Source organism: Erithacus rubecula, assembly GCF_903797595.1.
Source record: "Erithacus rubecula genome assembly, chromosome: 1".
NCBI classification, from domain to species: domain Eukaryota; kingdom Metazoa; phylum Chordata; class Aves; order Passeriformes; family Muscicapidae; genus Erithacus; species Erithacus rubecula.
The window spans coordinates 28,190,261-28,261,754 of NC_136658.1; the positions used below are offsets into that span (position 1 = coordinate 28,190,261).

Genomic DNA, 71,494 nt, shown 5'->3' on the forward strand with positions numbered 1-71,494 from the left:
ATGACCAGTGGCAGTATCCCATATTTGCAAAGCTGGGAGTGCAACACAGGTTATTGAGGAACACAAGTGTTGTTCCCCTGGTGTGCAGTGTGTGTGTTTTGTGTCTAGAGGTTCTGAAAGTCAGGTGAAGGAGAGATTCACAGGAAAATGTGAAATATACAGCTGATACAACATTGTGAATGAAAAGGGTGTGGCACTGAGGAAACTGAGTAGGTGTGCCACAGAAACTGATCAACAAGGTGTGTCAGTTGCTAAATTCGGTATTTGTTTGCTGCCAGCAGTTACTGTTTTAGAGAAGTGACAGCAGGGAGGGATGGTGCAGCCCTGGCTGCATGCTGGGTATGTCAGGCACACGATGGTGTATGATGTGTGGCATGTGGGACATGTCACAGTGTCTTGGTTTGAAAGACAGGCACCTACTAAGGAAGTCAGGAGTCCTTTTTGAAATGGAAAATGCCAGCCCCCTCCCTCTAAATTATTATAGTTTTGAAATTAAGGAGCTCTCAGGCAAAGATATGGGATAACAGTTCTTTTGCTAGGAAAATGAAAATGAAGATACAGTAAAACAAAAAACCAAAAACGCTGACAGAGTCAGAATACAGCCTCGTCACTGACTGACACCTCGTCAGTCAGGGTGTTGGTAGCAGTCTGATTAAATGGTGGCTGCAGTCCTCCTGGAGTGACAGGTGTGGCTCTGTTGAAGCAACAATCCTGGAGAAGGTGCAGTTTACTCTGAAGGTCTAGTGGTGATGAAGATGGGCCTGGTCGTCTTCTGGGAATCTAGTGGGAAAAGGGCTGTTTGTGGTGCTCCAAATTGAGATTATATCCAGGCAAAAATGTTTGGCTCCTCCCCCTGGGTGGGGCATCTCACAACGGAATGATGTAATTTTATCAGTCGTGATATCAGTGGGACTCAATGGGCCATCAACAGAAGATACCTCCCTGGAGGAAGAATTGGTGTGGAAAAGATAAAGAACACTGCCCCACCTAGTTTCAACAGATGGTGATAGATAAGTACTTTTAGTTACATCCCTCATTGCAACCCAAGACACACAGGACTTAGAGTGAGAGGACATAGGCTTAAGCTGTGCCAGGGGAGGTTTAGGCTGGACATTAGAAAGAATTTCTTCACTGAAAGCATGATTAAATATTGGAAAGAGCTGCCCAGACAGGTGGTGGAGTCACTGTTCCTGGAGGTGTTTAAGGAAAGAATGGACGTGGCACTGAGTGCCATGATCTATTGCCATGGTGGTGTTTGGTCACAGGTTGGATTCAGTGATCTCAGACGTCTTTTCCAAATGAATTCGTTATGTGGGTCTGCCACCTTTACCTACCACATGAAGTAAAAGGATTCTGGCTTTGCACACATGCCAGCAGCAGCAGCACTGACAAGCACAACAGGTGGTGGATGTTTTGCTGCACTGCCAGATGGAGCAGGTGCCTGGGCTGTGCTGGGGCCGGTCACTTGTGGCAGTGGCCTGGTGTCTGCATCCTGGAGTGGGCAGCCAGGGCTGGAAGGTGGGGCTGCAGGAGAAGCCATTTGGGCACGGCAGGACCTGGGCTGTGCCATGGCAGTAGGGGCTGGACCAAAGCCTGGTCTGGGGCAGGAGGAGAAGGGCAGGAGTGGGTGTGAGGAAGAGCTTTATCAGCGGGTCATGGGATGCGATCCTGCCCCTCTACTTGGCCTTAGTGAGGCTGCATTTGGAGCACAGCGTCCAGTCTGGGTTCCTCAGTAAGGAGAGACATGAAGCTCCTGGAGCGGGTCCGGGAGGCGAACGAGGATGACTGAGGGAGCAGCTCTCTTGTGAGGAAAGGCTGAGAGAGTGGGGCTGCTCAGCCTCGACAAGGGGGGAGACCTTAGCAATGTCTATAAGCAGTTAAAGGGGGTGCCAAGAGGATGGAGCCAGGCTCTTCTTGATGGTGCCAAACATAAGGACGCGAGGCAATGCGCAGAAATTGATGTTCTGAAAGTTCCACCTGAATATTAGCAGGAACTTTTTTTTGCTAGCAGGTGACCCAGCACTGGAACAGATTGCTCAGCAAAGTTGTGGAGTCCCCCTCACTGGAGATATTTGAGAACTGACTGGATGCAATCCTGTGCCATGCGCTCGGGGATGGCCGGCCGGAGCTGGCAGGTTGGCCCCGATGGCCACTGCGGTCCCGTCCAACCTGACCCGTCCCGTGGGAGGCCTCAGCCGTTACACCGGAGCGGCCTCAGCCCCGCGGGTGGTGCCGCCCCTCACGAGCAGCAGGTCGGTCCGGCCCGGCCCGGTCCGGTCCGATTCGGTCCGGTCCGGTTCGTCTCGGTCCGGCCCGAGGCACCCCGGCGCCGCCGCCCTCGCGCTGCCCCGCGCGTGCCGAGCGCGGCCCGGCCGTTACGGCACCGCCGCCGCTGCGCTGTGAGGCGGCGGGAGCGAGCGCGGGAGGCGGCGGCGGGCGGGGGGCTCGGTGCAGGGAACAGCCGCGGCCTCCTCGCCTCAGCCGCGGGGAGGAGGGACACCGAGGAGGGGGGAAGGCGGGGTGGCGGTGGGGGGGACGAGCTGAGCGTCGCGTCGCGTCGCTCGCTTCCCTCTAGGACCGCGCCGCCGGCGGGGAGGAAGGGGCGCGTCTCCCCGGAGCCTTCGTCGCCCCGCGCCCTCTCTTGCCAGGCCCGGTGCCGGAGGGGGTGGGGGTGGGCGCCCCGCGGGTCCCCTCAGGCTCGGCGGTGCCCGGGGCGGGTGAGATGTCGGGCTGAGCGGGCGCGAGCCCGCGGGGGTGGGGTCCGCCGTGCCCGGGAGGGGGCGGGCGGGGGGGTGGTCGGGACCGTCCCCTCACAGCCGTCCCGCCCCGCCGCGCTGCGCCCATGGTGATTGTGCTGCATCCCCCGCGCGCGGAGCGGGGCGAGCTGCCCGCGCCTCCCCGCCGCGCCCGCCGGGGCGCCCAGGTGGGTGGCGGAGGGGGAGCGGCGGCGGCGGCGGCCGCTCGGTGTGCCAGGGGAGAGGGGCGGGAGGGGCGGGGGGCCGCGCCCCCGGCCGGGACCCGCGCTCCGCGGGCGGGTCGGTGCGCTGCGAGCGCGGCGCGGGAGCCGCCGCCCCGCGGGCTCGCTCGGCGGCCGCGTCCCCGCGCGGGGCCGTGAGGGTCGGCGGTGGCCGTGGGGGCTGATCTTCATGTCATGGAGCCGGGGGGCTGTGCGGCTGGCCTTGGGTCTGGCAGCAAGATCTTCCCAACTGGGTTTCCTCTCCCCTTTTGTTTTCCGGTGTTTAGAAAAGAGCTGGTGGCACATCGGTGACTTTACTGCCTGGGATCTTACCAGGGGCTCCGTTTTCCAAGCGTGCCACTGTTAATATTGGATTGATTCCATCATTTGAGCAAGCATTCTCTAGACATGTTATTTTGGTTTGGGGTTATTTTTTCTTTTTTTTTTTCTTTTTTTTTTTTGTCACCATTTATAAACCGCTGTTTATTTTCTGTGGCAGAGTGGGTTCTAATGCATGGGAATACATGCTCCTAATGCATAGGAATACACGCTTCTGAACTGAAGCGTACTTTTCTCCAGTCTCATCTGAACCCCAAAGGTTATTCTGGGGTAGAGGTTTAAAGGTTTAAAGGCTCACAAATAAATAGGAACAGTTTTTGTAGGTTTACAAACTTAATTTCCTCATATGTTCCCATGTGGGTACGGATTTATCTATCCATTGAACGCACGTTCTTAAGTAAAAGAACAAGCTGCTTAGCCTTGTGGTGTTTTCCCCCTTAAAATTGGTTTCTGTGAGAGTATATTCGTGTAAAATACTTAAAAGTTGCACATTTACCCTAATTATGATCACATCATCATTTTCTTTTGACTTTGCTTGCTGTTTTGAATAGCACCTTGTTCTTCCTATGGGATTTAGTTTATTTGATATCTTTGTATGTTTATGTCTAATAGGGATGTTTCTTTTTTCTTTTTCCTTCCTAGGTGTTGGTGACTTCAGTCATTTAGGGGTTTCGTTCAGAGGGAGCAGAGACACAAGGATTGAGTTTCATTTACATAGAAAGCTACAGCTCTTCACCAGTACTCTTTTTACTCCTTCCCATCCTTCCCTGCTCCGTAGGGGAGAACGATTTGGGAATTATTTTAAACATTCATTTACTCCCCCTTCCCTCCCTCAGAAATCTACCCTGGTCCCAGAGGCATCCGCTAGACAGTGCCTGACAGGACCAGGAGAGCATTATCCTTGCTTGCTTGCTTTGGGAGCTTCAGTAGTACCCTTCCCTCCTTTGGGGTGTAGTGCAGGGAGGCATCCAGAAGACTTCCGTGCCACCCTTTTTGGTTAGTAGAGGATCCAGGAATAGGGGTACCTAGCAAGACACGTGACCTCCTTAAGGGAGCCAGAACTGAAGCAGCACTTGGCACGCTGAAGGAAACACCCATCTCTAGTGTCTTTTTCGTCGTCCACTCCTTCCTCACCAAATTTCTGGTAAGTCTCTTCAGCCCATTCATTCACGCAGTGCATGTTTCCCTTCCCCCACTCCAGGCGCTGGGAGAGGCATGCACAGAGACTGTGGGGTGGGGGAAGGGAGGAGGGAAAACTGGCTGTGTACACAGGGATCGGGGAGGAGAGGGGGGTATTGTACCACACTGCGGGGGAACCTGGCACAGGTGGAAAAGCAGCTGATGTGGGAGGAAATGGTGTGTTTTATTTGCACACGGGCGTGCGTGCGCACACAGGGACAGTGGAGGGGCGTGAAAAAGCTGAGAGCCTGTTGTTGGAAAAAATACCAAGACCGAAGTAGAAGGGTGGCTGGTGCTGACCAGTGTTGGGCTCGTGTTGCAGGGAGGAAAGAATGGATTATTCGGTGGTGATCGGGAAGTGGGGTGTGTGAATGAGGAATCTTGCCTTCTACTTGCAAGCATGAGCACAGAGGAGGAAAGATGGGGGGTGTGGATGTCCGCCTTCCACAGGCAGCGGTGCCTGGGAGGATTGCTACTAGCGTCTTGAACATCACTCAGTGCAAAGGTGGAGACAAGGAGATGAAAGCCATCATGGGGAGTGCAGTTGCCCGTCTGCAGGGGTGGGAATGAATGGGAACAATTAATATATTCCCATATCCTTTGGTTGTTGCAGTCTACAAATCTCAAAGGGAAAAGGAGGTGAATACTGTGATGTGCTTTCAAAGAGGTGTGCTTGGGGTTCACCTGCCTGCAGAGACTTTCAATTCTGTGATGCATGTGTAGAGGGTGGATGATAATGCAGCAGCAGTGGACAGATTGTGCTGCAGCTTTTCAATATATTATATAAAATGCATTTAAATAAATATTTTAATTTTTCAGATTCTTCAGCTTTTAAAAATGTGTTCTTTCCAAAGACTCTCAAACAATTATGTGACAGTCTTAGGAAAACTAGTTTCTGGTACGTAAAAGAGGAATTTTTCTTGATGTTGGCCTTAAGCATCACCATGAAGCAGCATTGTCAGGAACGAGTTGACTTATCCTGGATTTATTTTTCTAAAGATGTCAGTTCTTTTCTCTATCACCATGTGATATATTCATCGTCCATACATATTTTGTAACATTTGCTTTAGATAATCATCATTCTGGTATCTTTGTGTGGAAAAAAAATCACTCGTGCTTTATGCTCAAAACAGCTGTGAACTGTTTGCAGACCTGCTCTCCCTATGACATAGAAAGTCCTATTTCTGGGATGTTTCAAATGCTGCTCTCTTCTCATTAAGATGAGACAGAGACTTCCATGACAGTGTATGATGGATTACATGCTGGGTCATGTGCTGGACAGCTGTTCATTAGCTGTTTAACTGGTCTGCTGTCTGAGATTGTCTTTATAATTCCGATCTGCCTTGAGGTGTCTCCTGAAGGAGATAACTTGCAAGCATCTGCCAACCATTCTTAGGTCTTCACTGTCTTGAAATGCATCCTTCCAGCCATTCTAGAAACTGCTGTAATGGTAGAGATGATTGGTTTATTGGAAACGCGTGCACAGTTTCAAGTCTTAGCTAATTTATGATGAAAAGGAAGTCAAAATACCTTTACCAGCTTGAATAGAGCTGTTCTGAAAATGGGTATTAAGGGATAAGCATTAATGGTGTTGTTAATGTTACTTGTAGTGAGTGCTTGGAGCAATGTTTTTCCTAGTTGTCCATTTCCATGGCAGTTGTGACTATCCGTCTCTTGCTCATTCCTTCTCACTTCCCTGAGATTTTATTGTCAGTATCTCAGCTGTAGGGATTAAACATGCCTAGAGGTGTGCTAAAACTAAGGTTAGGTTTTACCTCTCTGTTAACCACTGCAATCTCTGAGTTTGTGTCATCTGCACAGTGTTCAAACTGAGAGTCTGAGCCAAACCCTGAAAAAGGGGCAATTCTGGGAGGGGCTGCTGGTAATAACTGTTTCACTAACTTGTTTCCCAGATCCCACTGCAGGCACTGGGAGTGTGCTGCAACATCAGATCACAGGTCGAGCAGGTGATGTAGCTAGATCACGTTGATCCTTGATGCTATAAACATCTGGGATTCCGTTCATCATTCCCATAGGGAAGATACAACCTAGACTTTTTAATATACAAAAGCATTGAGTACTTGCATCCTGAACAAAAGGAATACTGAACATTTTTTTTTACATACTAGATACCTTTTGTCTTACACATTTATCAATAATACATAAATTAATTAGTATTTCCTAAAAATGGGTTGCTTGTTTCATCTTAAGGCAAATACATCATGGTGAAAAAGATATAGAAACTAAGTATATTTTTCTCCTACTTCTGGGTGTTGAAGACTGGAGAATGAGTAAATGAGCCCTGGAAACCAATCTGCCATTCCTGGAGGGAGAGGGAGGTCTCTAATCTTCTCTGTGAAGAGAACACCCCCTTCAATGCAAAAAGAGTAGTCTTCAGAGAAGATTTCCAGATCTCTCTAGACAGCTGATCTGATTGGCTGAATTCCCTGTTATTCCAATAAAACATATTCATATATGATGAAAAGTCAAAAAGGAGCACAGTGAGTGCTTTTGTTAAAACATCTGCTAGAGGTGTACTGCAGATTGAAGGAATGTGGGAGGAAACAGGTTTGCATGTTCTGGGGAGGGAAGGGAAGCTGCTGTGTGATTGCTGGAGTAAGGCTTGGCTTAAGCAGTTTAAGGGTGCCATAGCTGAAAGTTGAGGTGAACGTTCATTCCCTCCATAATTGCAAGGAATCTGTTCCACACAGTGTATTCCTGAAGCAGCTGAGGCAGTGTCTGCTTGGCTTGTGTGACACAGTTTGATTTTTATCACAGACCTTTCACTTTGGTACCACTCATTTCCCTCTCCCAGTCTGTTACATGCAGTTAAGTTTATGGTTATGTTTTGTCTTCTAATTTCATAAGCCTCTGAAGTAGTTACTGAAAGATTGTACTTACTTTGACTGTAGTAGCTTTGAGTGAAAAGTGCACTTGAAGTGGCCATCTTGAAGTTATTTAAACATCTGCTCTTCCCCTTATATATACCATAGTCACTTTGCAATAGATGCTCTCATGGATTAGGAAGTATTCTCTGCACACCCAGCATTGTCTGAGGTTGTGTCTTTTAGATTGAAATGGGTGGAGTTGGTTTTCAGGGAAGCATTCTGGCAATAATATCCAACTTCAGAGCTTAATGCTTTTGTGCATTTGACTGCAAGGCCAGCTTTCTTCCTACAAAGCATTTTCTTGAGAATGTGGGAGGGATTTTTAAAATACTTGGGTTAATAGGGTAAATTGCAAGTTTTGTTACGTGAGATTTCTTACTCAATCAAAATAGATTAGAAGGTGAGGCTGAAACTGATGAATATATTCTGTGCAGAATGTTAGTGTAAAAAAGAAATTCTTTTAAGTAGGAAAAAATATAGTATTGGGTTGGAGGAGAAGGATCCAAGGGTTAGGATTGCTAGTTTCTGTCTCTGCTTGTGGCTTGTAGGTTTTTCTAAAGTGAGCTTCTCAGTCTTTACTTGCAGACTTGAGATTGTTATCCGCCTTTCTTACAGTAAAACTGGAGCTTTTGTATATATATATGTATAAATCCATTAAGATTTTGAGCAAATGAGATGTAGTGTTAGGAGAGAGATGAACAGCCATACCCAAGGCATTTTCATACACCTGCTGGTTTAACATCATCATTGATGTATATGGATGGCCCTTCTTGACAATGTTGTAACTTCTTTCAAAAGTAGAAGATGGAGGAAAGAGAAGGATATACATTTTTTTCTTTCTTCTTTAACCACATGCTGATTTTTAAGAAATTAAATGCTGAAATGACAGTCAGGGAGAGGTGATGGTGTATGTAAGGGGGTGGAGGTGGGGCCACGTAGAGAAGAGGTTTGAGAAAAATGGAAGCAGATTGGCAAAGCAAAAATGGGAAGAAAATACTTGGTTTTTGTATCAGCGTTACAACAAGTTCTGAGGGGGGAAAAAGCCTCAAGCCACAAAACCTCAAACTAAAACCCCAAGCGGGCATGAAATCCGTGCTGGTGTGTGATTTATGTGATGTTTGTACGCCCAGGGGGCCCGTGTGCTGCTCTGTCCCGGCCCCCGGCGTTGTCCCGCCGCGCGTGGGTCGCGGCCGGGCGGGCCGGGCTCAGCGGCGCTGCCCGGCTGGGCCGGCAGGTGGCGCTGCTCGCCTGGCCGGCCCCGCCGCGGCGGCAGCGCCCCGGGCCGGCGGCAGCGGGGCATTCCCGAGAAACGCTGCCCGTGACCGGGATGCTGCTCCAGGAAGTGCCGTGTAAACCACCGCCTCCAGACACCCATTGTTGAGGGAGACACAAGCGGGGCCGCATCTGATAGATGTCTGCCATTGCCAGCCCAAACCTCATCTTGCCCTTTTCACTTCCAGCTGCTTTGAAGAACAAAGAGGTTTTTTTGAGAGATCAAAAGATATACCTTATAACCTCCCACACCCATTTTTCTGCAGGGAGCAAACACTCTTTTCCCTGTTTTACCTTGAACATCTTGACTGGATTCAAGGACTGCTCTAGATCTGTGATGGTCTTTCCATAGCTTCTGCCTTTTTCTGGTCTGTTAGTATGAAGAACTGTAGTCCTTGGCTTTATTGTTGCACCTCATTTACCAAATAAATGGAAAAAAGGTCATAGTCTTTGCATGTTGCTGCCGTGGTTCTCAGTACCAGAAATAAAAATCTCCACTTAAATTTTTGTTTTCTTATTAAGAAAAAGCTGTTCTAGTAGAAAAAATAATAGTTTTTTAGTGCTAGAAAAACCTAGCTGCTGCTTATGGTTGTAACTAAACAATCCTTTTGTCCCAAGACCCACTGCAGAAACTAAAACTCTTTGTAAAATCAAGTGTTAGTGATTATATACTAAGGTATTTTTGTATTTACATTGTCTGCTGGCAGCAGTCATTAGGACTATCACACAAAATCCTGTTTTGGTCTCAGAGTTCAGTTCTGCTAGGAACTCATGTCAGTTATATGGGCGAAAGTGACAATTTTTGCATCTTTATTTTAATAGGGAAGTTTAAAGGTGACACAGAAAACCATTCTAGTTTACTCCAAAATTCCTAATCCCTATGTCATGCTTGTCTTTCTTGAACATGAAGTAGTCCATTAATGTACCTGTTACTGGTTTACAGCTTTTAAAATATTTCAATAAAAATATATTCTGTCAAAAGTAGCCAGCACCTCTGTATTCAAAACAAAAGGAGCAGTACCTTGCTGTTAGTTCTAACCCTATTGAAATTCTTCAATTTGAACTGTGTTTTCTTTTCTTGGCCCTGAATTCATTAGTGATGTTTTTGTATAAAGGTGATTTAAAAATTTTTATTTGACACAAGAAGGGGCTACCACTGAAATTCTGGCTTTGAATTTGCTTTATTTTATGTGTGTTAATGTTTTGTATTCCTGACATTTTGTTGGTGCTCCTTGTTCCATTGGTTTTTCCATTATCATGGGTTCTGGGTACTAGTCCGTATATTTCTAAGTATACCTCACAGCAGGTGTGAAATATTTGTGAGAGCAAAACAGTCCTAAATAGTTACCTGGAGGATTCTGTGGTGATGCATTTCTGTTCTTCTGGTCTGCCTTTGTAACATAAAGAGTTTGTTACACTCTACTCTTCCATATGTGGTGGAAAGAGACAAATCAAGTCTGTCACAGAGTGCTTTACCAGTACCTAGGAGAAGGGTGGAGTTATTTCAGTTGAGGAATTATCCCAGCCGTGAAGTTGAAATTCTTGCCTTCAGACATGGCCCATTCAAATTGTTTTCAGTTCTTTGCATGCTTTTTAATACTGTCATGGAAGGAATGCTACTGCCAGTATCAGTAGTTACATCTTTGTGTACTTTCTGAGGAGAAAGCTGGGATGAAGACCAAGACCCAATTTCTAGCATTTAACATTCCACGGAATGTGAATGTTTTTTTTTTTTTTGTTGTTGTTGATACTTTTGGTTGCAGAGTAGGTGTAGAATTATTTTGCTTCTTGGAGGTTGGAAGTTGCAGTCTGTTGAAATGGATTGTTTTGTGCAGAGGAAGTGGGACTTAGTATCGCAGGGATCATGAAGATAAGAGACTGTGCACTCTAACAGAGTCTCATTTTCTCCATTGTCTAGCAGTTCCATTGGAGGGAGGCCTTGAAGGTTGCCAGACAAGTCCAAGATGTGCAGTTCAGTTGCTCCCAGACTGTGGTTCTTGACAGACCGTCGCATCAGAGAAGATTACCCTCAGCAGGAGATCCTGAGAGCCCTGAAGGCCAAGTGCTGTGAAGAGGAGCTGGATTTCCGGGCCTTGGTGATGGATGAAGTGGTGCTGACCATTGAGGATGGAAATCTTGGTGAGAATGAGCTAAAACTGGGAGTATGCTGAAGGCGTAGTTGGAAAAGGGTTGTCAGATGGAGCATCTGTACTGTTTAATAATGAATTCCATGTGTACCAGACTACCCACCATTCATCATCTAAATCATGTAGATGTACATCATACCATTCTTTTAGAATTTATTAGGTTAATCAAATGTAATTGTTCAGTTTGCTAATTTGTGTTAGAGCCACTTTTGCCTTCCCTCTGCAGAAAAAAGAGGAGGGTTGTTTCATTTTGGTGAGTCCAAAATGGATAAGGATTAGGACTTAAAAAATAAGGATAAGGACTACAGGACCCCTAAATTAATAAGGAATCATGGAGCATGATTTTTCCTTCAGTACTTGAACTTTGTGCGTACATTAAAGAGTTTCAGAGGGACTTTTTCTTCTGTTTGGGTTCTGGCTCCAAAATAGAAAACACTGGAAATAATCTAAAAGGAATTTTCAATGAACAGTACAAAGTGTCATGGAACTAGAGGTTATAATGTGAGATAACTAAAGCACACTGCCCTACGGATGTGGAGTTAAGTGAATTCCAAGAAAGAACAGTGATGATAAAATATGTACATCAAATAATTTGAGCTATTACTACAATTTACAGTGTTTAAATGGCAAGATTTCTGTTCTATTTTCCTACTAGCTTTTTTTTTTCTCCTGTGGTGTTTAAAAAGCAAAAGTAAAATGTTAAGTTGCATTAGAAATGTTAAGTAGAAGGATTCTGTAGATAGTAAGCTTATGTGATAGGAAGATACTAATACCAACAGTGTCAAGCCGTGTAGCACTTAGAATTTATTTTTGTTTCAATATTTTTAATTTGGATTTCCTAAAGCAAGGAGGCTGCAGTAGTTTTTTTTTACCTTTAACTCTTTCATTCCTCTTCCCCATTTATCAGTCAAAAAAATGTATTCCTGGTGACCCAGGGTAGAATTGCATTTCTGAAAGTTGTGTTAGAGTAATTTTGTGCAGGAAGAAAATATGAAAGTACCTTCAATCATGAAGAAGAGGCTGCCACGTATACCTTGCTCCTCTTTGGGAAATCATATGTAGGAAGGGAATCATAAAACTGACTCTGGGGAATAACTCTGGTCAGAATTTATACCCTATTTTGGCATTAATCAGTCAATGATAAAACACATGTATGGTAAAACCAGTATTTTTTATTGTGGTATTTCTAAACTTCTGTTTGCCTATTTTGTCTTTTAATCTGAGGAGTCTTAAGATTTCTATCACAGATTGAAATGTTTTCAAATCTAGGATGTTTTCAGATCTAGGATGTTTTCAAATCTAGTAACTTCTTGTCAGAAAGTCAGAGTTCTGAGTGTGCTTTCCTTTGGACAGTATGTAATGGGAATGCAGCCATCCTGTACTGTAGCTGCAGTCTCTGAGATGCATAATTAGTCCTTCAGCATTTCAGTACTGTTTTTGAGTTCTTGGTAATTTCTTATTTTCTGTCTTCTGTCTATTTTTGAGGAATTAAATAGGGCAAGTATAAATTGTGGACCTTTCTGCTCTCTTCTCTCTAATGTCTCCTAGCACTGGGTCTATTGCAAGGAAAAAGATAAAAGTAATGCAAGTTGGAAAACTAATATTGGAAAATGTGAAATACAAGAACAAGAAAAATTAGGAAAATTGCTAGAAAAAACGCAAGAAAAGGGAAATTATTCTCATACCAAGTGTTCATTTAATCTGATGTAAATAACTGACCATTTGAAAAGGAGTGAGAAAAAAATGCTGTAAGATTGTAGATAGAAATTTTGTTACAAGTCGTCTGGTCAGTCTAATTGTATATATTTTTTCTGGGGGGTGGGAATTGTCTTGTATCAAACAATTCTTTCTCTTGGAGAGCAATGAAAAATCTTTTCTCTTAATTTTCCAGTTGTGTTTTTTCTAGAGCTTTTGCACCTGCTTTGATAAATATTTCTGCTGGAGGACACAAGCAAAATCTTTGTGTTTCATTTTCCTTTTTAAAAACCTCAGTTGGCCTAAGAAAAGGTGTCTTGGAACAAAATCCAGGAGGTAGTGCATTCTGTACCCTTTTTTTTAGTCTATTGGTGTGTGAAGGTTCCAGATTGAGTAAAATTCTCTATGACATGGACAAGTTGATGAAGAGATGTGTCTTCAGTGGATAATAATGTGCTTTTGCTTCCTTTTCTATCATTACTTGTCTTGAAAGCTTGGCAATTCAAGGCTCAAACTCTGAAGGTAATACATGATATTGGAGGAAGTAATAGTTGGTTTTTTTCCACATATTCACACTTTGATTAGAGCTTTTTTTGTCCTTTAAAACCAAGGCAATTTCTTAAGTAAATTGTTAGAAGAATGTTAAATTTACACAGTCAAGTTGGATATTACAGGGTGCTATTTAAAACCTCAAAAATGTGGTATTTCTGTAGATGATAGAGTCAGTAATCTTTCTTGTGGACTTGCTGACTGTCAGGGACATGGCTGGAGACTTCAGAGACCAAAAATTGAGCATAAGATATTAAAAAGCTTTAAATTATTTACTTCACAGGGGTAGAGTGGAAAATTTAAATTTAGGAAATTTGAGCAGAACTGTAGGATACGTACATGTGAAAGTTGTCCCTTCCACAAACCACATGGCTTATACCTTGACAGTAGAGCACACTGATGCAGGTATCACTGATGCCCAGCCCAAAGACAGATGTGTAAAGCTTTTGTGATGCTGAGATTTACACCATTTGTGTCTGTCAGAAATGATGAAATTTGCCACGGCCAAAGGGAAAAGGGGAGCAGGTGTGGTTGTTTAACTCAGTGGACTCAGCAGTAGCCACTCTTTGGGGCAGGTCCTGCTGTACTGCAGGGCTGGATGGGAGGTGTGGCTGGATTCCCACAGCAAACCAATAGTGTAGGCCCAGCAATCCCTGCTGGTTGCTTTTCTTTCACAGCTGAAACTCAGGATGACCCAAAATCCCAAGCATGTCACACAGCCCGGTACCACCGGCCACACGATGAACCTGCATGCAGCTCAAGATCCACATTAGATACCTCAACAGAGAAGTGATTATAAATGCAAGTTTAAAGGTGTAGAATTAAAGTTTTTTTCTTCGTAGTCTAAAAGGAAATTCTTAAACTGATTTATGCTTGAACGGTTTTGGAAATAAAATGCAACAGGTATTTTTTGAAATTAAGTTTGGTTTATGCCTTACTTGGATAGATAGATAGATATCTGCTTACTCAAGCCATGCACTCCTTTTTTCTTTTCCACAGTGGCAGTAGTACTGTGTAGATTTCCAAGGCAAAAAGTTGAGAAAAAATTAGTGATAAAGCAGAGTTGTAAAAGTTAATTTCTTCTGCTTCTATGGTGGGCTGAACCTGCTGGGATGGTTGTTGAATCAGACATGCACAACATTGTTGCACAGGAATGGACAGGAATTCATTTGTGGAAAAAAGTAGAAGGTGGTACTGGTGTGTTTTGATTTGAGCTTGCACCCTGTAGCTGTAGCCTAAGTTTCTTAAGAGATAAATTCTAGAAACTAAACCAGTCTAGGACAATCTACTGCTGGATGGAGCAGCCATGTTTCTTTTGTCCCTTTCCAGCACTGCTGTTGCTGCTTACCTTGTAAAGGACTTCATGTCTCTCTTGGTTTACTTTCACGTTGTACCTCAGCTAATTCAAAGTAAATGGTTTACCAAATTGTCTGCAACTTTGCAGGATCTGGCATTTGTGTGAGTTGAGTTGACCAACCCAATGGAAGACTAACTCCACCAGATGCTTAACAGCTTTCTGTTGGAATAGATTGCTGCACCAGCCCTTTTTGTGGTCACACAATTCCTAACTGTGGTACACAGGCAAGGAAGAATGGGGTTATTGTTTCAAGGGATGGTTTGCATTTATAGTGATTTAGTTACAGCTCCAGAAACACTTTGAAACATGAATTTTCTTGTGGTTGGGGTGTCCGATAGTGTCAGCTTTAGGATTATTTTGTTTGTGCATAGCATCTGGTATTTACTGCTGTAAGGATTACAAACTGAAATGTCCAGCTTTCTCATCTAGTGTGGCAATTCCTATATTCGCTTTAAATACATAGCAAGTAATGTAACAAAACTCTGCAGGACATTTTTTGGACATTTATCTGAAGTTTTAGCAGTGAGTCCTGTCAAAATACGTACTTTTAAGCTGTATGTCTAAGTTTGCTAGTGCAGTGATGTAACAGGCTTGAGGAATTTGCAGTTAAACAAATTAAAGCTTGTGAGCAGGAGTGTGTGATGTGGGATGAGGTGGAGGTGGAGGAAACCAGTAGGAAAATCCCCCCTATAGGGGAGACTTTGTGGACAAGTGACAAAACATACCCATGGGTTGTCTCCTAATTCTGAACATTCTGTTTTCTTCCCTGTGTTGTGGATTGAATGGTACCCTTTCCCAGAGACTCCACACCTTGCCTTTAGGGCAGCACAGTTGAAGAACTATTGTTTGGTGAAGAAAATGTTAGGGAAATTTGGCTCCTTCCCTCATTAAAATAATATTTTCATTAAAATTTTTTGCTACCAGAACAGCAGAAATTGGAATTCACTGAGTCAACAAATTACCAATACCTTTATTGTAGATTTTTGGAATCTCCTTATTTTCTGATACTGTCCTGTGAAGGAAAATAATTTTAAGGAAAGTTGCTTTCATGAACTTTGAACTGTCGAAGATGCTAGAGTGACTAAAGTATAAAACAAAGTTTTAACTTTTCCTAATACTTTTTTGGCTTTTCCTTTGGGAATATGAAATCAAATGGTCAGCTTAGGTGAGGAATAAAAAGGGCATAATAGTAATACATTCTGAAACAGTAATACATTGTGCACAGTCAGCTGGCTTTTCTTAAGTCAGATGTGTAACATCTGGAAACAGATGTCTTACCTTTTTTTTTTTTTTTTTTTTTTTTTTTTCCAGAGGAAGTACTTGGAAAATAGATTATTTTAATTTGGTAAAGAGTGATGTGCTGATTTAGGTATCTGAGTTTCCAGTGTGGGCCTGAATTTTGCAACAGAAGGCAGTGTATTGTTGAAGTCTTTCATCTTGCAAGATGTGATTTTGTTTTGTATGATCTGTCCTTCATTTCTTAGTTAGTTTGAACTCGTAATGAGTGCTCGTAGCCTTCAAGTTTTTTTTTTTTCTCACACTGGATTATATACAATTTGAAATAAACATGGAGGAATTGGCATAGTTGAAAGATTTATGTAAAATACAGAAAGCTGGGGGAAAAAAGGTAAGGGTGGATAAGAAATTCCTATGTTTTCATGGTAAGAATGAATGATAATGGTAAGAAAAACACTTTGAATCATCTAGATCCAAGGTAAGAGAGGGCTTTTACATGTATATGACATGGTTTCCATATCAAAATATCAAAACTCTTAATATTTTCATAAGTCACCTAAAGACTGTCTTCTATCACACAACAGGGAACATAGTCATCTCCTCTTCCTCCTGGCTGTTTCAGTAGTCCCCTGGCACTTGTTAGTCCAGCAGTGCACCTTAATGTAAGAGCTTTTCCTGCAGCATGCAGCAGTGGCTTTGAGAGTGATGGAGCAGAGGCAAGCAGCCTTGGCAAGGTGCCTTTGTGAGCACTGCAGAGTTGGCCTGTTTCCTGCTATTAACTACAGCCAGAGCAGCCATTACTTCCTCTGCAGAGTTGGGAAATTGGTTTGTGGCTCAAGTGTGAGAGCAAGAGAAGGAGCTACATTGTGTGCAAAGGACTAGAAGGTGGTTAGATGTGAAGTGGATTTTGTGCTGTGGGAAGTGCTGGGCTCAGAATCACTTGAAACTGTTTCTGATGTTCTTTCACCGTGGAAATTGATCACTTCCAGTCTGATTGATGTTAAAGCCATAAGCATTACTATTAGGAAGCTATGGACTATATAGAGGAGATTTTGGAATGGTAGCTGTGTTTAGAGGTGGGTATAATCTAGTATGTGACACCCCAATATTAGATACCCAAGACAAGCATATCTCTAATAGAAAAAAATTAACATTTGCTTTATTATTGTTTTTTCATAATAGTGTGTTTCAACAGCTGCCTCATATGTTAAGAAGAATTAGTTTGGTTTTTTTCAGAACTATAACACCAAAGACAACTTTCTTATAATTCATATAGAATGAAAGGATTTATACTCTGTAACCATCCTGGGTGTTCTTGCAGTTTTCTTCCTTCCTGTCAGGGATTTCTATTCTTATGTGAATGATTGTCATCTTAAACTGATGCTAAAATAACAAAGGCTAACAGTGAATTTGATCTTCTCAAAATTGTTCTATTTCTCAGTATGTCAGCAGTTGTAGATATGGGCTCGTTCAAAGCCACCTTGGCAAGGTGGAGGGGTAGGGATGTTTCTGCATGGAAATACTTTCTTATGTTAATTTCAGAGGGCTGTGCTAAGGTCTGAAGTTTTTCATTTGCATGTGTTCTAGAACAGCCAGCCAGGAAAATCAGACTTGTAGGGCACATCATCTTGAACATACGTGCATGTCATCATATCTGAAAATGCCAGAAAGCATTGCCAGATTTTTAATGGTTGTAAGAATTCTCAGGAGTGGCCATCTGGATGATAAACAATGTAAAAAGGGACAAAAGCAAGATGAAAGAAGTGTTTCCATACATCCTAGTCCAGAAATGAAAATCAGCCTAACATTTCACAAGATAGTCTTTAACTGGCTGGGGGTTTCTGTGTCACTCTTTCAACAAGCCCTGTTCCAGTGCTGTGTCACCTAAGGAAGTTTTGCTGGCACATTTGTCTGAGCAGTTGTATTGTGAACTGGGTCTGCATACTGATGTAGTTTTAAACCAGTCTGTTCTTAGTGGCAGGTGTTTTTTTTAGACTTCATCAGTCCTCCGAGTCAGGGAACAGCGTGACTGCACAAACAGTTCTTCAGCACTTAAATCAGAAGGTCAAACTCAAATTGTGTATTGGGGTGGGACACATTAGAAGATAGCACAAGTATTGATGTGAAAAACTTGATCTTATGGAACTGATGGCTATGCTTGCTTTTCCAGGCTTGTGATCAGAGAAGTACTCTGTCACCTGTTCTTTAAGCAATGACAATAGCTTTGGCTTTGTCCACCATTTCTCAAATCTGCTGGTTGTGACTGTGAATAGGGGAGAGATTGGTACTGCTGAACTTTGATCAGTATTGAGATGGTCTTCCAGCATGTTTTGATTGATATGGACTTCTAGAAGTACCAGTGTCTATGGGCAAGTCACTTTATTTTCTTATTTTTATAAACTCTTACGTGTAAATTGTGGTGAAATACCAGTTTTAAGAATTACAGTTTCCTTTGATATCTGCCCTTTACTGTATGGAAAAAGTGGAATGAAGAGCAGAACAACATCAAGAATGTCACTACTGAAACAATCAATTATATTTTATTTCCTTATATTGTAAATAATTAAGATTTACAATGTCACAAAAACCTGTAATGGTGTCCTTATAATGATTGTTCTTTGAATGGTAAAGCTTACATGATTTCCATCTCTCTACAGGTCTAGTGCATTTTAGGATTAAAAGTGTGTTAAAATGCTTTTTTATTTGTCAAAAGTTAAGCAAGTTGAAGCAGAATGTGTTATATGTGATCTGGCAACTTGAGCAGAATACCTCTTGACAGAGAAATGCTGCTCTAATTTCACTAATTAATTGTGTTAACTTGTAGGAAACCTTTCATATTATACAGAAAGGTTTTCTTGCAATGTGCTTTAGTATAGTGCAGGTATTCAGCTGGGGTCTGTCTTGCTCTGTTTATTGCTCATCTTGACACATCTGTGGGTAAAGCATAGAAGAATAGATATTGGAAGAGACATATTAGTGATTTGATCCATTTTGTCAAGGTGAAGTAAAAAGACTAGGTATGCCAGTGCTCTTGATTTTTTTAGCTGAGAAGGAGGTTGGACTGCATGGACACAGGTATTAGGGTATAAGATTTTGTTCACCACAGTAGTTGTAATGTAACACCCATGAAGTAATATACTATCAAATCCTGTTTCTTGGCAGTTTCTGTCTAAAGAATAATTAGATCAGGTAGGAAAACACCGCAGTCAGAAGATCAATAAATATTTCCCTTGAGTTCTAAGAACTTGATTTGAAAGTATCCTCTAGGTGTCACGTCAGTTGTCTTGTGTTGGTACAATGCTGGGGAACTTTGAGGGGCATGATTTCTTTTTAATTTAAGTTTTTTCAAGGACAGAAGAAGAAGTAGTCTTTTGTAAAAAGCTCTGTAAGTGTTCTCTTTAGCTGCTCAAAACATACAGCTATGAATTGTTTGACAAGCAATTTAGAAATAGAGCATAGACAGCTGTTGGAGCACAATGCAAAGGTGATTCTCATTACAAGTCACTTTGATGTGCTCACCATCACAACACTGGGCATTCCCAGTCCCTTCGAAAACATAAAGGGGTTTCAGTCAACTCCATCCCACTGCTCTCTTCAAAACTCTTTTGGCTGATCATTCTGTTTTTATCCTCTAGGTTGGGCTGAGCCCTGGATACACTCTCCCAGGCTGGTCTAGTTATCTTGAGAAGACATTAAGGCTCCTGCTGCTCTCTTGGACAAACTGAGCTGAGAGTCAAACAATCTCCTAACTGTTACAAACCTTTATCTTAAAAGCTACCTTTCAGCCTCTTTTGTCATAGAATAGTTTGAGTTGGAAGGGGCCTTAAAGATCATATCGTTTCACCCTCCCTGCTGTGGGCAGGGACACCTTCTGCTAGACCAGGCTGCTCAAAGCCCTGTCCAACCTGGCCTTAAACACTTCCAGGGATGGGACAGCCACAAATTCTCTGGGCAGCCTGTGTCAGTGCTTCAGCACCTCATAATCAGGAATTTCCTCCTAATATCTAAAGTAAACCTACCCTCTTTCAGTTTAAAGCCATTCCTCCTTGTCCTGTTTACATGCCCTATAGTATTTACATGCCCTTGTAAATACTCACCATCTTTCTTGTAGTCTCAGGTACTAAAAGGCTGCGATTAGATCACCCAGAAGTGTTCTCTGGGCTGAACATTCCCAATTCTCTCAGTCTTTCCTTATGGAAGGGATGCTCCATCCCTCTAGTCATCATATTGATAAGGTCAACTTTCTTAGCCACAGCTGTGGTCAATCACTCCCCATATTTTCCCAGATCTTCACAGGCACATCACGTTTGCTCATATCTGCTGAGTCTTTCCCCTATTGATCCATCACATGGAGAAAAGATCTGAGTACATAAAATCTGGAGTTTGGGGCATTTGCATCAATGTTAGACTTGTTTTGCTTGAAGTAGTAAGTACAAGTGTAATTCTTCCCAGGTTCTTGCCCTGACCTTAGAGATGGAATATTTAATCTTCGACGTGCTGAACGTATGCTTTATGTAACACAGATATGATACAGAGAGAAACAAGCTTAGGAAGACTCTGTGGTCTGATGACTGTGTCAGTATTTGAGTTCCATATCCAAGTAACTGTCCTTGAATGATGAGGTAAAAGGGTATCTTCAACACCAATTTGGCTAAAAAGTGAAAAGTGCCTGAATCTCTTTGTGAACTTAGTGTGAAAAGTCAAACTGCTTCTTCCAAGTTTCTTGTTATGCTCCAGATAGTACTGTGAAGGTCTTGAATTAATGAATAGATTCTTTTAGGTTCCCAACCCCCAATAAAATTTACTTGCTTTGACATCTGAATGGTTGACCTAACTGCTGAAATTGCTAATGTCCTGACATTATGCTTACTGCCTGGTAAAGTCAGGATTTATTTAAAAGTATAATTTGAGACACTCAAGATGGTAAATGGATGACATGTCCTAATTTATAATGCCTTCTTCCTTGCTTTCCAGTAAGAAGAGCATATTGTTTTGCTTTCTTATGTATGAAACAAAATAAAAACATGGTTTCATCTGTTGCCCAGACAGGTGACACATGGTACAAAACTGCTACTTTGCTTAGTTCAGGCAATGAAATTTTGAGTTTTAAGTGATGTATTTTTATCTGATTAAATATTGAATGAGGGCTTTTTTGACATTGAAGGTGGGTCTCATATCACCCATCCTAACATTACAGTGGGCTAAACCTTTGCATCAGATTTCTGTTGCTTAGAATTTGTCCTTCCTTATTAATAGACATCTGACTCTTAAATGTCTCTTTGAGGAAGTCTTGTGAATTTTTTGCCAAGTCATGCAGTGGAAGGAGGGCACTTCAAGGAAAAAAATAATGTTTTTCCCCAAATCTGTAAGGATGTTTTTGGAAGGACAAGCTTGGAACAGGAACTCAATTTGACTTAAGTGGCTTTTGCTAGTGAAAGTAGACATATTTTTTCCTTAAATTACTACCATTTCCAAAAATAATCTGTTAAGCATTTTAGAGACTTGTTTAAGCTTCACAGCTAAAACATTTGAAACACAGCCATGTTTTATGCAAAAGAAAGGACCTCTGGGGTTGTGGCCTGTCTGATGTGGGAGGGGAGATAAAGTTTGGTCTGAGCACACACTTTAAAGTAGAGATCTTCTTTCATAATGGTTAATACCTCTTCTCTCTGACACAAAGACCTAAATGATCCATTGAAATATAGTGGGGAAAAGATGATTGAAATTGTTTGGGGCTGGGGGCTGAGGTGGCAGTGAAGAAAAATCGGGTGTGAAGGCAGTGTTCTTGGCAAACGTGCTGGAACAAGAAATGGTAGCAGGAAGTGATTGCAGAGGAACTAGATAAAGAGTTGCTTCCCTCCAAGGAAATTGGAGATTGAAATTGGTGGGAGCATGGGTTTTGTGTTGAAACTTGCAAACTGAACAAGGAGACTCAAATGGGAAACAATTTTGAAGGCAAGGCAGGCAAGTGAGCAGTTACAGTGGTATTCAAAATTGCAGGCAAAGAAGCTAGACAGTAGGAGAAATCCATGGTTTGGAAATTAACTGGAATGTCTAGGGGGATCAGTGCCATAGGGGGATGAGTGGGGAAGTGAGAATTTGGGACAAAGCAAGCTGCTCTCACCCTCACATGCTATTCCACCATGTCAGGTGTTACTAAGGTGCCAAGGGATGAAATCTGCTTTTGATTATCTGCAAGTATGAAGCTAAAGTTCTATTATGACTAGCAGCAGCAAAACTTAGAAATTGGCAAAATTATATTTGGAAGTTTGTCTTTGTTGTATATTTGTTTTCAGCTACTACATTTTAAATTACTTAATTACCTGCTAGTTTTTTTTAGCCTCCTTAAAGTACACAGTGTTCTGCTCTGGAAATGTAACTTGCAGTATGGTGGAGAGAACAATTTGTAGGATGCCTTTTTGTGATTACAAAAAATTGTGACAATTGAAGCAGAACATTGCTGGAAGAAAAGTGTTAGTCTGGTGATTTAAATTGAACTGCTCAGAAATTGCCTTTAATTGCATGTTTTTGCATTTTCTGAGTGCCCAGACTTTGGATGCTAGGATCAGCTTCGTGAAAGAGCTGAAGAGCTGAGTACTTGGATCCACAAATGAAGTCAATCAGAACAGCATGAGCAACTGAGAAATCATGGAGTCCCAAATGTGACATCTAGAATTCCTTTGTCAACACTTATCTCTCCCCCATATGGGAGATCAGTAGAATATTCACTGTTCTCCTGTGGTGTTAACAAAATTAATTATGATTGTGAAGGACTTAGATATTACTGTGATAAGCACAATACATAAAACTCAAAAAGAAATTAGTAGTGGTGGTTTTAGGCAAGGAATACAGTATACCAATCCATGGATTGCACACTAAACAATGTAAGAGAAAATACAGTCCTCAGTTGCTGCTTGTTAAATAGGTGCTGTACTTTCTGTGCTCATTAGGTGTATGCTATAGGGAAAAATAATATTTGTTTGTGCAATTGAAGACAGCATGTGTGTGGGGTAGTGGATCAGTGCTACAGACATCCTCAGTTGTGGCTTTTTCTAATCTTTATGTGCTTGACTTTGTGGCTGCAATAGTTTCATCCTAATATAGTTGTTGAATGTAATACTGAATGCCTACATTTTTTGTAAATAAAATGTGTGCACATAGGGACTGTGCTGGATCCGTCAACACTGTTTACTATCCAAGTTTTGAAAAATGCAGATGTAGGATAAACCAGGAGTTGTGAAATTTTAACTAATTACTTGGTGACCTAATACACTTGTCTTTGCATAGTAGTCCATGGATAAATTTACATTGAAGATAATATGTATTCTGTCAGTGAGACTGAGGAATTTTACCTGTCTGAGTACCTGGGGGGGTTGCTCTTGTACCTTGTTCTGCCACTTGTTTCATGAATATGTAAATTGGCATGTCCCCGTGTTTATTGTACTCAGCTACTTTGGAAATTGGTTTATTCTGTTCTTGGGATTCAGTTTGCATTCTTTTGACAGCACTGCTTCCAGTGTTTATATTTCATATTTTATGAGGTGCCTTGCAAGGCTGTTTTTCCTGGTTAAGGATAACTTCGTATATATAAAAAAAGTAATATATTGCTTTTGGATATCAACGTGAAGTGTTGGGCCTTCTGTTTCTGGATGAAGACCAGACTCATAGGGTGGACAATGTTTTAGTTCTGTGGTCAGGCAGGATGCCCTGCTTTGAGTTGAGATTTTTCTTAATATGAAGTAGGAAGAGAGCACTAGTGAGCCTGGCTGAGCCTGCCATGGCAGAGAAATCATGAAATTATTTTTGTGAGATTCAGGATTCCCTGCACCAATCACTCTGTTTTAGAAAGCAGAGCTATACAAATCTTACATCTCCATGTTGTGGGGCAGCTTTCTTTCCTATGTCATGTCTTTTTCTTCAGTGGAGATTGTTGTTAATAACAGGAGAAGCCATACAAGTTCTCCTGCTAGTGTTACTATGTGTCCTTGTTCCCCTGACTCAGACAACATTCAGGAATATCCTGTAGACTCAGAGTAAAGGTTTAAACTCTCCTTTGTCTGGAGTGTAGTCCATCTCTGCTTATTCCCAGTGAGACAGAGTTTTGGTAAGTGTGTCTTAAAAATCCTTTTAAGGTTTGAAGTAACTTTTGTTCTACAATACTAGATTTAAACTCAAGTCTGGACCTAAAGGGGGGGACTACCCTTTGTGTCCCTGACAGTTTTCTGCACTTGCATCTTTCTGTGAAGGCGTATCTTTTTGGATGACTACTTCCACCAGGAAAATGAAGTGATGGTGTGTGAGGCCTGTTTTCTGTTGTTTCTTTAGAGCTCAACAATAAGAGCTTACAACTTCTTTCCCCACTTTGTTACTTTGCCTTCCAGACAGGATTTGCCTTTACCATATATTAAATTTCTTCTTTGATCTCTTCCCAAGTTTCCTTGTGGTCAGAGAATCAGGCCTTGGGTCCTGTCTCTCCCCTGCAACTGTCAAACCTATAAAAGCACTTCTCACTTTCAGCATGAAGAACTTGATCTTTAATTTTTTAATGACTGTAAGAACTTGTCAGATGATCTTGATAATGTGAAAGAAAGACAGGATGTTTCCCAGTGAGCCCACAGATCTAGTTTGAGATGTGAAATGGGGCATTGTGGAGCAAACATCCTACTGTTACAGCTGGGCATAACAATAAGTAACTTAAGAGCCCAGGCATACTGCAGGAGAAGGCCCCAAAGTATCATAGGGTTAATTGAGTTTGAAAGGGACCTTTAAAAGCCATCTGGACCAACCTTCTAGTCACAGTGGCCAACTTGAAAGCTGGAGCTAGCTCTGAAGTTAGATCAGGTTGCCTGGGGTGTATGAAGTCAGGTTTTGAATATCTCCAAGGATGAAGCTTCCATAGCCTCTCAGGGCAGTCTGTCACAAAATTGGACCACCCTCATGGAGTGTGTGGCCCAAATGTATGGTCACAATGTGTTAGCATGCTGTCTCAGTTGCTGGGCTCTTGTCTAGCTCTGTGCACTCCAAAGCAGAGCTGCATGCATGTGATCCTGCTCCTTTGTGTGGGGCACAAACCCTTCTCATATTCACAGCCTGTCCTTCTAAAAGAGCCTTTATCCATTCACCACAGTACCTCAGGCATGCAAACTATCCAGCTGCCAGTTGAGGAGAGATTATGGGTTGAAGTCATGCTGTAAGTGCAGGCAGAAAGGTAGAAGGATCTTAGTACTGACTGGAAATTTTTGAGATGTGCATGTTCATATCCTGCTTCCTTTTGTTTTTCTGTCAATCTTCCCAGGATCATTCTGGCCTAAGACTGAAATGGTTCTTTGTGCACTCCTCCTTACATGCTTGGGACTAAAGGTGAGGCAGGATTCTGAAAATGCATGCCCTTTGTGGATGCTTGAGTTGAATAAGTTCAGTGTTTGCAGGCAGAAAGGATACCATACACGTAAATGCATGCATTATTGCTTTAATTGTTAGTCCTGCTTAAACAATTCTGGCAGCTGGGCCTTTGTAGCAGTTTTGCTGCACATTTTTCTTAACCTGGGAGAGTGGAAGCCACTGGAGAATGTATTACCTGCATAGGTCAGGAGGACAGGAGTTGGAGAAACAGAAGTCAGGATGATTGGTTCATTTTTACGAGGTTGGAGGCTGGGCTAGAATAGTGACCATTGAGTTGTGAATGAAGGAAGAATACCCACCTCACTATAGAGAATTCTAGTCTCAAAATTAGAGCACTATCAAGCACTATCTTAACAATTTAAACTGTTCAGATCCTTGCCGTCCTTGCTGTGATCCAGTTTCTCTGTTGTAGTTGACACCTGGAATCATCAGGTCCTGCAGTGAGCTTGTTCAGCTTGCAACACCTGCAGAAATTGAATTCTACAAAAGAACAGGAGAGTTTTCTGCTGGCGTAGGAACCTTGCCAGCTCACCAGTGGGTCTGTAGATGAGTGACAGGGAATGGGTGATACTGCACACCCCTGTATTATTGCATGGAGCTGGAGAGTAAAACTGTTAGCAGCAACAGAATTTAAGTCAAAATTGTCTTAGAACTACAACCTTATGAGATGCTTTCTCCAACACGGGAATTTCTAAAGAGGTGCTCATTTCTTCCCCTTTCATGCTTAGGTCTTCCAAGGTTCATAGCATGCTGTCAAACCTTCTCCTTTCAGAGTTTTTAATATTTTTAAATTGTTAGAGCCAGAGTCTAGGAATGAATGTAAATTGCAGTTTGGTAACTAAGAGCAAATCAAGAGTGGCATTCGGTAATGAAATTCCATGACTGTGTTGCTGTAAAATGGAAGAACTTGAAGAAAAATAATCTGTAAATATTTAAAGGCGATTCCTCCATCTGTGGAAGAGATAAATGAACTAAGGAGACTTATCATACCTGAAGTGGTAAAGAAGCTTTTGTTTCTCTTTTCTGCCATTGACTTGTGACGAGAACTGTAGCCCCTTAGTGACTTTTATTTCTTTCTAAATTGAGCAGGTGGTTATTTCAGAAAAGACAAGAGAGTTTTAGAACTTGTAGTGTAGACTAAATGTTTATAAAGCTACTTACCAGTTTGTAGGGATTGCTAAGCACAGAATTACCCTTACAGTCTACAGATTAGTGGTAATTTGGCTGATCTCTTAAATGTGTTGCCTTCAAAGGTCAGAACAATCTGACAGTGGGTGGGGGCATGTCCCTTCTACTTGCTTTAGCGTGGTGTCTGTGAGTACAGTACTACCACTACATGTTTTTTTTTTTTATTTGACTGGACTGGTTGAAAAGACTGTGCAATAATGAGGAACATTTTCCTTCAAGAAGAAGGTAATAGATTGCACAGTGTATTAATTAGGGAGCATACTAAGTAAATACCTTAGTTAACATGTTTTTGTGACTTGGTGGAAGCTTCTGCATCCTGATCAGGTACAGAATAATACTGTGATATTTGTATTTTCACTGCAATATGGGCATGGAGCATGTGTACTACTGCAGTGTAGTTTTAACCCTCTAAAGCCAGAAAGAGGAGACAAGATCAGTGAGCTTGCTTAAAGAGGTGTAGGAAAAATGGAATTCTTCTCTACATTTGATTTGTGTATGGTTTTATGTTATTGTGTGTCAGAACTAAGAAATTTTGGGTTTTGGCTTTTGAACAGCTTTTTTAGGGGATTGAAGGTGTTCGTGTAGGAAAATACTGTACTCATGGTGACACTCAAAACTGTTGTGTACCATATGTCCAGGTTTTTCTCTGACACCTTAAAAAACCCCCACAAAACCACAGGCTCTCCCAGTTGACAGGAATTGGTATTATTTCTGCAAGCTTTAGAGTCAGTTTTGATGCAGTTTTTTCTCAAAAAACCACAGCCAAATTCCTTACTTTAAGAAGGATGCATTTGTTTTCAAAATAAGTGCTTCCAATTAATAAATTAAATGCAGTTTTGACTAGGAACTTAGTCTGCAGTGACAGGTCAAAACAATAAACTGATTCTGGGATTTTTTCAATCCCCTAGAATTCAGGCTCTGCTAAATATATTTTGGAAAAATTGGAAAGGAGAGGGAGTTGGACAGAATTTATTGAAAGTTTTTCTGACAGTGTAGACATTTTCCTAGGTATCTTTCCTGTTATGGAAGACAGATATGAAGGATCTGTGTCTTTACTACAAATTGAAAACTTGCATTGGATGCTTCTCCACTCTGCTTCAGCACTTCACTTAAGTAAATAAACAGCATCTCTTGATGTAGGAAGGTATTGTTTGGTAGCAGAGGGAGATGAGGTGCCATTATGTTAGGCATGTTAAAGGTATTTAGTTGGTTTTGGTATTACAGGAAAAAAAAATGGATTAATCTCAGATGGGAGGAGGACCCATTATGGGTTGCTTGAAATCTTCCTTGGTATTTCTTTCTGCTTTTGGAAAGACCTTTCCAATCAGCCTATTTTTTTTCAGGTGTATCCTTAACTTATTTTCTTCACCTGCTATTCAGAATGAACAGGAATAGCACATGCAAAACATGGGAAAGACTGACTGAGTGTTAAGAATGGAATTAGTTTATAGTAAGGTTAGTTTACATATATTTAGCAATTTTACGTTAATGGGTGAACTTGATTTTAGAGGTTTTTTACAGCCTTAATGATTTTATGATTCTGTTCTTGTTCTGTAACACTGAATTATGGGATTGTTTAGTGTTCAAGTGGGTGTTCTCTCAGTTGAGGATACTTTAGATTTCTAAAACACTGCCAATCATGATTATTTGACCCAGGAATGTTCTGAGATCACCTTGTGGAACTATTGTTCAAAAGTCCTAATGATATACAATAGGCCTCACCTAAACCATGTAGAAACTACAATGTCATGTCTGGATTATTAACAGAGTCTGCTTTTGAAGTGTGGTTTGTGCTGAGCAATAGGTTTAGGTAAAGGTTTCATCAGAAGGCCTTGCTAAATATACAGCTCCTGGTTTTCAAAATACTTTTTTTCAGAATACAATGGCATAGTACTGTTCTAGTGAAACCAGTTTTGTCTCTGTTCTGTGTGATTTGCTTGGTGCTGCTTACCTGTGGGACATGTATTTTGGTGGGAAAGCCTTTCTGGTTAAGTTTTTGTGGAGAAGGAGGGTAAGGTCATATTAAACACAGAGGGTTTTATGTGAGCACTTGTTAATTTGGTTTGAAAAAACTATTGGCCTGATAGGAAGGAAGGGAATATGAACTCCCAGCACAGAACTATTGTAGAAATTTGTTTCTGTGGACACTAGAGTGAGAAATAGCTTTGCCATACTAGATACCAAAGAGGCTTTTACATGGCAGTGCATTTTTTTGAGGATTTCTGACAACTTAATGTTCAGACTAATAAACTGTGGCTGTCAGGTGATAAGTGATATAGAGAAAATTCCTGTGCAACTTCAAAGGGGGAAGTTCAGTTTGGTGTTAATAAATTGGTGGTTCTCTAAAATTTCAGTGCTTAGCTGCCTTTCAGAGGTTAAGTTCAAATAAAATTGCATTTAAAGTGTTACTTTATCTAGCATACAGCTGCCACAAGCAGCCACTTCTCAGAAGAGGAATTTAACTTAAGTGACTGCCACTGTCTTTGGCAAAACCCCCAGGATTTGCCAATTGCTCAAAAATGCTTACATATTTCAATGAAGTTATGTTTTTCAAACAAGGTTTGAAAAAAGAAGTTGGGAAAAAATAATATTTATAACCTATTTTCTGGGAATTTATGTTGTTTCTAGTTGAGTTATAGGATAGATACATAAAGATAAATCAATATAACAGCAAGCTTTTGAGGTATAGAGTAGCATTTAATTAATATTAATCCTACTTCTGTTAATTATTCCTAAATTCTAACACAGTCTTGGCAGAATGTATGTTTGAAGTATGCTGAGTTTTGAAAATTTTAGAGATTTAGTTGTGGTTGAGCTTAGTGAGGGAATGTATACTTTTTTTATTACAGTAATCTGCTGTATCTCCCTTTGGGATATCTCCCTTCTGAGCTTTAAGCTTGCTTTAACATGGCAATTAGGGTGAAACACATTTAATTCCCTGCAAGTAAACTGTAAGTAATTATTAAACACTTTATAATGATTTAATGCAAATATTATGCAGTGTCTTGTGGGTGACAGATATTGGGAGGACAAATGAACCAGAGATAAGAATACACTGATTTGAGAGCAGGAGTGAGTCCAGGCTTGTAGAAAAAATTCAGTGATATCTGTGAGAACAACTGATGAATTGTGAAGAGCAAGTAGCAGGATGTAATACCATCAAACTATGGGGAAAGGTTTGTGTGATAGAAGGCTTGCCTGTTTCTCCCAGCTGACTGAGTTGAATTCATTATAGCCTGCTTGCTGAGTGACTGTTCATTTGGGACACGTTAGCAACTCCATGGATGGGTGGATGAATAAATTTGTATAACAAAGTTCTGAGAGCTGGAGACTTTTAGGGTAGTGTACAGATCTCTGAGGAAAAATCTGGGTAATATAATATCTGGAAGTTCCCAGACCCTGCTAGCTCCTGTTGGGAATGTGGTGGGAGGTCGTGTATGTTTTGTGCTAGTGAAATTTGATTCAGATTTTTTTTTTAATGCTGCATGCATGATGACCAATCATTGTTCCACTTATGTGCTGGTGTACCTGTTAGAAAAAGTACTCTACATACTGGATCTGCCTGAATACTGAAACACGTTTTTCCTGCTTCATTTTACTTATGTATTTCAGGTTTTGCTAAAGACAGAGCTAGTCACTGAAGTTAAAATGGCAGCCTGTGGCAGCTGAGGCCACACAGTGAGGATACTTGTACATGGAATAATTAACTTTGTTGTCACATTTGGGCACTTCTCATAGCCACACAGTTCTCAGACAAATTTTGTGAAATATATACATTTGGAAGTCAATTTGAAAGAAGACGATGACTAGAATGTTTTATGTTGCTGAATTCATGGCAGCACTGCATGGGGAGCTTTGGCAAACCTATCTTCTGTGCATCATTCCTGCTCTTTTGATCTGTTTGGTCAGAAATGGATTTGATAGATCATGAACTTCCGTGGGTAGCAAGGCAGTGTACCAGCTGTCTCCAGGCACAGTGAAAGACTTGGTCTTAAAAATTTGTTTAATATTGCAAGATTTAATCTTCTGTTAAAAATGTATGATGTTTGCTAAATCAAGATGCATAAAGCATCTGAAATTATTTTTGATATCCTTGCAATCGTTTAGTTTTTAAACTTCTGAAACTACGTGAAAGCTAATTTGTCTTCTGTGAAAACATTTGCCTTGTTTCAGTTGTTTATAACATGCAAACTGGACATGAGATAATGCTTTGCAGTAACTACTAATCTGCTGATGAATGATTCTTGTAGAGATTGGAAGGGATTTGTGTAGGCTGCAAAGGAATATAATGAGTTTCAAAAATGTAAGCAATTTAAAATGTTCAGAAGCCACACACAGTTGCTTTTTAGCCATCCACAATGCCATCTTTGTGGTTTTATCCCAAAGTATGTTTGCCCACTCTAAAATTGTCAGGTTTTTGAGAGACAGCTGTCATCCTGAGTATCTTACTATGCGAGTAGGCTCTGCCGTGCTGGAGGTTAGTGTCTCAGGAGCTTTTTAAGAGTGTAGATATGGATCTTCTGATCTCACAGCTAACAGCAGTAGTCATCTCTGCCTCTTTCTTCTGTCTTTAGTACAGTTTAGTGCTCTGTTTTGTGTAGTTTTCACAGGTTCATGTGATGGCTTCTACCTTTTGGGTCAAAATAACCCTTTTTAGCAGAGACCAGCTGCTTTTCATTTTACGCTTGCCTGCTGTTCTTTGAGAGTGAAAAGCAGGAAGACTGATTGGGCCAAATGATGAATTATCATGCATTTACCAACTTAGTTCTATGATATGCTACTTTGAACTGTTTTTGAGAGAAACTTGATGCGCTGTGACTTTGAGGGATATGGTGTAACTGATCAAGTTTATTCCCAGGTGATTACAATTCACATTGCAAAAATTCCTTTTATAATTTGTCTGAATATTGTGATGACTGGTGTATAATGTTACAGGTATACCATGCTCCATTTTGGAGAATTTTGTCTTGCAGAGGAAGAACAAAGACAGCTGGAACTGAGTGAAAGAATAGGTCATGTTCAAGAGCAGGGTTTACATCTATTTTTATTGTGTGATGCTCCAACTCAGGAGTCTTTACATCATAGAAACAAAGAATACCCAAATATTTCACAATAGCCTAAAAAAAGGTTGCTCAGGCACTGGTAAAACCATTGTTATATGATGAGAAAGTTCTTAGTTTTGGATAAGCTTGAAATCTCCCTTTCGTGGCTTATAGTATTGGTACTTCAAAGGACTGAATAGCTGTCTCTTTGCTGTGTCTGCAATGTCATGGGCATCCACTGAAAAAGTCAACAAATGGATCAGCTTGTTATTTGTCAAGGTATTTGTGTATGATCTGAGTGTCTGCCTTCTGTGTGTTTGTGAGGTCAGTTCGTTGTCCACAGGCAACAGTGAATGTAACCTGCTATTACTGTTTTGGGATCAGGATGGCTCTATAACTGCGAAGAAGAGAGGGTTTATCTCAGCTGTGTGCAGTTTAGTGTGCCACACTTGGTTTGCTCAGCCTGGAGAAGGCTGAGGGAAGGCCTTGAGTGGTCTGTAGTTCCTCATGAGGGGAAGCAGAGGGGCAGGCACTGATCTCTTCCCTGTGGTGACCTGTGACAGGACTCAGGGGAATGGACTGAAGCTGAGTTAGGGGAGGTTTAGGCTGGATATCAGGAAAAGGTTCTTCACCCAGAGGGTGATTGGGCACTGGAGCAGCTCCTCAGGAAAGTGGTCACAGCACCAAGCCTGACAGAGTTCAAGAAATGTTTGGACAATGATCCTGGGTACATGGTATGATTATTGGAGCTGTTCTGTGCAGTGCTAGGAGTTGGATATGATGAGCCTTGTGGGTCCCTTTCAATTTAGCACAATCTATGATATATTAAAAAAAAAAGATTGCTTCTTAACCACTAAGTAACATCTCTGTAGTCTTTTTTCTCCCTTATTCCTCTTTGCATTCATGAATTGGTTCTTTGGAAAGAAGTACCCATATGCGTTAATATCTTCTGTGTTACTGCTTTCAGCACATGATAGTGAAAAAATAGTATTTTATCAGCCCACGTGGCAATAATGACCATTAAACTGATTGTTAACTGATGGGTCTCAGATGGAATGCTGAATGCATGCTTGTTCCAAAATGGCAGAATCTGCCTCTCCTTTTTACTGTAATAAAGCTGCTTCTGTTTGCAGCACTGTGTTGCTGGGAGACTGCAGCTAATTTTTATGGTGCATGTCAGTAGTAGTGATTCAAATTATACATTTCATTGAGTAGCTCTTCTTTTTGTTTGTAAACTGCCTTCTGTAAGGGGAGAGAAATTTTGTTCTGGGGAGAACAGTATCCACACCAGAAAATACAACTGAATCTGAAACAAAAGCTCAGACTGTTGTGATGCTAACATTATTGTACTTCCAAAGTCACTTCAGGGGTTATGTAGGACCTGGCTAAATTTACATCAGTCTGATGGTCAAGTCTAATACAGGTATTCAGGAGAATTCCAGGTGAGACAAACACATCTCCTCAAACTGCTGTTTTTCTTTTTCAGACTCCATGGTGCAAAACTTCAGCATGTGGCGTGACTTTAAAGCAAAACAACAAAATAGACTGAGAGATTATGAATTGGAAAACTGTGTCGTTTTGGTTCACAACACAGATAACGGTGGCAATTTTGGGGCTGTGTAGAAAATGCAGTCCTTTTTAAAGTGATTGTTGCACAGCTTGCATGTGGATCAAGACATGCATGCAATTACATTGGCAAATAGTGGGTGTAATTGGGCATGCACCTAAATGAAAAAAATACATGTGTTAGGTAGAATCTGACTAATGAGTAAAAAATTCTTTTGCTTGCTGAATCTGTACTCCTTTTCTGGCTAAAGGAGATGGTAGTCCATTTTGTGCTGTTCACCGTCTGCTTAGGTTTGTAGCAGTGTCTTGTTTTTAATCTTGCTTGAGATGCCTCTCTAAAATGGGGGGTGTGTGTGTGTCTGAAGCCTGCTTGCTTAAACACGCGAGTCATGTCAGCTGCAATGCGGCAGTGCTTGGTGCTAATGAGGTGAGCAGCCAGAGCACCCGTCTGCTTATGTTTGCTCATCTCTGTGCAATTATGGCTGTGGGGATTGGAAAAGGGGATTTGTATTGGATGTGGCTCTGTTCTGGCCTTTCCACAGTGTGGCTCTGTGTTATCCTGAGGACTGGGCAGCACATTTCAACTTCCATTTTGGGAGTTAGGTGGTTGCTTCATTGTCTTTAATGCAAGCTCTAAAATTCTTCCTGGTTGGGAGAAGGAAAGAAAAATGGAAAGTACTGAGAGGGGAAATCCCCCCTTCTCTCCTCACTCTCTCCCGATTTCCCCCCAGTTGATTCTAATGCACCTTGAAAGGAAATATATAGCCTGGCAATTGGTGCCTTCATGTAGAGTGGATACAAGTCTGCATTTGTAATGTAGCATCTTTGTAATACAGTAATCAGGTAATAAAAATTTGGTTAGATCTCGCTAGTTACAGGTGGCCTTTGGTAGGCACGAGATGCAGATGCACTGTGATTTCTCAGCTCGCTTTTTTTTTTAACCCTTAAAGTACTGACAGCAGTGTGAGCTGAGTATTTTTTGCTGAAGTCATAAAGTTTTGCTTTGAACATAAGGCAAATAAAGTGACTATCAAACCTTGTTTGTCTTTTCCTGTCCTCAGATGCCAGACTGTCTCCATTGAGCTTGATGCCTTCTTGTCCAATCCTGTTGTATTCCTATTCCTGCAGCTTGTCTTTCAGTATTTCTTTTTCAGAGAATTAGCCTGTAAAACTAGGGTAATAATTTTAGGTATAGGTTATGATTAAGTAATATATTGATCTTGGTGGCAAAGCTGGCTTTCCTTCTAGTTCCTGCCTTTGTCACAGGGTGCTTCCCTGTGAGCTGATAAAGTTATTTCTGAGTACATAATTTAATATAAATTAGATTGTTGAAATGACTTGTTAAAAATACTGCTGGTTTTCTTGTGTTTTTTTAAGGATCCTATCTAGTCTCTGTTACTTTGGCAATATGTTGTGTAACGTGGTACCACAAACAGAGGGATCAATACAGCTGGGACTGGGAAAGGTATGAACTGCATCCTGTAGGCAAGAACCAGCGTTGGGAGGCAGGAACCTCCTGAGCTGTTGACACAGCTGATGCGAGTGTAGTGTGCAGCTTACCCTCATAAAAAAGATGGAGTGTCAACCTGTAAACAATTATCCTTCACCCTGGGAAGGAGCCCAAGACTGTGTGCCCTAATAAGTCTGATTTTTGCTTGGTCCTAGTTTTAAGTGAGTTAAGAGTGACATGAATGAAACAGCACAGCTGACAAGATGCATGCTAGGGAGAGTTGTGCTGTTTTAACGCTCACTGTTGAAGTCTGGTATCTCTGTGATCACAGATAGTGCAGTATTTCTGTGCCTGTTTACCTTCTCCTGGAGACCTTATGTCTTAAGACTGGGATGTTTTTCTCTCTTCCTTCTTTAGGTCTCCGGGTGAAAGGGGAGCTCATTACTGCTTACCCACAAGTGGTGGTTGTGCGTGTGCCAACACCCTGGGTCCAGAGTGACAGCGACATCACAGTCCTTCGCCACCTAGAGAAGATGGGCTGTCGATTGATGAATCGTCCTCAAGCCATCCTCAACTGTGTCAACAAGTTCTGGACATTTCAAGAACTTGCTGGCCATGGTGTGCCTCTTCCAGACACTTTTTCATATGGTAAGGCTGTTGGATCAAAAGGATGGCATAGTTCCCTAGACCACTTACACTTTTGCAGTGCAAAAGACCTAAGTTTTGGAAATCCATAGAAATTTAAGTAGCATGAGGCCAGTTCCACAGCTAAGTGTTGAGTAGCCAAAAAGGAAGTTAAAGTCGTGATACCTAGATTCTGGTTTTGTCTTTGTTGATTAGCTTTTGATACTTTGAAAAGATACTTTGAACTGTACCTCAGACTTCCAAGCAACTGACTTTAGGTGTTAGTTCTATAATACTTTCTGTTCTTTTCTAGTTGCCCAAAACAACAGACAAGAGCTTGGGGTGCTAAATGTCATAAGTACTACAGAAAAAACTAGACTTTGATATAACCTGAAAGTAGATTAAACTCCTATATGAATAAAAGTGTTTGTGAATACATAAGTTTTTGTGAAAGGACAAGAGTAGCAAAGAGTATGAGCCCTTGTGTTCACCTTTTAACAATAGTTTGGGTGTTGTTTCCCACCAAAACAGTTGATTAATGTTTATTGTGCCTGCCTCTGGCATCTCTGCTATCTCTGGTTCCTGACAGAGTGCTAGATTAGAGGAACCATTTGTCTGAGCTACCCTGATGCTATTTCTGCTTTTAATTACAATCTGTTAAAGAACTGCAGATACCTCTCAGCCTTCTGTTCCTTCTGGGAATACCAGTGCTTTCCTCCCCTTTGTGTGATTGCATCAATAGGCTTTTGTAATTGGAACTTGACAAAATGAGAAAAAAATTGACAAAACCATGGCTTTCTATCAATTATTATGAATTACTATTTCCATCAATTTCCATGAGAACACATTTGAGAAGAAATATACCCTTTCTTTATACATGCAGTTGCCCTAACTTGTTGAGAAAGGAGTGAGTTTTTAATTTTGGGGGGGAAAGGGAGACCATGAGTGATGCTTAATAATTGCAGAACATACTTGTTTGATCATAACTCCCTCCCACTTCTGTTGGTGCATACCTCTGGAATTTGACAGAGGCATGTCTTTTCTTTTTCTTTTTCTTTTCTTTTCTTTCTCTTCTCTTCTCTTCTCTTCTCTTCTCTTCTCTTCTCTTCTCTTCTCTTCTCTTCTCTTCTCTTCTCTTCTCTTCTCTTCTCTTCTCTTCTCTTCTCTTCTCTTCTCTTCTCTTCTCTTCTCTTCTCTTCTCTTCTCTTCTCTTCTCTTCTCTTCTCTTCTCTTCTCTTCTCTTCTCTTCTCTTCTCTTCTCTTCTCGTTTTTTTAAAACACAAATATCAAGTTATTAGTGAGAACTGGCTTTGCCACGTGTGCTGAATGACGTGTTACTCCATGACAGGGTTGTGATGGCTGCTGCTGGCTTTGTGACTTTGTGTCTTGGCTTGAGTTCTGCATTTTACTGCATGATGTGTTGGAGGTGGCTTGTCCCTTTGCCTGCTGACTTTTCTGTATTTCTTGTGCTGTGGTCAGCCTTCTTTGAATTGAACTCAAGTAATCTTGAAGTATCAACCATAACTCTGTGCGTGGCCATTAAAAGTTACTCTCTAAGGTCCTTACAGTTCCTTAATGAGATTAAAAGGTTGAAGTACTACTTCAGGATGTAGGGAGAATGAGATACAGGAGACCTCAGCCTTCAGAAGGGGGGAGGTGGACTGACAAGATCTGGTTTGTTGCTGTTCTGTGTTGCTTTCCTGGTTAGTAGTGTGGATGGACCTGCTACTAGTGTTATGTGTCTGCTATTTTCCTGTTAGACTTTTGAAAAGATGGGAGTTCATAAAGCAAAAGGGATAAACTGGAACAAGATGGTAGAATTGGGGCATTTGGATTTGGAAGACTAGGTTGAGCTTTTGGAATTGTGATCAAGAGGCCTTTGTGTGTCACAAACACCTGCAAACTCTGATCATGCTCCGTGACCAAGGTCTTCCTAACTGATAATTTCTTCTGCATTATCTAAGCTGTGAGGGTGGGAGGAGCGTATGGCAATTACATTCCAAATTTGGCCACAGAAAACTGGTGGCACATAATGTTGTTGGTTTTCTTTTTGCCAGGTGGTCATGAGAATTTTTCCAAAATGATTGATGAGGCGGAAGTGCTGGAGTTCCCTATGGTGGTGAAGAACACGCGGGGTCATCGAGGTGGGTGTGAGGTCAGGGGTGAGCGCAAGGAATGTTCTCAGCAGCACTCCAAGAGTTTGTCTCATCAAGGAGTGGTAGTTAAGAAGATCTGTTAAGTGTTGGACTTCTTTCCAATACAACTATATTCTACCACCCTGGAATGCTGAATGTTGGATAGACTGCAGCACTGGGAACAGTTTTAGTAGAACCCAGTCTTGCAAAGGCAGGGGGGAAAGCATTCAAAATTATGGTGCATTGGTGACTGCTATGAGGAAAGCTTCAAACTGGAATCCTGAGAGGTCTGGCCTTTGTGCAGTCAAAATAAGCCTACATGGGTTTTAGGACTGTTTTTAAATAGGCCTAAGAAATAAAATATTGGTTCATTCAGTGAATTTTTTCCTACTCAACTTAGTCTGTAATTAGGATTCTGATTTAAATAAAATTTTATGTATTGTTTGTAAAACTGGATCTCTGTTATTCAGAAAAACACCTCCGTCAGTGTCGGTGGTATTACTGCAGTTTCAGATTAAATTGCTCTGTTATTAGTCTTTTGTTTTAGTGTAAAGTTTAAGTGTAACAAACATCAACTTAATTTAGTGTTAGATAGTGGTTAATAAAGGAAACCATATTTGAATCTATTTCAGAGATTATTTGTGCAGGAGGTTGCTCTGTTCTTAATATACTTTAAAACAAATTTAATAAAAAATTAACAAACTTTTAGGTCTATAAAGAGATTAAAAATGAAGTTAAACTACAAGGCCAGGAGCTACTTAAAAGAAAATCATAACTAGAAGACACCACTTCTTTCTTTCTGTCCATCAGTTTGTTCTCACTCTCTGCTGCTCTGATGCTTCTCCTGGCATGAGTGCTTCTCTAGCCATGTAATAAATGGGTTCAGGAACTGATGTTCCTGAATTGATCTAGAATGGGTTATTTTTACTCAGATTAATTCCTTACATGACTTAGCACTTACTTGCACTAATGCTTGTGTTGATGTAATGGAAGAGAGCAAAACGCTGGGGCTGAGGAAGATCAGACCTGCTGCTGTTGGCAGCAGTACCTGTTACTGTGGTTTTAAAGTGTGGCTGGAGCTCTAGAGCCAAGGTGGAGTTTGATGTTGCAGCAAGGTGAATTTGACAGCTGTGACATCTGAAACAGTGGGTTTGACTTAATACTGCCTCTTGTGAAGATCTAAGTAATTTTAGAGTTTCGGCTATTGATTTTCTTCTCCCTTTTTTTAGCCAGGATTCTTATAAATCTGTTTGCAAGTTTTGCTTTAGAGCACTTCAAATTCCAGACATTTTCATGCAAATTTATGCATAGTACATATCTTTTCACATTAAGAGATTTGGAGAAACTTTTTCAAATTAATTGAAAAGCAGACTTTTGCAAATTATATTTAAAATAAATAGGCAAACATGGTCATAGGAACTGGCTGATGAATAAAAGTTATACTCTTCTAGGGCAATTTTCTATGCAGTTTGCTGCTGCAGCAAATGGGCCAATCCTGGTTTTGCCAGGATGCCATGATGCTGCATAATTCGCAAGAACTAACTGCTTCCTTTCCAAGGCATCATTCTTCCTATTCCATTTCAGGAATACAGTAGGATTATTAATTGCCTGTAGAAGAGATAAAGTTTGGAGTGGGAGAAAGGATATGGAGATTTTTTTCCTTAAGAATTTTAAGCTTACATTCTCATGTCTCTGTAATGAGAAGTTCCGTGTTCCTCAAGCAGTGTTCTGTGTTATGGAGACTTTAAATCCTATCTAAACAGAGGCTGCTCTAGCTGGGCATAAGAGCACTTGATGGAATTCTTTACACATTATTTATCCTCGTTCTGCTACTGCTGCATTTCTGTTCTCGTACTTAAGAAGGGCAGTTTATCAATTTATGTTTGTACTCTGTTAACATCATAACAGAATTGAATGACAGTTCTGCTACAAGAGCAAAAGTGCAGCCTTATTGCAAAACATAAATGTAATATGATATAGAGCCCTTAAGAAAGGGGAAGAGAAGTTGGGAAATGTAGATAAAGATGGAAAGGGATGCAGTCTTGTGAGACTGGAAATTGGATAGAAAGTAGTAGAGTCTGTTTCAGGGATGACTTTAACCAGTATGAATACAACTAGAAAAATCAACATTGCTGCCAACAAAGAAGTCATTGGTGCGCTCTAAAAATGAAAGGGAATGAAATTACTTAGGTTAAAAAATACAAGTCCTAGAGATATTTGCTTGCAGAAAGGGTAGTGATTTGTCAAGAGGGATTTTTTGCAGTTGTAGGATAATCCATTCATTTTATGACTTGTGGAATCTTCTGCTAAATTATCTTGGATATTGTGGAGTGGAATGTTTTCCTCTGAATGTAGTTGATCCATTGCAGATCTCATTCTGGAGTTGTGAGCCCTTTTAAGTATTGGGAAAAGCAGCTCTCAAGAACTTCCTAACAGAGAAGTGTGTGGTTCTGCAGTGGCACACTAGAGGCTTCAGAGTTCTTAGATGCCCTATGTTTAATAGTTTCATGTTGTTGGTTCCCGTGTGTCAAAGCTGTAAACTGTGGGTCCTATCCTCTTGGATTAACAAAATTGTTATTAATTCCATGTCTGCTGCTCTTTAAGTACTTTTTCTTTTTTTTTCTCTCTCACTAAGGATTTGTATCAAAAGAAGTTGAAACTGCAAGACGACCTCCTTTATCTAAAGCTTTTTTTCTTTTTCCTTGCTTCTTTCTTTTTCTTTTTTTAACTCATGTCTCCTCAGCTCTGTCAGTACTTGAACACTTAAAAGCACTGAATCAGTGGAACGCTATTGTCCATGGAAGAATTTGTAAATGGATATAAACAACAGATGGGGCCTCTGAGAATGGGCAGTGTGCTGGTCAGAGGTTTTACTTTCATGTGCTGAATCATTGATGCAGCTCAGATGGGTAGCTGCATTCAACATCCCGATGTTCTTTCCTCCATACAGGTAAAGCTGTGTTCCTGGCACGAGACAAGCACCATTTGGCAGACCTAAGCCATTTGATCCGTCACGATGCCCCTTACTTATTTCAAAAATACGTTAAGGAGTCCCACGGCAAGGACGTGCGCGTCATCGTGGTGGGAGGCCGCGTGGTGGGCACCATGCTCCGCTGCTCGACAGATGGCAGGATGCAGAGTAACTGCTCACTTGGTAGGAAAAGCATTGCTCATAGTTTTGATCAGATTTCAACCCAGTTGAAACATCACAAAGCTGACTGAAATCAGCTGCAGGTGTTATTTTGTGTTAATTGTGCTTACTGCTGGGGGTTTAAAGGGGAAACACAAGAGTGAGGGTTAAGTAAGAAGCCTGTTGAGCAAACACAGGAGAGATGATCTTTGCTGAAAGTGTTTGATAGATGGGATAATGACAAGCAGGGGAAAGTTCTAGAGCACAAATGGAGCAGCTGATGTGGTAATGGAAGTTTGATGCTAATGCCATGTTATAATTTGTTTCATCCTGTTCAGAGGAACAGAAAATGAAGGAAGACAGAAATCAACACTTAGGGGAGGTGGAGGAGTCAGTCATTTTGCAAGAGAGTAGAAGAAAACGTTAAGTGAGGAAACTGTTGAAGGCAATAAGCAATTGGATTGCACTGTGCATCTTCTGTGCTGCTTTAAGTCTGTCAGGTTCTTCCCTGCTACCTCTTCCTCCAAAGATCATAACTGGGAGAAAGAGGAGGTTACTGCATTGCTTGTAGCATACTCAGAACTGAAATTCTGAATAGCTGTGGGTGTTGGACATGAGGGTAAAGGGAGGAAGAACTCTTGAGGGTTCCTGACTGAAACTGTGCCGAACCTGAGCAGCAATGGGATAAAACGTGTTCAGGTGTATTGCAGTTTTGATTAGTAAAGATGCCTAAGAGATTTTAGTTACTTCTTCATGCAGAGGAAATACAGCCTGAAAGGTTTCTCTGCTAAATGAGATTTTTGTGTTTCTTATTGTTTGGGTTATTTTTAAATTTAAGCATTGTGATAGATGAAGCTTGAGCCAGTTAATACTTAGGTGATGGAATGTGAACCTGACCAGCTGAGGTTCAGACACAAATGTTCCCTAATTCTTGCTTTAGAGACAGTGGCCTGTTATAGCAAGTTGAGAGGGATGTGTGCAGGTGATAATGTCTTAATCCCCATTCCCCTCAATTATATTTGCAGTTAGGGTTGTAGTCTTACCAAGAGCTCTAGGTTTAATTTTGCTGGAATATTTCTTATGATCACTTACAAACATGTAAGGAAAGCCTCCACCCTAGAAGGAATAAGAGTGGTTTGTTAGTTCATTTGTTATATCCTGGAATCATAAAAATGTGGGTTTTTTCTTGACTAAAAAGTCATTGCTTAACTGTTTTTAAACAAATCATAATCTTGACCTGCCAAAGGCAGGTCAGAATCTTTGGAAATCCTGGCGTGGCATCAAGTTCATTAGTAGTCACTGTGGAAAGGAGGTCACTTTCTAAGTTATCAGCAGTGTGCTTGCAGGCTCACTTTGAAGCTTCCCAACTGAAAGGCGCCGCCCGGTTGAGAAGGATGTCGGTCACCTGTGACCTGAGCAGAGACAACAAGTTCTTTTCTCTTTTTCCAGGTGGCGTAGGAATGATGTGCTCGCTGAGCGAACAAGGCAAGCAGTTGGCAGTCCAAGTGTCAAACATCCTGGGGATGGATGTGTGCGGCATTGACCTGCTGATGAAGGACGACGGCTCATTCTACGTCTGCGAGGCCAATGCAAATGTAGGTTTCATTGCCTTTGACAAGGCTTGTAATTTAGACGTAGCTGGTATCATAGCGGACTATGCCGCTTCCCTGCTGGCCCCCGGCCGCTTGACGCGGCGCATGTCCTTGCTCTCCGTGGTGTCCACGGCCAGCGAGACTAGCGAGCCAGAGCTGGGCCCTCCAGCTGGGGCCGCTGTCGACAACATGAGTGCTAGCTCCAGCTCTGTCGACAGCGACCCTGAGACCACGGAGAGAGAGTTGCTCACCAAGCTCCCGGGGGCTCTCTTCAACATGAACCAGCTATTAGCCAATGAGATCAAGCTCCTTGTGGAGTGATGCCACGTGTAAATAGGTGACCAACAGAACTCTCTCTTGTAAATTTTTCTTTTGAAACCAACTTGCAATGCTGTTTATCAGAGATGCTCAGAGGAATGAGGAAAGGGGGGGTGGGTGTGTTAGTCAGGAGAACAAAAGTAAAAGGCACACGTGCTGTGATTGCTGTCCCTACTCATTTATGGAACATTAAATTGTCTTTATTCTTCATCAGTTTTACAGTGGAGATGCTCAGTTCGTACCAAGCGGCAGTTTTATTTGGATGCTGCTTTGGTGTCCAGATATATTGCAATTCGTGTGTCTTCACAGGCAAGCATTGAAGCGTGATTCACAGCTGAAGGTTTTCAGAAAGTTGTCTGGCAGCTCTCTAGAAACTTCTGTGAATTACTGCACCAGTTAAGTCTCTTCTACCTCTGTAAGGCTTGATCCTGTAAATTGCTGAGTGCCTCAAATTCTTTATGTGAGCTGAAGGTGTTAAATACCAAGTATTTCAAAATTCCTGGACACCTACTGTTCCAGCTCTTGTAGGTGGGAACTGTAAGTTCAGGATCCTTTTAAAGTCGTCACTTTCTGACCTTGCAGGATGCGGCCTTTCAAATGATGAGACTGAGAGAAGTGTCAGTTGACTTAATGTGAACTTTCTGTAAAAATCTGTAAATTGTACCATCTTGGTATTAAGTGGCAGCTTTGTGTCTACATTTCTTTATAAAGCTTTTAAAGGAGGATACTTCTGGTTTTCTCATTTCAAATCCTGATTTTGGAAGGTATATAGGGGAATTGGTCATATTCCATTTGTGGGCAGGAGTGGCACGTTTTTAAGTAATTTTTGCATGGTTGGAGGAGATAAACAGCACTGTAATGTTTGGTATACAAAATGATGTTTAATCTAATGTGAAAAAGAATTACACTAGTTTAAAGCAAACGTGCATCGACTTGTATTTGTTAGTGTTTTAGTCTTTCTGAGAGAGATCTGCAATGTTAATGTTCCTTTTTCTTTAATACTTGCTAGTCCAACACTCCCCTTCTCTATGCCTGCATCTTTAACAGTGGCCAAAGCGAAAACACCGCAGACTGTTTGTTAAGAAAACACTGAGTTATAGCCTGTACATTGGTGGGGGGGTTGTTTGTTTGTTTTTAGTTTTTGCTTTTTTTTGAGGGAGGAATGTGGTAAGGTGTGGAGGAGGGAAGAGCTGGTTAAAAGTGATTAGTCATCCAGAGGAGCTTTAGAATAAAGCTGGAGTTCGTACAATACTTACCAGGCCTACTTTTTCCCCACTGAACAAAAAAACCTGATGTTGGCATAAATCCAAAGAGTATAACTGGGGAGAAATATTCAGTTCTTAGCTTTGGAAAACATGGCAGATTTGAAAAAGGAAAAAAGAAAAAAAAAAAAAAGGAAAAAAAAGAGCTCAGCCAGAGTTAAAAAAAAAAAAAAAAAAAAAAAAGAAAAAATAACCTAGGTCCACAAACAATTAAGGGGTTGATCCTGGACCCTTACATCTGTGTGGTGTGAGTGCACACACTCGTGTGTGTTTGTGTGTGCACAATTGTTTTGCTTTATTTTTTTGAGGGTGTTGGCTGTTTAGCTCCTAATTTTTTTTCCAGACTTCCTGATTTTCCTTAATCCTTCTGGCTGTGCATTTTCTCATTAGCCTTGAGCTGGTTTGGAAAACAGATAGCCAAAACAAATACTGAGTCCATTTTTCAGTCCCTGTCTTCCTCCTCCTTTTCTTCCTCCTTCTCCCTTTTCATTCCCCTCTTATTCTTGGGGTTCATAAAGCCCTGGAACTATATATATATATAAATATATATATAAAGATAAGCCTCTTTTTTAAAAACAAAAAAGTAAAACGTTTACAATTGAAAAATCATCTTGTGAAAATAGGTTTGTTTGGAGGGGGGTTGTGTGTGTGCAATGCTGCTGTTTTCTGGATACTTTAATGGAGCATGTCCCATGTACCCTCTGAGGTTCTGCACTGCCCACCTCTGTGGCCCTTCCTCACCTCTCTGCTGCTCTGCTGTTTTACCTTCACTTGGACCTTAAACACAACTCACGGACACTATGCAGAGAGTCTTCAAGAGGCAATAAACAGAACAGTATTAACCTACTTTATGGAGGTTTGATCATGCTTCTTTGTACAGTTTGGTTTTTTTATTTTAAAAGGAATGTAATAAAATGGCTTTTTTTTTTGTAGAATTAAATATTATTATGAAATCAAGTGAAAGGTTGACTGTTGGTGTTAAGCAGGAGGGTGGACCAGCTGGTCCAGCAAAAAATGGATCTTCAGCAGTAAAGGTATTTTCAAATCCTTTATACTGAGCCTTCAAGTGCACAGATTGTACCTGAAGAATATAAAGGTCTTCAACTTCCTTGAAGAGTTACAGAATGACAGAACATGAAAGTAACCTAATTCTCTAGTCACTGAGGGGTAAACTAACTTTTCCAAGAGCTCTACTTCCCTTGCTTGTTTATCCAAGTGGAATTTGGGGTGGAGGGTGGCTCTTTTTTTTTTTTTTCTTTTTTTTTTTTCCCTTTTTTTTGTCTCTTCCTTTTTACTGGTAGGTGCCTGCACATGAAAGGCTGATAGGATCAATCCATCCTTTTCTAGCTGTGACATACATTGAGCACATGTGGAATAACAGCAGGGAGTAAACATGTGCTAGTTGCTATACTGAAGCCTTTGTGTTTCTATCACAGGAAACATCTTTCAGAGGAAAGAGCTGTTAATTGAATATTCTGGGTTGTTTTTTTGAATCCCCATAGTGTCTTATAGCTTACAGGAACCTTACATTTCTAGCACCCTTTCAGAATGTCTAGGTTACACCTCACAGTTAAAAAATTCATGGAATTAGCATAAGATTTTTTTGAAAAGACAAGTGGGTTGAGAGATTTGCAGCTTGACTCCATTGTGATAAGTTTCTCCTCTGGTTGGTACTTCCATTACTAGTTTGGAGATAAGTCTATGCATAGTGATCACAGAGGGAGACAGAATTTGAAACATCATGTACACATGTTTGGACATTGGGTGTTGATGCTGCGTGAAAACCTTGTTTGAGGGTTCATTTATACAAATGGGCACACTTGTCTCATGTATTTACTCCCTACTTACCCATTGCTCTTGAAATAGTGAAATACAGAGAATGGCCTGGGGAAGCAAGGGGGGGGTGTCTTGTTTTTACTTAAAGGGAAAAACACCAATGAAACTAGCCCGTGGTAAGCAGGCAGTGTTTCCCATTGAACTCCACAGATGCCAGCTTTATACACTATTTTCTTCAGTTCTGTGTGCTGAAAATCACATGCTAAACTTCCATACAGTTGCACTAACACTACCTCCATCTGTGGGTTTGGAAGCATGTGCTGAAAAAATGGTCAACACGGTGGTGGATTACAGTAGTGCCAATATAGCTGATGGTGATATAACTATTTTTGTATATTTTAATGTTTGAAAGAGCCAGTTAGAGACTCTTGTTTGCAAAAACAGGTTTCTTACACTACATCTGATGAAATTTTGTTCTTTGTAACACTGGAGATTTTCTTCTGTTGAACTTCCTGTGTTTGTAATTGATGTCTTGCTGTCAATGTATGGATTGTATCTTAATCCTTGTATTTAATGCTTTAATGTGTTTTATAAAATCTTTTCTTGTAATGTAACAACTTATCTGTAAAACAGTGTCAATGCTTGATGTTTACATTGACTTACATTTTTTGTTCTGAGCCGATGATCAATCTCAAAGCATTTTCTCCCACTTGATGTGCTACCCTTGCCGTGTGATATTTACTCAGGAACTACCTCTGGAACATCTGGGTATGTCAGACATAAAGAAAATAACTTCTTCAGATGTTACACCGGACTGCCAAATCCAACAACTGAAACCAGTGACGCTTGCTAAATTCCCTCATTGCAAAAATCTGTCAGTTTAATACATAAGGGACCATAAGGGCTTAGAGAGACTTTGAAAACAGATCGTACAGTACCTTTCTCATGGCTCACCCTTTTTGAGAAGGTTTATGGGCTTTATGGCTGGTGTGAGACACACGACCCACTCCTGTTCTCTCTATGGAATAGTAGGTGCTCGGACAGGTAACTTCTGTTGCTACTGTCTCTTTTAATTTTTAATTTTTTCACTGTTCTAGGAATTGTTTTAAACTGAACACTGCAGGATTTATAACCAGGTGTTTGCTGCTTTTTCCTTTGTTTTATTTCTTTAAATCTTTCTTAACCTTTTGAGGGTGACTTTTGGAGCATTCTGATGGTGGATCTGCTGTTGGAAGTCTCCAAGTCTCTCATGTTTCTAATTTGAGTTGAAAAGCTTTTGTTTTATTTATTTGTTTAAAAAAATGACACATGTTTACTGTGAGGATTTTGGGTGGGATTTGTTGTTGCCCTAAGGGTGACTTATTCTCCCTTTTTTTACAGAAATGTGTTCTAACAGTTCACACTTTGTTACTGTTCTTTGCAAAACTTTTCAGGAGCCAAAAAAGTCAAACAATCCAGAGAAAACCCCTTCTCCCCTTTCTGATGGCAAGAGTGAGAACTTATGAAAAATCCTTGCGAATGTTCCTTCCTAAACTTTTCCCCCCAGTAATGCAAGCGGGTAAAATGGTAAATGCAGCAGTTTGGTGACATCCAAAACCGACCTGTTGTCAGGTAAATTGACACTTTTCTGCTCTTACTCTAACCTTCATAAGTTTGCTAACTTGTCTGCCTTCCTTTCTTCCCATCAGTTCATTATGGTGATACTTGTTGAATGATTTCTTTAACCGGATTTAGAGAAAATCCTGCTTTACTTCCTTAATTCCCCTCCTTACACTTGTTGACTTTTAAGAGAACTGTCATTTTGCTTTGCTTTACTCAGGTGAGACAAAAGTGAGTCCCCTATGCAACTGTATGATGGATAGTTTTGTGATACATTAATTCCACTTCCTCTTTATCAGTTCTAGATATTTTGTCTTCTAGTGGACTATTTTAGCTTGGATTCTTGAAAGATATGTTGCTTTCCATTTACTAAGTTATCATAAAATATAACTGCAGAAGTAAGTAGTTGATAGGAATGAAAAACTAGTGCTAAGAATGTTAATTCTATTAAAATTCAATAGAGCAGATCCCCTAAAGAGGACAGATGGACGAATATGTGTGCTGCAGTAAAGGACTGTTGAGCTGATGATTTCTGTTTGTGGAGGATGGGGTGACACATTTTATCTTGCCCTTACTGCTATATCAAAGCACTTTTACATGTTATCCTTCTCTAGTAACTCTCCCTTAATCTCAAACAATATAAAAGTACTGGGTACTTAATATTTTTTACTTAATTTAGAGGGGAGAATCTTGTATTTTACTCAGAGATAAAACATCATACAATTGGAATAGCATTCCAAGTTGAAGAATGTTAGCCTGCAAACAGGCTTCCAAGTTTCCTGATGCAGTATTATATTTCCTATGACATCTGTAAAGAATTAGCACTTGTTTCAGATCATTTTTCAATGTACATTAATTACTCCTCTATACCATCATAAAACAGTCTATTTTTCATAGTCTTAGTTTATATTTTCCTGAAAGAAAGCAAACTTAGCAGCGATATAATAAATTGCAGCTTCACATTAAGGTGGGAGGGTATAATTTTAGAGCCAAATTTTGCTCTCAATTACACTGAGATAAACCTGGAATCACTCTGTGAAAGTCAGTGGAGTGATACCCGATTTCACTGGTATAATTGAGTGTATAATTTGTGTCTTTTAATTTTACTTGCAAGGTAATTTTGCAGACCTGTTATACTTATGTTTCCAATGCTTTTTCCTTTCAGACACACCCACTTCTTGCGTCTCAGCATTGGGCAGGCCTATTCCTTTATTTGTGTATATTTTTGTGCATCAGCTGCTATAGGACACGGGTGTAACACTTTCAGGCATGTGGTTGGGTGTCTTTTTGGGGTTTGTAATAACGTATGAAAATAAGAATTTGTTTTCCTCAGATTTATTAATTAATTCATGTTGGATCACAGTTTTGCATCTCTAACCTGATTTTAGATACATATTATGTGAAGATTTTCTTGAAAGAAATACAGTACTAGTTCTTTGCAGAGTCTGCAATTAATCTTTGGTGGGAAGAGTTAACCAAAATTTACTGTATTCTGCAATAGTTAAAGTTTCAGAATTTAGTGTAGCTTGAAAGGTGGTTTTACAGATCATGCTCCTTCTTCTCTATGGAATGGCTTTCAAAGCCCTGTATTGATCTTGGTTGTGCCAGTGCTTTGCCTAGTGTATGGGGAGATGAAGAACTTGAATAGGCCATGACTTCTTAGACAGGGAATGATGATTATGTGCATGCTGAACAAGAACTTCTTCTATATGCCCTTCTGCTGCAACAGAATATTAAAACTGGTAGGTGACAGCAGCAGCAGAAGACACTCATGACTGTGACCTGAGAAACCTCCAGTACTGGGAGAAATGGAGTGCAAAATACTAACTGGAGTAAGGGGAATGGAGAAGAGAGGCAAAGTCCCTGAACTGTCTCTTTGAATGGTGAGTCTGATTTACAGAATTCTGACCATCAAAAGACTGCCTGTAATGTAAGAGGCACTTTGATCTATCTCAGTTGGTGTTTGGTTACCTGATGTCATAATTGTCATCTTTGCTTCAACATTCTATTTTCCCTTCTGCCTTTATAAGGCACAGTACTTGTCTTAAAAAATTAAATTTCACCAAAATTGCGACATATTTAGAGTGCTGGAAAATAAGACTGAAAGGAATTTATCTAGCCAAGTCATTCCCTGCTCCACAGAAGACTGATCATATTTGTGCCATTGGTGAAATACTTACTGTAACCTAGTTTAAAAAACAAGGAATAAATGAGGAAGATTCTGCAATCCTATGGAATTTATTTTATGAAGGTAAAAAACTAGCTTACTGTCAGCCAATGACCAACCTCATAGGCTGAGTGTGCAATTGCATTTTTTGCTACTTAAGAACAACATATATGTGTGTGTGTGTGTGTGTGTGTGTATATATATATATATAAATGAAAAATATATGTATGCCTTAAATATATATATATATGCCTTAGAAATGTCATGATAATAAAGAACAGTGTTATTTATGGAGATTTCCTAAATCTCAAGGTAGCAAAAAAAGGTTTGAATCACCAATAGTTAAAATTCTTTTTGGAAGTAGAAAATACAAATTATAGGATGTTTCTGACTTAGTGGTTAAAAATTGGTAGTTGCAGCCACCTCTTCACTTCTGAATGGCTCTAAAACTTCTTTGTTTGCACATTCCTAGCAGAAAAAATATTTTAAGCATGCACCCCAATAAATAGTTTTTACAAGTTACATATGTATATTACTACACACATTGTAAAACTTATATAAACCCAAGAAGTTAAAAAAGGATGAGATAAAGTTTAAATGAAGACTATTTTTGAAAAAAATGTATTTAATTGTAGTTATTAATGGTGAAAAAAACATTTTCACCCTGCAGCCTTACAGACTGTCTTGCACAACTCCTTGGGGAACATGGGCTCCTCTTAGGAGACCACTGATGTAGACACCCTAAATACTGACCATTGTAGATGCCATCAGAATGTTCCACTGTAACAAAACCTCCACACTAAGTAATTGTTTTACTAGAGATTAAAATTTGACTCTCTAGTAGGATGAGTGCTTCTTCTGAAAAGAAAATAAGGGGAGAGAACAGCACTAGAAGCGCTGATGAACTGCCTTACATAGGAGAAGTTTGAGTCTGGATCAGCTCAAAATATGGATAAACATGTCCAGGTGGATTAGGAAAAAGGAATTGTGTCAGAATATATATTAATATGCAGAATACAGCAGTAGCTTTTGTATTTCCATAAATGTTTCTGTTTAATTTACACCTAAGTATTCCAAATTCTCTTTTCTCTTGTTACCTGGGGTAGTCACTCTAAAATCAGGAACAACACTCAAATAGAGGAACTAAGATGGATCTGAATTTTGATATCAAGGCAACCAAATAGTCTCCAGTGCACATCAGGTACCACTTAGGACCATGGACAACTGGTGTGCTTTTCTCATTAGCTTCTTAGTTATCATATAGCCTTTGAAACTGTTCTGTGGACCACAGGCTGGAAACCCCAGAACTGAATTTTTACAGAGTGAAACGAGATTGCATGTGCAAAATCAAAAATACTTTGGATAGAAAACTGATTAGAATCTTATTAAATACAATAATGAGCAAAGTCTGCATGTGAGACAAAGCTCATAGAGAAAGGGTTTCAAATCCAGTCAGGCTGGAGATGTGTTGAAGAGGAATAATTCCTGATAATACAGGCAAAGAAGTCAGAAGCCTATGTCAGTCTGTCATCAGAGACAGAAATGAGGCAGGACTGACTTTGACATTCCCAGCTGTTGCTGTAAGAGGAGGAATCTTGTTAGATTTTCAGTACATAATGTATGCTTGACATACTGGCCTTTGGGAACTGGATCTTGGGGAGAAGAGCTGAAAGTTCCACTAATGCACAAACTAACTATAGTACCTGCCTACTTGAATGAGTGGTCAGGTGGGTTAAAGGTGCTACTGCACTGAATTCACCTGACAGTAACATTTGGGAAGAAGGGTGTTCCTCTGGCCCTGGACATGTGCTTGTTTGCCCCAATACACCTGTAACTGCTGCTTCTCAGCATAGTAGGAGATAGAGGCACATAAATGTGAGCATTTTCTAATGAGCAGAGACCAAGGTGACTTAGTCACTGGTCAGGAAAGAATTTTTTTGTTGTTGTTGTAAACAGGAAGGCATTAGAACACTTTCACATCCTCTGTGGTTTCTCCATGTGGCTGTCAGTACAAAAGAGTTTTGGTTTTGGTTTTTTTCCTTTAAATGTGACATACCAAAGCAGCTTTGATGTGGTAGAGATTTGAAGAAGACAGATTATTTTCCATTCTTGTCATAGACTTCCACAGGCAGGCAAGGGGGTGATATTTGTGAAAGGAGGGAATTGCTGACTGAATAGTAGGTGATGGATTAGGCTGATAAAAATGTTAACATTTTCAAGGTATTTCTGCATCCCTCCTTTGTTCCCTTTGGAAACAGTACAAGTGTTACTAGAATATACAGAGTCTGCATAGTAATATGTCAGTGTATTAAGCTCTGCCAAGTCTGTGCATGAAGGGCTTATAAAAGATTTATGTGAATTTCTGTATGTCTGCTTTTTTATTTGGAGGCAGTTTACTGTATGCAACTATGTACAGTATTCTGTCTTAGGGTAATAGATATTTTTTGCTTATTTGGAAGGAGGGAAGTGTGTTTGGGCAGTTAAATATATAATACTGTTATCTATTTCTATAGGAAGCAGAACAGCTAAGAAAAGGCACTTTTTTGTTAGATAAATTACAATAAATTACAATCACTGTTGTAATATATAAAATTAAATAATACATACATTTATTTATCACATTTGTAATTTTCCAGGCATATGTGCTAATTTCCAGCATTTATTCAGACAATCCCTCTTGTACACATTAGCATTTGTTGTTGAAGAGGGAGGAAAATCCATATTACATAAGCCAGTAACCCAGTTGTTGCTACCTCTTTGGCCAGTCATGCATTTCCTCTGTGCAGATTTCCTGGAAGCAATGACACTGATGAGCTTCCTTGATGCTTAGTTTATCTGTGTTGTAAAATGGTTACATTTTGGGGACAGAGGTGAAAACTGTCCATGGTGTTACATATATTGAATGGGAAGGTGTTCTGAAGCAGAGAAAGAAGACTAGGTAGTAGCTCTATGCACAGTTATCCTTTGGTTCTGTCATACTGATGTAGTGGAAGGCCAGGAGTCCAGATGAATGTTTCAGTTATATCTTGATAGGAATGGGAATGTCACGCTGACTGTGCAGCTATATATATTTCATATCTGTAAATATTTCATTTTCAGAAGTGTGGTTTGTCCAAGAGGGTGTGTGCAGTTTCTCCTCCTTGCTGCTACTGTGCAAAGCACTGCCTGGTAGTCTTTTGTCTCTAGATTCTTTCTGTTCAGTGGTATTGTGCTTTAAGCCTGAAACTTGGATTTTCTGAGTTTTAGGAGGAAACTTGGTGTGCTCGTGTATATATTTTCCTATGCATGGAACAAACACAAGGCGAAAGAAACAACACAAATGGTTACCCTGTCCACGGACAACATTGTATGGGAGGGGTACTGCAGTGTAATGTGATGTAGGAATGCTTGTCCATGCCCAAATGGAAATGGTTGTGTACTGGATGGCAAATACTGAAGCTGTATCAGTGGGTGAGCTAGGCAGGAAAAGTCTGCAGTTTGACTTTGCTAAACTTTTACACAATTTTTCCTCCACGTGAAATATTTCCACAGGAATCTAATGCGTGTGAAAGATGCTGGATCACCAGGTGCAGAGATTGAGCTCTACCCACTGGAAAGGTAACAGGAACTAGATTTTGTCTTCAGAACACTACCTTCTCTGCATCTCCTTGACCTGGAAGGGCTTTTTCCAAGGTCAGAAGAGGAGTTTGGTAGCCATGGCTTAGTCCTTGGTGTGTGTCTGTGATGCAGCTATCAGGGAAGCCAGAGAGGTGCTGGATACAGAGATTTTTTTAATGATGTCTGCATTTCTGATGTTCATATTTTGGAGCAAAGACTAACTTCTTCAATGATTTATTTCTTTAGGTTTTTCTACAACAGCGTGAGGTCTTCTCTTGCTTCTCGTGGGAACACAGCATTTTGATAATGCCTCCTTCACAATGAAGGGAAGAAAGGATGGATCAGCAGGGATGTGCAATGAAGTGATGTCCACACGTGGTGTTAACAGTCATTTCATAATGCCTGTCCTACTAACTTGGAGAATTGAATAAAAGAGTCGAATTGTAATTCATGAGAGTGTGAGATTCTTTTTGGTACCTTTTGTACCATCTCTCCTTTCTTGAAGGGCTGGTTGACTTCAGAAATCCGTTGATATTGTATCAAAGCTGTGGCTAAGCCAGAAGAGTAAAACCTGTTGGATATTCTTCACTTTATTAACCTTTTTTTCGTTCCAGGAATTTCATTCCTAAGAGTTCTAAATACTTTATATTGACATGAATAGTGTTCCCAAATGCCTTAGAAACTTCAGTATTAGGCCTTTGTTTTTATCAGTCATGTTATGAGTTCACCAAAGTCATGGAGGGTGCAAGTCTCCTGAGTTTTCAAAGTGAAGTGGCCATACTCATCATCCTATACTTCATGGTCACTTTGGTGACTGCTACAGAAAAAGAGAAGCAGCTTGGTTAACCTACCAGAGATAATGTGCTTTTGGATTTTGAAGCCATAGTGGCAGGGCTTATTACAGACATGGGCATGTACATTGTTACTATCTACTGTTTCTGGAGACAGCTAATCTTTAAGACCATGGCCCTCTTGGTTTGCTGGTAGTTAAGCACCGTAAAGAATTAGCCACACACTGATGGTATTTCCATAATGTGCCTACTTGAAATTTTTGCAAAATTCACAAAAGTCAAGCAAAAAAGGGAAGCAAGATGCAGAGTTGGTACATTATCAGTAAACACCTCTTATCCTTGACATTCTTCCTGTTCATTTCATGGCTATTCATTTCATGTAGATTTTTATTCCTGTTTTTTGTGTGCTTCTTCTAGTAATTGACATGTGAATGTAACCTAGGGATGTGGCTGGTAGCCTTTGCAGCTATGCCTTTGCTCCAGCAGCTGCAATTTATGGTTCGTTTTTTGGCAAATCTTTGTCACAACAGTGGCAAACTGTGTCACACCATTTCTCTGGCACCTCTGTGAGCAGTGGAATGGCTGCTCCCACACAGTAGTGGCCCTTTCATCTCTTGTGGTTCAGTGCCAGTTCATGTGCTGATGCAAATGCTGATGCTTCCTTAAGTGCTTTTCTGCCTTAATAATTAATGTTTGCAAAGTAGGACAGCTGAGAACTTTCTAAATTCCTTCTTTGTTTCATGTATTCCATCTTGCTAAGCTGCTTCCAGCCCCTGTCTGTATTTCAGTTCTCTTTTTGTTTGGGGGCGAAGGGGGATATTCAGCAGTGTTCTCTGTTGTGCTGCCTCAAATTTGCTCCTCCTGCCTTCATATTAATTTTTTTTCTTTCTTTTTTCCCCCTGGTCTTTTTTTCTGCTCTTAACTGGCCCCACATGTTCTTGTCCTTGTCCCAGGCACACACACACATATGGTAGCCTAATAATATTTCTTACTCAGTGTCTATGACAGGTAACCATTCTTTCTATTACTCTATAAGTGTGCTTTCCTTTTTTCAGAGTGAGAAATGCTCTGTTACTAAACATTTCTTTCTGACATTTCACAGCCCTAAATATGTTAGAAGTAAAATAGAAATTAAAATAAGTTTATCACTGTGTAATGTCTTAGTAGTGAGTGAAAATAAGCAAATTGCAATACTGAGGAGATTGTTCCTGGCTTTTGCACTCATTTATCTTGAGAGGGATTGGTCCTGCAGTCCATCTCTTCATGTACCTCACATAGAAGCTGTGGTCAAGAATCTGTTGGTGCCATGTAAAGTTTTGCTTTCCTTTGTCTTCCTTATCTTCCTTTGAATTTAAATACTGGGTATCAACAATTAAATATTAGTTGGATATTCATGATACAATATTTTGATATTGCTTGTGCAGTATAGAGAAAACAGTAGTAATAGTTCTGTAGTGATAATACTGACCTGTGCTGTGATGGTCAGGGTAAAAACAGTTCCTTCTGCACATCTGCATTTCCTATTAATTGGAATTGTGCTGTTGTGCCAGCTGCAGAAATGGAGTACATGAAAACTCTGCTTTGTGTGTGATGAGATCTTGGGGTGGGGTATATTTGTATTGAGGCCAGACTTGGAGAGAGGTTGTAATTTTGTTTAGCATTAGATCTGGAAAACTTTTGTAACTTGTCTGGCTTGCATTCCCAGTTGTGCATGATGTAAACAGACAGCTATGTCTTGACCACTGTATTCTTTCATTTTTCTGGGTCATTTTCTTTATATTTTACCTTATCACCTTGGTTGCTTCTCCAATCCACTCTTTCCCTGTCTAGACAACTTGCTTTATCACTGTGCATTTACCTCTAGGTGGCCTGCAAAAATGTAGGTTTGGAACCAGACAGTGCATCATCATCTCTGTGACTCTCTCATCCCATGTTGTCATCACTTCAGAGTTTTTCCATGCACAAGCCTCCGTGCTTTGGAGGCTGCCCTGCTGTGGTGGCAGTGTTGAGAAGGGAAGAGGTGCAGTGCAACGACCAGGTCACCTCAAAAGCCTCTAGGGTGGAATCCTTGGGAAGCTCACACTGCTTCTTTCCCCTGCACTGACCCCCTTAGATTAGCTGGGGGTGCACAGGCCAGGCTGATAAGCACAGGCTGATAAGCTCACCCCTTCACTGCTTCCTGGCTTGGGCATTTCAGCCTAGACATGGGCCAGTTGGGGAGATCAGCCATCGCCAGGTCACTGCTGCTGTGCTCTTCTGTGTTTCCACATGCCTGGTGCTGGGATTCGGGCAAGCTCCTTGGTCTCTCCTCAGGTTAGCCCTGATCTGCTTTGGATTTACTATCCTAGTTGGTGAAAGGGAGTTGAATAAGTTGTACTGGGCTCCAAAACCATGTTAAACACATTAAGAAGAGTTTATGTCAGGGATGGAGTACACCTCTATATTTTTCTCAGCATTTTAATAAAAAATTGTATCTTTTTATAACGACACTTTTGAAGATTTCTAATGAAGGAAAAAGTCTTCCTTCTGGTTCTGCTCATCTTTTCCTTCCTAGAGTGTATACAGCAGCTGTCAGGGCTGTCTCTAGGGAAGAACCTGCTGCTTCTTCCCTACAGCCCCCAAGATTCAGGACAAAAAGGTAGGGATATAGTGATGTTGTTCCAAGGAAAAAGATTGGGATGCTGCTCTCTAGCATTCGTGATAGCCATCCATGTTCAGCTGCTTAGCAGTAAAATCAGTTGTCTCTAACAGTATGAAATAGGAAGCAGGGAAGAAAGGGACAATATCCCTTACAGCTGTGATGTCACTGATGGACCAGAAGTCACATTTCTGTGGGGATGAGGCAGGGTGGAGAACTTGAGGTTTTTGAAAAGTTAAAAAGTTATCTCCACAGTTTTCTAGTCTCTTCTTTCCAGATCTGTGGACAATGCTGTGTTACAGGGAAGGATATCTACCTAATCTTCCCTGTAACATCCCTCTGCATGGCTTTCTGTGGTCCTATATGCAAGGTAAGACTTTGAGAAGTTCTCTCAAAATCACTCAAAGTGCTCTCTGCAGCCTGAATACTTTTGTGGCTTGGATTGGGGATCTCTCGTCTTAGCCCAGTCTTAGTAACAGCTCATGTATTTTGAAAACAGCTGAATTTGTGAGCAGTGAATGGAAATGAAGAATTGCAGCCCAGTTATGAGACTTCACTCTGGAAACAAGCAACCCCTGAAATACGAGAGGAGGCCCAGTAAAGGGAAGGGAAGAAAGTGTTTTCAATATCTTAATTTCCAGATTTAGTTAGGGGTGTGTGTGTAACTTTCTATTATAACACTGCTGGTTCTTATACTATCAGTTGTCACATGGAGTCACTTTGGGTGGGAGATGTTAAAGGAATACAGCCTTGGTTAGATGCAGGTGACTTGAGGCTGGCCATTGTTTTTAAGATATCTGTGTATCTGTTAGTTGCCTGAAGGGATGGGGTTGGGGCACAGAATTACATTTTTCTGCTCAATTTCTCCCTTTGTGCAAGGCAGTTTTGCATCACTGGTGTGGAGCCCCTGCTGGTTTTTGCACCGAGTTAGTTGTGTTTCCTTGGACATTTATTTATTCAAGGAGATGAAGCTGGCATTGAGCATGTGTTACTATAGACTGTACCAAAGATGAGCCTACTCTGGAAGGCAAATATCCAAAGCAGATGACAAAGGTGACAGGACACAGGAAAAGAGCATGTCAGTAGCTACGAGTTGTAACTCATCTGTGGTGCAGTGACAGCTGTCCATTATGCTGTAGAGTCCATTAGATGGAAAGAGATGAAAAACAACCAAGATTCTGTCTGTTGGCTGACCACTGTTCTTTGCATGCATCCTGTTTTTCACCTTCCTATAGAGAATTGCTGCCAGAGTCACACCACATTTGCAGGTAGAAATGATTGTTCTTGAGCAAATGTGCACTGACAGGAAGGACAGCAGGGACCCTCCTGCCCAGGCTTAGGTGCATTTTTTTTTTTTTTTTTTGTCACAAAGGGAGCTCCTAGTGAGCTACGTGCAGCTGGAGGTGCCAGAACAAAAGCAAGGATGCAGCCACAGGAATTTAGCATTGAGGACACTGCAAACCCATTTTTGAAGATGTTTTTAAGAAATCCAAGTCTTGCAAAATTACTAGTCATAGCCATCAACTTATGATTAAATTTCCATCTCTTTCCTTTAGCCCACATGATTGGTGTTTAATGTCACTGCATTCAGTGTCCCTTGGAGCAGAACACACTGTGGTGCTTTGTGTTGTTTTTATAGGGCTGGCAAGCAGGTCATAATGCGTTGCTTTGGTTGCCTGGAGGAGTTCAGCATTTTTTAATTGCATATTTTTGGAAGTGTCCTTTAACAGATGTAACCCTTAGGAGCTGGAACAGTGAGGATGAGAAGCAAGCTGGTTCAGAGGGAGTTGGAAGCAGCTGTTGTGAGCCCAGAATGGTGAAGCGCTTTCAGAGAGGTGAAATTCATGCTCATATCATTCAATCCTACTCTTGGAAGCTTTTTTCTACAATTCTTATTTTCCCCACTGGTTTTGAAAACCTTCCCAGAGTTTTGGATACACCTTCTCAGGGCAGCAAGGCTCCCCTGTCACTGAACTTCTGATAAAACCTGTCCTAACCCTGCACTTGTCTTTTGCATGGAGAGGGTGTGGGCAGCAGGGTTTGTTTTGATGTGCCAGAAGAGCTGCCAATCGTGTCTGTTTCCAGACGTGGTTTTGTCACAGGCACCTACCAATGACTGGTGTTTGAATGACATCTTCTGAGGTAAAACAGGTTAATTCCAACATCTGTAAGTCACTTCTGACTGTGCTGGACTTGGATCTTATTTTGCCAAGTGCATTTTGCACCCATTAACTTAACGGAGAGTAGGAAACACAAACATGAAAAAAATCAAGCCTAAGATGTCTGAATCACATATGAACAGACATCTTAAAGCAGAGATCTATCTCTTTTAGTTATTTCTGTTGGTGTACATAGTAAACACAAGAAACAAGACAGCATATCCTACTGTATCACAACGGGTCTAATTTATCCCTGGCTGAATCTGTCCATTTCAGTGGATGCAATGGGTGGAAAACATCTCTCAAGAGGACGAGTTAGTTTTCTTGAGACTGTGTTTCCCTCTGCTGGTGTGGAGTTAATACTGCTGATGTGTTTTTTCCTCAAAACCAAGCTTCTGAAGCTATTGCTTTCTCATAATCCCAAGAAACATTTAAACTTGTCCCTCATCATAAGGATTTTATTCCTTATATCCAATCTAAATCTACCCTCTTTCAATTTGAAACTTTGACCCTTGTCCTGTTCCAGTGTTTTACCAGTCTCACAGTAAATTATTTCTTCCTAATCTCTGATCTAAACCTGATCTCTTCCAGTTTAAAGCCATTCCTCCTCGTGCTGTCACTGCATGCTATCACTTGTGAAAAGTCCCTCTCCAGTTCTCTTGTAGCACCACTGGGTACTGGAGGGGGCTCTAAGGTCCCTCTGGAGCCTTCCCCAGGCTGAGCAATCTCTTGGTCTGTCTTCACAGCAGAGGCTCCCAAGCCCCCTGATCAGCTTTGTGGCCTTCCCTGGGCTCTGAATGACAGACAGGTCCACGTCCTTCTTATGGATGGGGATGGATGCAGCATTCCAGGTGGGGTTTCATAAGAGTGGAGTGGAGAGGGAGAATCTACTCCCTCGACCTGCTGCCCACACTGCTTTTGGTGCAGCCCAGAATCTCTGAAAAAAAAAAATAAAAAATGAAATGTGTGCACAAGGACTATCTGACAGCATTAATGAATAAAACTATATAAGTTTAATTAGGGAATGTGACTATTTAAGTTAGAGAGCTAATGTGTTTTGAGATCTGAATATCATAGATCCTGTAAATTCACTGGCTGTGCATCTCTGCAGGGAGGGCAAGCTTTTGGCAGACCATCTAAGCAGGACAGCCTGTGTATTCCACAAATGATCTCTGCAGGTGTATTTTGATCCTAAAGCACCTATAGTACCCTGGGTATTCCACAGATATTTACCTCCTCCATGGCCTCCTTCTGACCAAAGAATGCAGATTGTCTTCCTTTTGTTCTTAACAGACTAGCTCAATATCAGTAGCAGGTACTGCAGAGATTTCCTTAGCTGTTACACAGCACCTCGCAGTATAAGCAGGGTTCAGGGAAAGAGTAGAGAAGACAGTGCTCAGTGCTATCAATTTCAGTTTAACCCTGAGAGCTCTGGGTTTTGTGTTCTCTGTCCACACAATCACCAGAAGTCATTACTGCCACTCAAAATGATAGAGTGTTGCAGAATTTAGAATTATTGTTCCATCAAGACTGGTATTCCTCAGCTCATAGTGTGGAATATTTCTGAGGGGCATCTATGAAAACAAGATTGTTTTACAGACACCTAGATAATGTTACAGCAAAGCTCTTCTGTGCCAGAACTGTTAAGTAGAAATATTTTTCAAAGTTGAAAATGAAAGTGCTTTAGACAATCTCACATTCAGTTGCTTCAGAGTGTTTGTCATTTTTAGAACTTATTTTACTATAGGAGAGAGTTGCATTCAGACCAAGCCAGGAAGATTTAATCTCTGTACCACTTCAGGTCTTTCAGCCCTTCACAAAACCTTTGTTTGAAGTGCTATTTTCTTTTTCACTCTGTTGTTTATTAACAAAGATGACTTTTTAGTGGCTATTATTTCAGCTTGAAAAGACAAACTGTATGTCAAAATCCAAGTTTCCAAAGTATTCTGTTCAGAACTATGAAACATAGTCCCATATTTATCTAAAAACACAGTGCCAGACTTTTGTGATAATCAAGACTTAGGAATGCCTTTGCTTTTAAGTTTGTTTTGTATAGTTTAATTTTTTTCCAATGAGCCTAATCAATCTGAAATTAAGCAAAACTATTGCATCATTGTGAATTGACATTCTAAGCCCAAAGACTCAAACAAAATGAGATCCCTTAGCAGATTCTTTGATTATACCTTCTTTTGACAGCACAGAAAATTTGGATCAAAGGCAAGCAGACACATCCAGCTGGAATAGCTTGTCCTATAAACAAGTGGAATCTTCCACTGCATGGTCCCCTAAGCAGTTTCCAGAGCTGCTGCAAGCATTACCTACTAGTTGTAGGGAGGGTAGTATTCAGGTGAACTCCCAGCTCAGGGCACTGCTAAGACCAGGCTCTAGCTCATTACCATAAACAGGATCCACCAAAAATAGTTTGTTTTTGAATTCCACAACTTACTGATCTATTCCTGGTTTTCTGCAAGTGAAAATCCCATGATGCTGCTTCTTGTACTTTGCCTGTGACTTAAATATTCCAGGAAAATAAGAAATTAAGTGGAGACAGAAGGGGTTATTCTACTCCTTATCGCTTGGGAGTGGGACACAAAAGTACATTGGGTACACATTATCCTTGATGCAGAAATATTTCTAAGCTGCTGTGTGTGCAGCTCCTGTGTATCTGCAGGTACTTGAGAAGATGTAGCTGAAGACAGAGGTGTTTCAGCACAACTATTTCCCTGTTCTCACTGGTTTCTAGGCTGAGAGCTCCTTGTCCCCCACCTTTGAATGGTTTTCTCTTTCTTGGCTTCTGGCTGTATATATAAACTTCCCAATAATTTATTTGCCTGCTTTCCCTATAGTCTCAGTCCTGCTGGTTCTGGTTCTCAGAGAGTTGTGTGGTCAAGTCTGGCAATTCACAGTCACTGCTTGCAGGCTGTCCTGCACTCATCCACCCTTTTTGTGTGCCTCTGGGTGCTGCTTTAGACACTTGTGCAGCTGAGCATCATCTGCCTTTCACTTACTGAATGGTAATGCAGAGAAGGAAGGTTTTTTAATGCAGGAAGGTTTTGAGCAGACAAGGCCAGTAGCTGCCTCAACACAGGCGTTTGCTTCTTGCTCTTGGAGCTACATCTGTCCTCGTTTTTGGAGTGCTAAAAAGGAATTTGCTGTGTGGGGATGGTACATGTGCTGGGCTAGTCAGCACTAGCAGAGAGGCTTCAGCAACCTCTTAAAACTCTTAAACTGTGCATTCTGAGTGAGCCTGTGATTGTTTCCAAGCTGTGGTTCCAACATGAGCCAGGTATAAGGAGGATCACAAGGAAATTTTGGTGCTGAAATTCAGCTTTACAGTTCCCTACCTTCATACTTGGAAAAGTGTGCACTTTGTGGCAGAAGCTTTTGGAGTATTTGCTGCAAGGAAAATGCAGCTCTGGAGAATGTGACCCAGGACCAGTAACTGCAGCTGAAACCAGCTGGCTACAGTGAAGGGAAGGACCCTTAATGAGGTGCTACAGTTTTGTTTAGAGTTAACCTGGATTGTCAATTCATTTCTGGCCTGTGTAAGAAACAGGTTTTGCATGGTCTACATGTGTGCAAACATATCCTATGGTTGTTGCACACGTGGAATCAACCCCAAGTTTCCCCAGAAGTAAAAGTTGCAGCCAGAATAATGGAATCTGTTTAGGTAATCCCTTCTGAAACTGTGACTACTCAGCCCTTGTGTAAGGGGGGCATGTTTGTCTGCAAGGCACAGCTATATTAGTGACATTCCTTTACTCCAGAAAGCAGATGTTTCCTAGGCAGCAAACTGCCCAACAGTTCCTGGTTATCCACATTTCAGAATTTAAGTGGAGCCAGCTCTGGGCAGAAATCCCAAGTGCCAGGTATTTTGCTTAGGCCATAGATGATGAGAAAGAGGATTCTAAAAGCCCAGTAAAGATTTCTATAGTAAAATGCTCCCTTGATTTTTATTATCTGATGTTGTTGTCTGACTTCAAAAACATCTTTTGTTCTTGTTAATTGATTCAACATCTCATTATTTGTCTGCAGCTGATCTCATTTTGCTTTGAGGCAGAGAAGTGCTTTGCTTTCAGAGCTGTCTGTCTTCCAAGTCTGTTGTTTGCAATTTCTGAGCATGCCTTTGTTGTTTCTAAGTCCCAGCAGAAATTAAACTATAAAATTATCAATAGTTAGTTCCAGGCAAAGTCTTGAATGGAAGGCAATGAACTTAGGTTCTCTGAATTAAGGAAAATTACTCAAGAAATTACCTGTCCTTAGGAATATGCAGCTTTTAGGTGTCACAGTGATGCCAGTTACAGGTTCCATGAGAGCAGTGAAACTGTGTGTCTTGTACCTATGACTGATGGCAGGTAAGTGTACATGAATGCTCTCTTAGAAGGGCCTGTGTGTCCTTTTTTCCTTCCCTTTTAGGGTATCTTACCTTGTGGAGACAGGGTATTAATTGCAAGTAGCCAATAGTTGAAGCACTTCCCACTCTCTCCTGTGGCCATTACAGTGGCTGTGAACAGAGTTTCAGAGCAAAGACCATCTGGAGATACTGGGGACTGAACACGTAAGACAAGATGGCCACAGTTCCTTGCATATGCTGGAAAAGCCCTGGAAATTTGATAACAAGTTCCCAGAGTTTATTTGCAATCACTGTGGGATTGTGCCTTAAAATATGAGGTTAAGTGCTCATTGGAGGTTTCTTAGAATCCCAGTTTTTCAGAAACTTTATTCTACCTGTTGCTTGCCAGGTTTGTCTCCCAAGGAGATCTGAAGTGGAGGCAGAGAAGGCAAAGGAAAAAATTAGAGAATGAGAAAAGGCAAATCAGGGAAAAAAGATGTGCAAGGAGCAGAGTATATGGGTTACACTGTAAGCAAAACATCCCATCTATTGCTCCTGGCATGTGGTCTTGGGGACTGTCGTAAAACACATGAGGGTCTTTGAGTGGACCACACTCAGATTCAAATGTTTTTTAAAACTTCCTTCTCAAATAATGAAGGGGCAGTTTTCTTAATGGCTTGTATTGCTCTTACCAGTATTGCAGAGAAGTTCTATTGCTGAATAGAACTTCTTGACATTCAGCCTGAATTTGCCATCACCCTTCAGCTTTACCTACTCTGCCTGTTCAGCTTTACTCCAAACATTTTTCTGCTGCCTTGATCTTAACAACTTTCATATAGTTTCTAAGTTGTGATTCTGCTTCCCTCTCTTAAAATTCATACTCTTTTTATGAAGGTAAAATCATGTCAAGGCAAACAAAAGACAAATGTGTTGTAAATAAGTATAATCTTTATCTTTCCCTCTAAATAAATTTAAATAAATTAAATAGTGAGATGTGGCTTAGTGGAAACGCTAATATCCTAAGGGCCTGAATGCCACATCCCTGTAACAAGTTGTAACAAAAAAGATCGTTTAGGCTTGAGAGGCATTCTTGGTATTTTACAAGATGCCTGGAGAGACACTGGGAGCACAGTATGGAATTAGGGTGCCAGTGAGAAGAGTAGAGCCATTTTCAGAACAGATTTGTTTAGCTGAGAGAAACAGGTAGGAGTGGTTAATAAGTGAAAGGAAAGTCTCATATAGCTATTTACTAGCTATTAAAAAAAACAAAACACTTTATTGGACTCATCTCATGGTTCTTGGGATAATTCCCAGAAATCACTCTACCTATATGCAAGGACAGGAAAAAGCAGAATATGCTGGTATGGGCTTATCAATACACAGAAATATAACTTATGTCTGAAACTTGTGTTCCTTAGTTCATTAGCTGTGACCAAAGTGTGTTGAAAGAGGAGCTTCCCTGTTATTAACTCCAAAAACATCTTGATTTCCAAATATTTGTGACTGGAAAATTGCAGTAGTGGTAGTTGAAGGTTACAGTGCTGTGAAAATATGCAAGAAGACTTAAAAAAAGCCACAAAGGAAATCATAGGTCTAGGCATGTATGTACATTCAGCATGCAAAAAGAGGGATATTAGCAACTTTTGCTGGAATCCTGGAGTTTCCAGGCTACTGTAACACCTACTAGAAGGCAGATGAATAGAAAACAACCTGCATACATCAATAAAACAGGATTTTACTTTTATGATCTGAATCTCAGCAAGCAGTAGACCCTCCAAAATTTAAATCTGTAGATAATCTTCAGAAAAGGCTCATTCTGAGCAGTGGAGAATTGTTTCCATCGTTTTCTCTCAACTTTTTGCAGCCTCCCCTTTGAACAGCCTCATTCCAGTAACTGCTTTCCTCTGGCTAAACGAGCTGCTCATCCAGCTGCTTAGCTGTTTGCTCTTCCCTTTCCTGTTTTCTTGCTGTCTTTCTGGGAGAGATTAGCATCTGAAAAGGTTTCAGCCTGTCTCACCTGCCCCATGCAGGGCCCAACAGTGACAAAAACCCAAATTGTGCCCTGGCTTCTCCAGGATCAAGCTGGCATACTTGAAAAGTCAGAGCTGTTAGGCCAGATCCAGTTGATTCCTGGTGACAATCTGATCTTCCCCAAATCAAGGTATCTGGGAGAGATCCCAGATATTTTGCTCTGTGTGTCTTGTTTCCTAGTGAGGCAATCAGTACCTCTGAGGTCTTTGTTAAATCTCACATAAATGAGATATCAAACTCCATATCTGTGATCTTCTCCCACTTCAGGCTCACTGGGAACAGCAGCCACAGCACAGCTGTTCTATGTGCTGGTAAGTTTTAGACCAGCTTGGTCTGCTGAGGACACCTTCCTGGTAATATTCAGGAATTCTTCCTAATTCAAGTACTTTACAACATTGGGTGGATGTTGGATGAAAGGTCTGATGGCAAAAACATAGCAAAGGCACAGGGAATACCATGGGAAGAGGAAGGAAAGGAGGCTGGCAGCTTGGTATGAGTGTTCATGTTTTATTTTTCACTTAGGTAGTTGTATATAATGTGATATAGGAACCACAAGGAGCAGTTATGGGTAGTGCAGCCAAAAGGAATAAAGGAGAGAGAAACTGGCCATTTTTGTGATTTAGTATAACTTTTTGGGGAGGACTGTAGCAGAGGTTTTGAAAAGCCACTAGCAGTCTTGTCCTGAGAACCTTTTGGTGGAACTACTTGAATAGATACAATTTTCCCCTCTCCAGTTTCACACTCTCTTTCCTGTTCTTTGTAAGGTAGAAATAGATGAGAGGGATAGTGAAAGCCTCTTCATCTCATTCCACTTGCCACGGGTTTTTGCCTACAAGGAATGGCTGTAACTCTGCCATAGTGTCACAGAAGGATTAGTTCAGATGTCCATCCTTAAAGGTGGCCAAGATGCATCTCATGCTCAGCAAGTCATGCTCTGGTGGGTGTCTGTCTGTATTTCTTTTCCTCTATTTTGTTTTTCAAGAGGAGTTTGCACATAGGAGTCGTGTATGAGCAGGGGACGTGCTGTCAGAGGGGCTGTTTCCAGCTGCAGCCATAGTGCAGCACCCCAGGAGATGCCCCAAAGCCAGGGGGGTGCTTTGGGTGCTGGCCTGTGCTGGAGCAGGGGTCTGGATGGGCTGTGACACTGACCCTGTGGGTCACTTCTTTGTGAGACATGAGAGGGGGATTGTGCAGGAAGCAGTGCTGGCCTAAGCCAAGGTGCTGTGGGCAATGCCAAAAGGGGTCTTGACTGCAGCTTTTGTGCTCTGTGCTTGGCTCAGACAGCCCTGGAGGTGGTTGTTTGGTACAGTCAGCTGTGCTCCTGTTCCACAGCATCTCTCCACCCCTTTGTGCTGTTGGCTCTCCTTTTCTTCCAGGCATAGCAACTGTCTGTGACCTTGCACTGATTTTTTAGATATCCCCAGCTGCATTTCTCTGCTGCTTCCCTTCTTGCTGTCTGATCTCATTGTATTTTTCATGGCATTAATAGAGGATGAAGGAATGGGAAAGATTTTCAGAGAGGGGAGTTTCAACTGGGCATGCACTGCACTTCTTTTTCAGGCAGTGGGAATGACAGGCTTGTTGTGGATCTTCAGAAACTCCTTGACCTGGAGAAGGGAGAATGGAAAGTTGCTTCTGAAGTAAAGGGTACTGCATCCTTCTGAATGCAGACACAGTTCCCAATTAGATGGCATAACTGAGGAAGGCCTGTGCTGGTGGGCTGGGGAAGGACTCCAGAGGGAACAGTGTTAGATCTGGCTGGTTAGACTCTGACTGCCTCCTGTCTCTGTCCTACCTCTGAAGGTCTCCCTCTCCATCCCTCTTTCCTCCTCTTATGCTGTTCCCAATAGACAGCAGGTCTCAGTGCTGGGAAAAGAGCTGGAGTCACAACTGCAATGTTTCCAAGGTCAACTGCTGCCAATTGAAGCGCCATAAATTATTTGATTGAATAGATTTCAATGAACAAATAAGAAACCTTTATTTAATCGATTTCATCTTCTTTTGAGCTGGTAGCCAGTACACACTGAACAAATATTGTCAATGTTGCTTTTTAAACCTATTTTTGCTATCCAGAAGTGTGTGCTGTCCTGTGCATGTTTGATCAACCCTGCTAGGTTAATGTTTTAGAGCATTCACTTTTTGTAGTTTTCCATGACAAGAATATAATGAGATAAATATAATTCTTTTTTTTTCATTCCACAATTCATTCCTGTACAGCTTAATGGAATTTAGACTTCAATTACTGCACAAATCCCTCAGCACCTAAAATTTGTAATTATATAAAGCTACCTTAGATGTTTTGGATTCACTGGAAGTAAGCTTGTCTAAACATATTTGACATTTACACGGATTCAGTTTAAACAAGGCAAGATTTATCTCTCAAAAAATAATTAACTGATTGATTTTTTCCCTCTCTTTTTCTGGTCAATGTGTTCCTCAGTGTTTCAGAAATCATAGAGCTTAGCTCCTCACAACCAGTTCCTATTTGCAGATATGGAGGGCAAAAGCAATTTCCATGCTTTTGCAGTCCCCAAAGGCTTTTTTCAGTTTGAATGAGCTAGTCAGTACTTTGAACCAGGTGAATAAACAGGAAAAAAAGGGAAATATTCTGTGGAGGCATGAACAGACCTCTCTTGTTAAAAACTGGCTGAACACTTTTGTAAAGTGTTTTCTGGACATTCACCACTGACTCTTACTTACTCAACAGACTGCATTTAAGACATTATTGTAAACATGTAGGGTTTTACTAACTTTTTTACTGTAATTACTTGACTGTATTCTAAAATAAAACAGTATCTCACCACCCTCATGGTAAATAATTTATTCCTTATATCCAAACTAAGTCTACCCTCTTTCAGTTTAAAATTTTGCCCCTTGTGCTGTCACTCCAGGCCCTGCTAAACAGTCTGTTCCCACCATTTCTATAAGCTCCAGTTAGGTACTGGGAGGCTGCTGTAAGGTCCCTCTGGAGCCCTCTCTTCTCCAGGCTGAGCAATCCAAACTCAGCTGTCTCCATAGGAGAGGAGCTCCAGCCCTCTGATCACTGTAGTGGCCTCCTCTGGACTTGCACCAGGAGGTGAATGTCATTCTTGTGTCAGTGTCCTCAGAACTGGATGGAGCACCCCAGGTGGGGTGTCACTAGAGCAGAGTAGTGAATAGTGCAAGTGAACATGGAAAACTGGTTCTAAGGTCTGAATCTGAGCCTGTAAAATTGCATGTTTGGTTTTTTGTTTTCTTCTTTTTTTTTTTTTTATTTTTTTTTTTTTTTCCTTCAGTCTTTCAGACCTTTATCTTTGGGTCTGGTTTCTTCTCTTCAATGTCTCAGGTAATTTTGCTAGAACTATTCCCATAGAATATGAGTGTTGTTACGTTTTTCCACGAGGAGTTCTTGGTTGTAATTAAAGTTGCCACTTAGCTGAGAATGTAAGTGGTTTGGTCAAAATTAAGAAACTCACCTGAGACCTGACAAAGGTTCCCACAAATACATTACAGTTTTTCAAGGTGGAACTTGCTTTAAGTAGGACCCCAACCTTTACCACTAGGGTTTGGTTTGGGTTTTGGAAGACTAGAGATTATTCCTAAGACACTGTGTTAAGATCTGGGAATTGTTGTGGGCTTGGCTGAGCCAGTTTATCAACTTGTAAGCAGTTTTCAACTTCTGTGAGTGCTTATCTGCTTGATGACCAGATTTAAATTAACAAGTCAGGATGTTGTTGTTACGAGAAGCCACTCTGCCTGGAGTGCTGCTGAGATTTCCTGTTTGGTGGGGTGAGTAAGAGAGGTGAAGCAAGAGCCAGGGGTTTGTATTGAAGGTTCAGAAGGGAACAGACTCTTTCAATGGCATGTGTGGATTTTCTGAGTGTTAGTTGGTGCACTAGTTACTGATCCCTTTTGTGAGAAGTGTGCAAAGATGCAGGTCTTAGGGTTCACATGTCCTTTGAAGAGGGATCCATGCCTTCCTTTTTCCAAAATCCCTTTGGCATCACTTCGAAATTTGCCCAAACTGAATTCCAACTAAAGAAATTAAAGCCTATACTCTAAAAGCTGGGCAAAAAAATTTCATAAGACCTGCAGCTTTTTGAATGATTTTGGTGTAGGGGCCAAGCATTGAGAGAGGCATAGAACAGTTTACACTGTGTTGCCTTCAAGCTTTCTGACCCAGTCAGTTCCTGCTCCTTCTGCTGTGTTTGTCCAGGTGTGTTCTCAATTCCTTGCTTGGTTTTGATGCAATGGACAAATCTGCTGTCAAGGCAGCAGAAAAAGGGTGCAGCAGTCTGCTTTGCCATCGTGGAGACATTCTTTAAAGGGATTCCATCATGTTATGGATGCTAGTCAGGTTGCAGATACGCTAAGGCCTGGCAGATTTTTATGAACCTCACATGAACTATGAAATATTCTTAATGAAAAAGTTTGCTTCACTGTCAGAACACGAGGATAAATCTCATTGTCTTTGGAAATGCTACACAGCAGTTGTGGAGTGAGTGTACGTGTGTGTAAGCGGGGAATTGGTAATGCCAGTGATTAGGAGCATGAAGTTAATGATTGGAAAGGAAAGAAGACAACAACAGAGGAGGCCCAAGGCCTGTATGACACTGATGATAAGTGTCTAGATGAAGAGTGATTCAGTTGCTTGGATGAATTACTCTGCACTACAGGCTCTCCAACAGATGTGATTCTTCAAACAAAATGAGAGTTTCTCCTCTCTGCACAGTCTCCTGTCAAAGTGCTCTGCAGACATTGGTACTTCTCTGGTACTCATGCAGTTCATTGAGACCACTGCCTTTTTATTTTCTTCAAAGATATTAAAACACAGGAGTGATTTCCAAGGTCCTTTTCCTCATTCTGAACTATGGACAATGTTATCCATTTATCACATGTATGACCTTACTAAGACTTCTCTTCTTCCTTTTCAGTATTTGATTCAAGTTTTAACTGTAGAGAAGAGGTGTCTATATGGTTTTGCATGGCCAGTATGGACTAAGTCAGTTGCTCCAGCTGAAGTGTGTTTTCAGGAGGAACAGATCTCTTATTCCTCATGGGAATCTTGGCTCAACACTTCTATCACAAAGGCCTTCTTGGAGTCTCTTCAGAGAAGGAAAATGAAGAACTGGAAAGGCTGCACAGCCTTGCTTTGCTTTCTCTGTTGCAGAGACTTTGTCTGGGTTTGTGACACCTGTGCAGCTGTCAGTCACTGCCTTTGAGGCAGATCCTTCAAATGCATGTTCATGTGACCAAAGCCAGGTTTGCCAAAGCCAAACAAGGAATAGAGAGCACACCTGGGCAAACACGGTAGGAGGGCATGGTGGGACAGGGTCAGAGAGATCTCCCCACTGCTGGCCCCAGGGGGTGCAGCTCCTGCCAGAAATCTGCCAGCATCTGGACCTCTCTGGCTGTGATTTGTGATAGATCTGGCTCATGCTTTTTGTAGGAAAATCTGGTTTTAGACAAAAAAATTGTGAGTTTGCCTGGCAGACTCTTTTCAGTAATGCTAAGCAATAGGAAAAGAGGCAACAGGCAGAAAGTGATGCACAGGAAATTCTATCTGTGATAGAATCTAATTTCAGATTAGAATTAGAATTTAGATTAGAATTTCTAATCTGTGGATTCTCTCTCACTGGAGATACTTGAAAACTGACCAGATGAAATCTTGTACAGTGTCCTCTGGGAGGAATCAGCTTCAGCAGGGAGGTTGGACCAGATGACCACTGTAGTCCCTTCCAATCTGACCCATTCTGTGATTCTGTGACTGTCATCCTCAGTAATGTGATCTGTTTCTTTGAGAAGAACACAAAGAGACAAGAATGGGGAGAATGTGTTCTTGCCAGTCACCTCAATCAACTGAAGAGTGAGATGTTCACTTGAGACAAAGGCAGTACTACGTAGCACTAACATCCTGTACATAATGTTCAGCCCCCATGATGCATGTCCTTCTTCCCAACTCCATCTGGGAACAGACTATGGAGAGCCTTGGGAACTGGCTTGGGAACATTTCTGTGCATCCTGCTGGTTTTGCCAGGTGAAGAAATCCCAACTGCCTGCTTGAGTAACATCATGTTGGGAAGCATGTATGGAAAGCTTAGGCAGCACTGGCACTATTAAACAGCTCTGGGAAATGTTTCCATGCACAGAACTGTAGCTGTCTGTATTATTAGGACAGTCCCTGGTACATTTCAGCTCAGGCTAACCAGTGCTGCCTCACACAAGACTCAGATGTAGTTTGTGCACTGCTCACAGCAGGCAGTTTATGTGGTGACTGTGCTTTTCTGCAGGCCAGACTGGTTAACCAGGACAATTGTCTGCCCACTATAGAGGCTGCCATCAGTGCTTACAAAATGTTCCATATATTTAATTTGTGAGCTTTAACCCAACCCTCAGGTTCAAAAGCAGAACCAAAAGGCTGTATCCCTGGATTCCAGACCTTTTAGACCCAGACACAAATAATGAAGAACTGGAAGCTGTTCCTGAGGCCCCTTCTTGCAGATGGTGCCATGACTAATGGGTGTTGCAGGGCTCTGGTGGAGATCTCCGTGGGCCAGTATTTGTTTCCATTTTCCTCGTGGTGTGCAGGGAAGGAAAAGCAAAGTCATTAGCTCATTAGTGGTTGCTGGCTGGTGGCAGTGTCTCTGCAGTGTTTCCTTACACTCATGGAAGGATTTGCTCCATTGTCAAGCCTAAGGAGATCCACATCTCCCTAATCTGATCCAGAGCTCCTGAGCTCTATCCTGGATGAGGACACTGCTGTGTGCAGGGGGCAGCTCTTGCTGCAGGCTGCACAGCAGCAATCCATCTCCAGCTGAAACAAAGGGATGCAAGTGACAAGTGATCAGGACCTGGCCTGGGTCACTGATCAGCAAAGTTCTCACTGTTTTTTTGCCGTGAGAAGTCCATTTGGCCAGGTGTCTCCGTGGCAGCCTTGCAGCAGGGGATGTTCTGAACTGGTGGATGGCAGCCAAAGTGGCTGCTATTGGCTAAGGGGCACTTGGCACAGGACACTTATCCTTACAGCTGCCTTTGTGGAATCTTGGGAGAGAGGGAGAGGCTGGCTCCTCCCCACATCCCACCTCTTCATTTAGGCT

At 41.1% G+C, this 71,494-nt stretch overlaps 1 protein-coding gene across 5 annotated transcripts; it reads left to right on the forward strand.

Moving 5' to 3' along the window:
* The first annotated feature begins 2,524 nt into the window (after positions 1–2,524).
* RIMKLB (ribosomal modification protein rimK like family member B) lies at positions 2,525–44,178 on the forward strand. Of its 5 annotated transcripts, none has more exons than XM_079310704.1 (7): positions 2,525–2,717; positions 3,938–4,439; positions 10,556–10,773; positions 34,684–34,914; positions 36,948–37,034; positions 39,976–40,179; positions 41,605–44,178. In XM_079310704.1, exons 3-7 carry the CDS (start codon positions 10,599–10,601, stop codon positions 42,066–42,068), a joined length of 1,161 nt encoding a protein of 386 aa, XP_079166830.1. In that variant the 5' UTR covers positions 2,525–2,717; positions 3,938–4,439; positions 10,556–10,598; the 3' UTR covers positions 42,069–44,178. The 5 variants fall into 5 exon arrangements, with proteins under 5 accessions (XP_079166830.1, XP_079166831.1, XP_079166828.1 ...); XM_079310702.1 differs by having other exon boundaries at positions 2,526–2,717; positions 10,553–10,773; XM_079310701.1 differs by lacking the exon at positions 2,525–2,717 and adding an exon at positions 2,770–2,923 and having other exon boundaries at positions 10,553–10,773.
* Positions 44,179–71,494: the final 27,316 nt, after the last annotated feature.

Coding starts and splice junctions, on each gene's coding strand:
- RIMKLB (XM_079310704.1), top strand. CDS start 10,599: ATGTGCAGTTCAGTTGCTCCCAGACTGTGGTTCTTGACAGACCGTCGC. Junction 37,035..39,975: donor GAACACGCGGGGTCATCGAG/GTGGGTGTGAGG, acceptor TCCTCCATACAG/GTAAAGCTGTGTTCCTGGCA. Junction 40,180..41,604: donor GCAGAGTAACTGCTCACTTG/GTAGGAAAAGCA, acceptor CTCTTTTTCCAG/GTGGCGTAGGAATGATGTGC.